Raw genomic sequence first — 72,089 nt, forward strand, 5'->3', positions numbered from 1 at the left:
CTTTTGGTGATAGGGAGAGTGGTTTTGTGAGGTGCCTAAATACAGCAGTTTCTGGCAGAAACTTCACAGAATTCCTCAGAAAATTGCAGAGCCTCATCCTGATCCCATTTTGAGGATAAGAAAGTAAAGGTTTGTACAGGACATTGGAGAGATATGAACTTGAGCTCTTCCTCTTTCACCCACCAGGTACATTAAGTCTTTGCAAATTACATAATTTCTTGGAGCTTAATGTCCTCACTGCCGATAGGGGTTTAAGACCTAAGCTCAGAGGGAAGGTGTGACATAAATAAAAGCAAAGCCTCTGCACATCTTTCTTTTTGTTGTTGCTGGGTATTTTTTCCTTTTTATTTTTTTTTCCTTTTTCTTTCTTTTCTCTATTTTTCTGCACATCTTTCCAGAGTCAGTAAAGGATAGTTCCTTCTCCTCTTCCTAGTGAGTCTAAAGGATGGACCACAGCTGCCCTCCCAGCTTGTTTCCTATTGCATTTAAGCTCTTCCCTGTGTCAAATACAGAAAAGTCCTTAGTAAGCTCTCAGGGCACTTGATCTTAATACCTAACTGCTCTCCATGACCCATCGTGGACTCTACTTCCCAACCTGCACCCAGCACCCAGCACCCGACCTTGTTTTTGGGTTTCTAATTACAGCTTCATCTCCTTGGCCTGACCCACCATGCAGCACCACGTCCATGATGCTGGCCATGATGCCAACTCTCCTTCTGGATGGGCTGCAACCAGGGATCACAGGTAAGTACCACAGTGCACCATGACAGCCTTGAGACTTGGTGGACTTGGTGGACATGGGTGGGAAACTCTGAGCAAAGATTCTTGAGCACCTAATATGTGGCTGGACTCATGCAGGTGATGGAACCCAAATGTGAAGCAGATCTTCTCACTTGTTAGAGTCTGGTGGGGAAACAGAGAAAAGTAAACAAGTTAAATTAACTATCTGTTTGAGACTAATAACCCCTGCTGAGATGGAGCAAGGGAAGGGGGGTGAAAGCTTTGAGGAAAGCCCACAGCATGCTTGGAGCATGTAGATGTGCTCCCCAAAGAAGGGACCATGTTGAGACTGTTGACCTGAGGAAGTCCACTAGCGAAAACTATTTCTTTTGTTGCATGTGTGCATGGCTTGGTGTGTCTCTCCTGAAGGAATGCTGAGCAGGCTGGCACCAGAAAGTAAGTGTGGAAATTATACTTTTGCCCTGGGGTTTCTTTTTGCTTCTCCAAAATAATTATTCTTGAGTAATTTAAGATTTTTTTGTCTTTATTTATTTTTTTAATGTTACATTAAAAAAATATGAGGTCCCCATATACCTCCCACCACCCTCACCCCACTCCTCCTCCCATAACAACAACCTCCTCCATCATCATGAGACATTCATTGCATTTGGTGAATATATCTCTGAGTACCGCTGCACCTCATGGTCAATGGTCCACATCATAGCCCACACTCTCCCACAATCCACACAGTGGGCCATGGGAGGACATACAATGTCTGGTAACTGCCCCTGCAGCACCACCCAGGACAACTCCAAGTCCCAAAAATGCCCCCACATCACATCTCTTCCTCCCACTTCCTACATTCAGCAGCCACCATGGCCACCCTCTCCACACCAGTGCCACATTTTCTTCAATTACTAATCACAATAGTTCATGAAAAGATTATCAGTAAGTCCACTCTAATCCATACTCTATTCCTCTATCCTGTGGACCTTAGAATGGTTGTGTCCACTCCACATTTATATCAAGAGGGGGCTTAGATTCCACATGGATGATGAATGGGATTCTCCTGCTTTCAGTTGTAGGGACTCTTGGCTCCCTGGTGTGGTGGTTGACCTTCTTCACCTCCATGTTAGCTGAATGGGGTAAGTCTAAGAAACCAGAGGGTAGGAGTTCCAAGTCTGTTGAGGCTCAGGGCCTGGCTATCACATCGTCAGTCCAGAGATTCAGGTCCCCTGGGTATACATTAACCCCAGCACCAACTACAGTTCTGGTAAAAGTAACAGGACTTGTGGACAAAGATCACATCTGAGTCCAGCTCCATCACACAGAAACACAAACTCCAAAGTAGGGCCATCTGACATGGCACTGAACTCCATCTACCATGACCATAGAACCTTTGGGTCTCTGTAGCCCTCAGAAGAACCAAAACCTGGGGTTGTATCTACTGTATTTGTCTCTGGGACTCTGCTGAGATGTGCATAAGGGCAACACCTCTGATAACCTCCTGGCTCTTTTGGGGACTCATATCCAAATAAACTCATTTGCCCTTTCCATTTCCCCCTTTTCTTCAGGTCGAAGAGCACTTTTAACTCCTGGTATTATATGTAGACTGATATTTTGCTGGTCCGAGTTGGCCCTTTTATTCAAGGTCATTTTCTAGTTACATCATCAATTGGTACATGGTAATAATCCCTTGGCCGCAGGGAGGCTCATCCCTGGGAATCATGCCCCATGCTGGAGGGAAGGCAACACATTTACATGCTGAGTTTGGCTTTGAGACTGGCCACATTTGAGCAACACAGAGGCACTCAGGAAGTAATCTTAGGCACCCTGCATCTCTAGGCCTTGTTCTTATTTCAGGTGCACAGGTTCACAAGTATAGTCATTAGCATCAAGCATTCATTGTTGGACCTTCCTTCTTTTATGGTATTTTCTGTTGCATTTGGGGGATTGTTGCTGTTCCTTTCGAGACTGTGATAGAGCTCCCTGGCTAGGAACCCAGCACTCCCTCAGTTGTTGTTTTTAATTGTAACCACTATGAAAATATCCAAACATTTTTATGTACTCTGGATATATGCCCTGTAGATCTCCCTGCCAACCATGTGTCCCCTGTCAATAACATCCCACACTAGTATTCCTCCCCTGCCATTGTTGAACCTCTCTGTGATACAAAATTTCTTCAAAAGTGAAGCCCAATATATTGCCAGGTTCCATTAATAGTAAAATGGAATATAGTGATGAGTTTAAAGGTTAGATATAGGATACATATTAATTTAGAAAAATTAAGGTAAAAATAAATTTGGGTGTCAAAAAATTTAAAAATGCAAGAGCTTTGTTTTGATGTTTTGCCTTCCATCACTGCAATAAGTGTTGCCCTCTATGCAAAATGGCAAGGCAACTACTTCCATCTTTTCCTCAGTGTCTATGACCTTTCTTTTTTCTTTTTTCTAATTATTAAGCATATCTTCACAAAAGATTTAGATCATTGTAATTCATATATACAATATACAGTACTCCCACGTATCCAACATAAAACCCTTTTCCCTTCTACAGCAATAATCTTTTTACATATTCATATTATATTTACTGAAACTGATGTACAGATATTGAGACAATAACTTTCAAATAAGGTAACATTTGAGTTTACATTGTGGTTTATATTTTAGACTATATAATTTTCTAACTTTTTAGTTATCTTGTGTTTTACGTTATGATTTACATTTTTGCCTATCAGCCCCTATATATTTTTCATGTAATTTAACATGTCTTATATCCATTCTTGCACAATCTTTTGGAACACTTTATTGCCCACACAGTTACATTGGTTCCATCTATTCAATACCTCTTTCCCCCTCCCCTTAGGGCCCACAGTGACAGTCAATCTTCATTGCTTGAAGGACTATGTTCAGAGATACTTGCAACACTGTTGAGAGCTTGGCATGCTCAAATGCCCTAATGCACTGGGAGCCAACATTTCTCTTGAGAGATACAATTCCCTCTATTTGAGAACATCAGTCCTCCCCAAGATGAGGGTATACCTTTACTCTCATTATATGGGTCTCTATTAAATGATATAAACTACTCTAGCAAAATGAGCATTGACATACTCCCTAGGAGCCTGTCCTGTCTCGGATTTTCCCCTTTAAGCATCTTAAATAGGTAACCTTCCTTATTATATTTTTGAAAATTTTTTCTCAGCATTATACTCTCAACCAAATACCTTACAATCTCCTATGTTTGTATGTTGCCCTACCCTCCCCCCAATTTCTTGGGCAATATTACCCATCTTCCCATCCCTAGTCCCCCTCAAGCCTGCAAAGTCCCACCCAAAGGAAATTCTATTCCCCCATTTTATCCCTTCCTTGTACAAATCTTACCTCCAGCTTATCATACATTTCACCCATGTAGGTGTCAGCTTACATCCTTCATCTACCCCCCAATTTCCTTTAAACCTATCATCCAGTCTTTAGCTCTCTGAGGCAGCTTGGCTTACTTATTTCATATCATTGAGGTCATGTAGTATTTGTCCTTCAATGCCTGGGTTGCTTCACTCAACATAATGTTTTCAAGATTCATCCATGTTATCACATGTGTTTGTAATGTATTTGTTCTTAAAGCCGAGTAGTATTCCATTGTATGTATATACCACATTTTATTTATCCATTTATCTGTTGATGGACATTTGGGTTGATTCCAACTTCTGGCAATAGTGAACAATGCTGCTATGAGCATGGGTGTGCGTATATCAGTTTGTGTCCTTGTTTTCATTTCTACTGTGTATATACCCAGCAGTGGAATTGCTGGGTCATATGGCAAATCTATACCTAGTTTTTTGAGAAACCACTAAACTGTCCTCCAGAATGGCTGGATCCTTCTGCATTCACACCAGCAGTGGATGAGTGTTCCCTTTCCTCCATATTCTCTCCAGCATTTGTAGTCTTCTATTTATTTCTTACATGCCAATCTTATGGGAGTAAGATGGTATCTCATTGTAGTTTTGACTTGCATTTCCCTGATAGCTAGAGATTTGGAGCATTTTTTCATGTGCTTTTTAGCCATTTGTATTTCTTCTTTGGAGAAGTGTCTGTTTAAATATTTTTCCAATTTCTTAAATGGGTTGTTTGTCTTTTTATTTTCAAAATATAGGAGTTCTTTATTTCTGCAGGTTTTAAGTATCCTATCAGATATATGGTTACCAAAAATTTTCTCCCATTGTGTAGGCTCTCTTTTCACTTTCTTGACAAACTCCTTTGAGGTGCAGAAGGCTTTAATTTTTAGGAAGTCCCATTTATCTCTTTGTTCTTTTGCTCTTGTGCTTTGGGTGTGAAGTTCATGCAGCCATTTCCTATTACAAGTTCTGGTAGATGCTTCCCTACACTGCTTTCCAAAGTCTTTATGGTCTTGGCTCTTATATTTAGGTCTTTGATCACACTTGAGTTGATTTTTATATAAGGTGTGAGATGGTAATCTTCTTTCATTCTTTCACACATGGATATCCAGTTCTCCAGACACCATTCGTTGAATAGGCCATTCTCTCCGAGTTCAGAGAGTTTGGTGGGTTTACTGAATATTATAGGACTATATATGTGAGGATCTATATCAAAGCTCTCAATTCGGTTCCATTGTTGTGTGTATCTCTCCTTGTGCCAATACCATGCTGTTTTCACTACTGTAGCTTTGTAGTATGTTTTGAAGTCAGGTAGTGTGTGATTCCTCCAATTTTATTTTTCTTTTTCAATATGTCTGTGGCTATTCGAGACCTCATTTCTTTCCAAATAAATTTCATAGCTAGTTTTTCTAGTTCCTTAAAGAATGCTGTGTTGATTTTTATTGGGATTGCATTGAATGTGTAGATCAGTTTTGGAAGGATAGACATCTTAATAATATTTAGTCTTCCTATCCATGAACAGGGAATATTATTCCATTTATTTAGATCTTCTTTGATTTCCTTGAACAGAGTTTTGTAGTTCTCTGTGTATAAGTTTTTTACATCTTCAGTTAAATTTATTCCTAAATATTTGATTTTTTAATTTACTATTGTGAATGGTATTTGTTTTTTTATTTCCTCCTGATCTTGCTCATTATTGGTGTACAGAAATGTTACTGATTTTGTGCATTGATCTTATAACTGTGACTTTACTAAACTCATTTATGAGTTCTAGAAGCAGGATCATGTCATATGCAAATAATGAAATTTTGACTTCTTCCTTTCCAATCTGAATGCCTTTTATATCTGATTCTTGCCTCAGTACTCCAGCAAGTACTTCTAAGACAATGTTAAATAGAAGGCATGGCAGTGGGCATCCTTGTCTTGTTCCTGATCTTAGAGGGAAAGATTTTAGGATTTCACTATTGTAAATGATGTTGGCTGTGGGTTTTTCATATTTACTCTTTATCATGTTCAGAAAATTTCCTTGTATTCCAATCTTTTGCAGAGTTTTTATCAAGAAATGGTGCTTTATTTTATCAAATGCTTTTTCTGCATCTATAGATATATTCATGTGATCTTTTTCCTTCAATCTGTTTATATGGTGTATTACATTGATTGATTTTCTTATGTTTAACCATCCATGCATACCTGGAATGAATTCCACTTGGTCATGGTGTATAGTTCATTTAATGTGTTGTTGAATACGGTTAGCAAGTATTTTGTTGAGGATTTTTGCATCTAGGTTCATTAGAGAAATTGGCTATACTTTTCATTTCTTGTGGTGTCTTTGTTAGACTTTGGTACTAGAGTAATGTTGGCATCATAGAATGAGTTAGGTAATGTTCCTTCTGTTTTGTTTTTTTTGGAAGAGTTTCAGCAAGATTGGTGTTAGTTCTTTCCAGAATGTTTTGTAGAATTCACCTATGAAGTCATGTGGCCCTGGGCTCTTTTTAGTTGGGAGGTTTTTAATGACTGATTTTATCTCTTTATTTGTGATTGGTTTGTTGAGATCATCAATTTCTTCTTTTGTCAATATAGGCTGCTTATGTGTTTCTAGGAATTTGTCCATTTCCTCTGAATTGTCATTTTTGTTAGAATATAGTTTTTCAAAGTATTCTCTTATGATAGTCTTTATTTCTGTGTAGTCAGTGGTGATATCTCCATTCTCCTTTCTTATTTTGTGTATTAGCATCTTCTCTCTTATTTTCTTTGTTAGTTTAGCTAAGGGTTTGTCAATTTTATTGATCTTCTCAAAGCACCGGCTCTTGGTTTTTTTATCTTTTCAAGTGCTTTCTTATTTTCTATTTCATTTAGTTCTGCTCTTTTCTCTTTCTTTCTCTTTCTTTCTTTCTTTCTTTCTTTCTTTCTTTCTTTCTTTCTTTCTTTCTTTCTTTCTTTCTTTCTTTCTTTCTTTCTTTCTTTCTTTCTTTCTTTCTTTCTTTCTTTCTTTCTTTCTTTCTTTCTTTCTTTCTTTCCTTTTTCTTCCTGTGGGGTTACTTAGTTGTTTTTTTACTAATTCCTCCAAGTGTGCATTTAGGTCTTCAATTTTTGCTCTTTCTTCTTTTCTGATGTATGAATTTATGGCCATAAATTTCCCTCTAGGTACTGCTTTTGCTGCATCCCATAAGTTTTGGTATGTTTTGTTATCAGTTTCATTAGTTTCAAGGTAGTTATTAATTTCTTTTAACATTTCCTCTTTGACCCACTGTTTTTCTAAGAGTGTGCTGTTTAATTTCCATATCTTGGTGTGAAATCTGGCCCTTTGGCCCTTGCAGATTTCCAGCTTCACTTCACTGTGGTCGGAGATATTATTTTTAAGATTTTGATCTTTCTGAATTCATTGAGCCTTTCTTTGTGGCCTAGTATATGGTCTATCTTGGAGAATGATCCATGTGCACCTGAGAAAAATGTATTTCCTGCTGTATTCAGGTATAATGATCTGTAGATGTCTTTTAGACCCAGCTCCTCTAATATACTGTTCAAAGTTTTTGTTTCTTTATTGATTCTCTTTTGAGATGTTCTGTCCCAAGTTGATAGTGGTGTATTAAACTCTCCCACTATAATTGTAGAGGCATCTATTCTTTCACTTAGTTTTTCCAGTGTTTGCCTCACATATTTTGAGGTGCCCTTGTTAGGAGCATAAATATTTATCATTGTTCATTCTTCTTGAAAGATTATCCCTTTTACCAATATGTAGAATCCATCTTTGTCTCTCACAATTATTTCACATGTAAAGTCTATTTTGTCTGATATTAATATAGCTACTCCTGCCTTCTTTTGGTTATTGTTTGCTTGTAAGATTGTGTTCCAGCCATTCACTTTCAAATCTGAATCCATGGGTCTAAGATGCTGTTTGTAGACAGCATATAGATGGGTCATATTTCCTTATCCCATCTTCCAGTCTGAATCTTTTGACAGGTGAGTTTAATCCATTGACATTCAGTGTTATTACTTTCAAGGAATTATTTGTGTTAGCCATATTTTGTTTGGACTTGTATTTGTCATATTTTGTTTGTTTTTTCCTTCTCTTTTTGTCTTTTTTGTTGCTCTTAGACTCTCCTCCATCTCTGCCTCTCCTGTTTATTTCTTTCTTCCTGCAGAACTCCCTTTAGAATTTCTTGAAGGGTAGGGTATTTTTGGCATACTCTCTTCATTTCTGTTTATCTGTGAATATTTTGAAGTCTCCATCATTTTTTTTTGTTTTTCTGTCTTTATTTTTTAAATATATATTTAATATACCCCACCCCCATCACTCCACTCCTACCCCCATAACAACAACCTCCTCAATCATCATGAGACATTTATTGCATTTGGTGAATACATCTCTGAGCACCGCTGCACCTCATGGTCAATGGTCCACATCATAGCCCACTCTCTCCCACAGTCCACCCAGTGGGCCATGGGAGGACATACAGTGTCTGGTAACTCTCCCTGCAGCACCACCCAGGACAACTCCAAGTCCCGAAAATGCCCCCACATCTCATCTCTTCCTCCCTCTCCCTACCCCCAGCAGCCACCATGGCCACTTTCTCCACACCAATGCCACACTTTCTTTGATTACTACTAATCACAATAGTTCATGAATAGAATATCAGTAAGTCTACTCTAATCCGTACTCTATTCCTCCATATTGTGGACCTTGGAATGGTGTGTCCACTCCACATGCTTTTAAAAGCCACTTTTTTTTCTCTTGGAAGCCATGTTGTTGGCACAGAGAAGTAGATTCCACTCCTCCTGTAACAGGAAGATGCTGATCAGCCCAGCTTGTGGGGCGGGGAGGCAGTGGCGGGAGAGGGGTGCATGAGGCAGCCAGGGCGGGGGGAGAAGGATTCAAACCCCAACCTCCCTGTCCCTCAGCCAAATGAGCAGTCACTGCCAACAGCTGCCAGGGCCTTGGAATGTGGATTTCCCAGGCCACCCTCCCCACTGCCTAGAGGTTGTTTCTACTGTTCTTTCTCCCAACCCTGATTTCCCCATCCCTTTACCTTATTTTGTTTTAATTGTTTTTGGAAGCCAATTAAACCACTTGGGAACAAGGCAGGATATGGGTGTGAGAATTAAGGGTGGAGGAAAGAGGCGCCTGTCCTGGGATGTACATGTAGAAGTGCACTTGGAGGCACCCAGAAGTAGCTGCTGAATGAGCGCAGGACGGTTGGCCCACCAAGCAGTGGGGGCACATCCTTGTCCCCAGGCCAGGGACTTCACACAGGAATGGATCACTGCAGCCCAGTGGCCAGGGCAGGTCAGAGCTGCTGAGGTACAGAGGGGTCCCTTCCTGCCTGAGAGTTTCATCCCAGGCCCCTCAGACTCCAAAGCCCCTTCTGTCCTTTCTGCCACGTGTCCCCACTGCAGCCAGTGTTCACCCATCTTAGGTGCAGGGCAGCTCCTCCTTCAAGAGGCAGCAGGAAGCACAGCTTCCCTGGGATGTCACCTGCAGGCCCAGTGACATCAGGCCCCTCGGAGCTCGGCAGTGCACCCGCCCACAGGAGGGGGCTGTGTCTTGCCAGGGCCACTCCTCAGGGACCCTCCTTGGCCAGAGGCTGAGTCTGACTCAGTTTACCCACTTCCCTCCCTCTTCTCCAAGCTGAGCTGCATTCAGTAGTGTTGATTCCACATCGGCCCAAAGGGCGATCCCAGCATGGCCCTGCTGAGCGGAGAAACGGGCTGCACCCACCAGAATGCCACTGACTGGCCCGATGCCCAGCGCCCACCCCAGACTTCCCGCCCCATCTGCTGAAGAGGGACAGGGGCTGGTCCAGGGCCCCACCACAGGGGGACCCCATCCCAGCCTCCATGCTCGGCTCTGCACAGCCCCCCTCATGCCTGAGCATGGAGCAGGCCCTGTTCTCCACTCTCAACCTCAGTCTCTCTCTCTCTCTTTCACATACATGCACATGCACACATGTACACACACACGTGCACACACACGCCCCTTTTCCTCCATCAGAAGGAAGTTCTATTAAAGTGCACTTTAAAAAAAATTCCCTTCCCATACACTCTCAAGCTTGGCTACTGATTTGATCTGCAGCAAAACACCCCCCTTTGGTACCCAAATGCAGGTATCTTTCACAGTGAAAATAGCCTGAGGATAGAATTTGAGCAATTTAAAGTGGTTTCTTTTCACCCATGAACACAAGCAGGGCCCAGGCCTGGACAGACAGACACTTATGCTCATGGAGCAGCCAAGTCTCCATCCCTCAAGTAGCACCAAGCTCACCCCCTGCCTCAGCAGCATTTCAGACAGAAGAGTTTCTCAATACAGGTATATCGAGACTATACATATATACACACACACATTTCATTTGTCCTCATTGCATGAATAACATTATAATCATAACAAATGACATTTTCCAAAGAAAAAATGCTGCTACTATCCCTTGATCCAAACACATGTTATTTCCATTTCCCCCAAACCTTTTACACCAGTAGATTCTCGTCGGTGGAGTAGAATTGATTTAGAGACATGCAGTCGACTCCTGGGGAGGACCGTGAGCCGGAATTTGGCGGGACTGCTGTGTGTGAGCAGATAGGAAGCCCCGAGAGCAGCCGGAGCCCGGGGAGCCCACAGGGCAAGAACCGCTGCCCCGACCCGCAGCCTCGCGCGCACCCCTGCCGTGTCTGATGGCGAGGGCTTGGCCCGCAGAATTGGCCTGGTCTGGTGCGGCCTCTTCGTTGGTTCACTCGTGCATTTGCCAACTTTAAAAGCTCCCCCGCTCCGCGCCAGGTGTGTCGGGCCCTGGGAACAGGCCATGGGCGAGGCAGATGCTCTCTTCCTTAAGGAGCTTGTGTTTCAGTGGGAGAGCCCAGGAAGCCCGTAGGATCTGTGCCACAAAGACACAACCAGGGGCCCGTGGAAGCACCGCCGAGGGGCCCTGAGCTGGGAGCTGGTGGTGGGCATCCAGTCCTGGAAGATCTGAGCCACAGTGCTCCAGGCTGACGGGGCAGGGCCAGTCTCTACGAGACAGCCTGTTCTAGATATTTCCTGGTCAGTCTCTACAAGTCAGCCTGTTCTAGATATTTCCTATACGTGGACTCGCACAACAGGTGATCTCTTTTTGTCTGGTTATGTCACTCAGTTCCATGTCTTCAAGATTCATCCTTGCTGTGGCATGTCTCCCACCTCCATTCCATCATAGGGACAGCCACAATCTGTCTCTCCGTATGTTGTTGGATACTCAGGCCACTGTGCCTGCCATTGCTGCTCCAGCTGTGCAGGTTCAAGGAGCTGTTTGAGTTCCTGCTTTCCATTCTCTGGGATCTATATCTAGACATGGAGCTGTCAGGTCATATGCTAACTCTATGCTTAACTTGACAAGGAAATACCAAAGTTTTTTCCACAGCGGCTGCATGATTTACCTTCCTACCAGCAATGCACAAAGGTTCCAATTTCCCTGCATTCTCTTCAATGCTTATTATTTTCCATTGATCCTAGCCATTCACTAGATGTGAAGTGGTATCTCATTGAGGATTTGATTTGCCTTCCCCTAATGGCTAATAGTGTTGAGTATCTTTTTATTTATTTGCCATTTATATATTGTCTTTTCTTTGGAGAAATGTCTATTCAAGTCCTTTTGCTCTTTATTAATTTCATTGTTTGTCTTTTTGTTGTTGCACGGTAGTTCTTTATATATTCTGAACAGTTAACCTTCATCAGATGTGTGGTTTCCAACTATTTTCTTCCATCCTATGAATGTTTTTCACTCTCTCAATATGTGCCCTTTGATGCACAAAAGATTTAATTTTGATAAAATCTAATTTAACTATTTTTTTCTTTAGTTCTCATATTTAAGAAACCATTGCCAAATCTAGGGTCATGAAGATTTGCCCCTATGTTTTTCATGTATGGTTTAGCTCTTACATTTAGGCTATTGGCCCATTTTTAGTAAACTTTTGAATACTGTGAACAGTAGGGATCCAGCTTCATTCATTTGCAGGGGGAGATCCAATTGTCCCAGTGCCATTTTTTGAACAGACTAGTTTTCCCCAGTGAGTGGACTTGGCACCCTTGTTAAAAATCAGTTGACCATAGAGGTGAGGGTTTATTTCTAGACTCTTAATATATTCCACTGGTCTATATGTCTTTTTGCTAGTACTATCCATTTTTATTACTGTAACTTTGTAGTAATTTGGGTTTGTTTTTTTTTTTTGACATCAGGAAGCATGAGTCTTCCAGCTCTGTTTTTCTTTTCCAACATTGTTTTGGCTGTCCTGGGGTCACTGGCGGTTTTTAAGCAGGGAGGTTGTCTGATGCGACTCGCTTGCGGGAAGCCCCTGCCGTGGCTCTGAGGAAAATGGGAACCGAAGCTGGGAAGCGGGTAGACGGCGGCTGCAGGGATCCAGGCGAGAGCAGGTGAGCAGGGCCGGGCTCTGGGATGCCCGGTGGGCGGAGCTGACAGTCCCGCTGGAGCGCAGGTGGAGGGAGGAGAGCGAGGAGTCCAGCTGGACTTGCCTTGAGCTGGAAGCACCGGGAGGCGGGTGGGAAGGGAGTGTTCACGGGACGTTCGGAGGGTCTGGTGGACACCCGGCTGGAGCCGCTGAGCAGGAACGTGGCCGAAGGCGCTGCAGCTCTGTGCAGAGGTCAGGCTGGAGCTGGGAATTTGGGGTTCTGGAGGCCAGGCCTGGGAGGTGAGAAGCCAAGCTCACGTCTAGTGGAGGGGGTTACGGGAGGCGACGACAGCTGCGGCAGAGCAGGCTGCGGGGCACAGGGAGGTCCTGAGCCAGCCAGGCCAGGCCGGAGAGAAGGCGCTCTGGGCACAGCCAGGCTGTGAGTGGCACGGGGTGCGCCACTCAGCTTCCCTGAGTCTCAGCTTTCTCATCCACGAAATGGCCACGTGTGGACGCACTTGGCAGCACGGCGCAAGGAAGCAGTGGAAATGCACACCTGGTTTCTGGCAGGTTTCCTGGCACACGCAGAAATTAGCAAACAGAAGCTGTTGTTATCATTAGTCTTAAGCCATATGACGTGAGGAATAGCTTCCGGGATGCCGAACAAATCAGGCCCCTGGGACTGCACCTCCAAATCCATGGTGAGCCTCTTCAATCAAGCCACACGGAGGAGCATCCTCCCTGGATAAAGCAGCAGGCCCTCGCGCTCCAATTTCCCCAGCAACCACTGTGCAACTAATTGGTTTCTCAGGCCATTTGCTCATCTCACGGCCATTTAGACAGCAAGAGAGGGACATAAAGTCAATGAAAACTACGCTACAATTTCAAACTCCTGCAACAGCCAATAATGGCTTGACATAGGCAAATGTGCAATACATATCATCTCCAGACTGACACTGTTTCATAGGTACCATTTCCCCCAGAAGCCAGGCTCATTGCTTGTGTATGGCTTCCACAGGTTGGAAAACTTCCCAGTTGCCACTGTGCATTGTTGCATTTTGCCAAGACTTTCAAAGATTACCTACACCTGAAAACTGTTTTGCTGAAAAGTTCGCTGAAGGACCTTACCGTGTGTTACTTACTAAAGGCTTGTAGCAGTGAAAACATCCACTGAAGAGACTATCATCATCCTCCTTTTGTTACTTATTCATTCATTTTGATTATCTAGTGTATCTGGGCAAAAAGAAGTAATGGGAACTTGCATATATTGGGAAAACGTAAGTCTTAGGATGGATATAATCATACACCTAGGTCAGTAGAGGGTCCAACCAAGAATATGAGTATGTAATTATTTCCTATAGAAAATGTGTACTTGCATAATACATATCTTGGTATATATAATTATAATGAGCCGTATGTATCCATCAGCCAGTTTATGAAATAGAATCTTACCAGTACTGTTTTCACTCCTCATTGATTGTATTAGTCCACTCCCCCTCATGAGGATCATTTCAAATTGGATTGATCAAGCCCCTTGATTTTATCTATCCTTAAACAAGGCATAACATCATTTTGTATTATTTTGAAATTTACATTAATGGCATCATCTTCTGCGTTCTTTTATAGACCAACATTTTAGTGCTCATCTATGTTTAGTGGCTTCTGTAGTTAATTTCCCTTCACTGATGAATGATATATTGCACGAATATGCAACACCTTAGTTATCCACCTACTTATCCATCCTACCAGCAGCTGCAGTTCAGGCTGCTTCCACTTGTTAGCTCCTCACATATTCTAAGGGTCGAGTTGCTTGGCTATGGTAAACATTTTACCAAGTTTGTTCCGAGGGTGTTTGCACCAATGTGTAGTCCCACCAGCTCTAAGTATGAAAATCCCAGTTGCTTCAAATTCTCATCCAACTCTCCTTACAGTCAGTATGCTTGTTACTGTTTTGCCAATCCACTGAGCACAAAATGTTATCTTATTGTTTTAATTTGCATTTCCTTAATTACTAATGAACATTTTTCATAGCCTTATATTCATCTTGGTTTCTCTTAAGTATATTGACTTAACCCATTCTTTTCTGCCTCAGGCCCTAGTCCATCATTGTTATTTATTTTCTGGTCATTGAGGTTTATTCCTTCTCTAGCTTAATCACTCCAAATAATTATTTTTCTTGACCCACAATTCCTTCACACTACCTTGCTCACATCAAAGTTGCTATTCTCTCCTCTAAATCTTAGAAGCCCTAAGAGGTGAGAACAGGGTACAAAGAAATTTTTCTTTCAAAAAGAAAGCCCAGATGAAAATCATCACCCCTCACTATGAAGCTAGCATGATCAGTCATGGCAATGCATAAAATTTCATCTACCTGTGTTTCTCTCCCCCAGGTTGGAGAACTGTGGCCTCACACAGTCTTGTAGGATGAGCATTTCCTTTTCTGTCAGTGGATATACACTGACCCATCTGAGCTTGGCAGGAAATTCATTGAAGGATAAAGGGGTCAACATGCTTTGGGAAGTCTTAAAATGCCCAGAGTATCCTCTACAGGGGCTAGTATAAGTCCCAAAGTATTTTCTTCTTGGAACACCCTTGAGTGGAATAGGATGATGGAGAAAACCTGTATATATTATTACTGTATGTAAAGCCTACAATATATTGGGGCATTGTGCAGATGCTAGAGGAAAGCATAATAAAGGAGAGGGTGATTATTATTTAATTTTCAGAGACAAATTATATAACAGCAGAGATTTCAAACTGTGTGTCAACTCCAGAGGCGCTGCAGGATCATTTAAATGTAATGGACACTGGCATTTTTTCATCACCACAAAAACTACCCACTCAAGGTAGTTTAGTTTCAACATTAGATTGTGCTATCTTCCTTTCAGTGATGTTATATCTTTGCAAAGCTGGGTTTTTAGTAGCTCCTGCCATGACAGCAAGTGCATCACAAAATTCAATGAGGAGCTTTTGTGACCTGAAAATTTACTGATTCTCTAAGGATCTCTGATCTAACTTGCTCCCATAAGTCCTAGACTTTCTGAGTGAGAGTTAAGGATGAAATAATTCCTCCTGTTTTTCAATCCTTTTAGTGGTTTTCTTAAGTGTCGGGAAAATATTGCTAATCATCTGTTCTCTGGAGATCAAAGTAAAGAGTGAAACTATTTTAACATCTTCTCTTTAGGCAGCACTGGGAACTGATCCTGGGATCTCCCAGAGTGGGAGAGAGACACACAATCTCTTGAGCCATCTGAGCTCCCTGCTGGGCTGTGTTTCTTATTGTCTTTCCTCTGTGTCTCTTTTTGTTGTTTCATCTTGCTGTGCCAGCTCTCCATGTGGGTCAGCACTACTGTGTGGGACAGAATTCTGCTTGGGCCAGCACTGCATGTGAGTCAACTCACTATGTAGGCCAGCACTCCACATGGGCCAGCACACTGCATAGGCCAGCTTTCTGCTGAGGCCAGTTCATGGCACAGGCCAGCTTGCCTTTCACTAATAGGATGAGGGAATCAAATCTACTGTATGGTAGATGTGAACCCAGTGGTTTGAGCCACATCCATTTCTCAATATTAAGAATTTAAAATGTTTATGTTAGGGGAGCGGATGTGGCTCACGCAGTTGGGCACAAGCCTTCCACGTGAGAAGTCCTGGATTTGATTCCTGGTGCCTCCTACAGTATCTAAGCAGACAATAAGCATTCACAAGGAGCATAAAACTGTGTTGTCAGACAAGGAGAGACAAAGACTTATTTTGTCTTCCCTTTGTAGAGCAGACACAATGAAAAACCAGAGAGAGCAATGATGGAAATGACAAGCAGAGAGATGAGGGAGCCATCTTTAAGGAGAACATATATTTTAGGTTATATTCTATTTTAATTATAAGAGTTTATATAGCAACATATTGAAAAACATCTTTGCTTTGCATTTCTAAATAGTTCTGTTTATCTAAATTTCTGCATGCTGTCCTGTAAATTAATTGGCAGATGTTTCAGTATACCTGCTTATAAAACTAAATAGTAAGATTGGCTTCTTTACAAGACCCTCTGAATATTCATTAGGATTTGGGAAATCTTATTATTGTAGAAGGGGTGTTAAACTAAGTTAGAACCCAGAAGTTGAAAACAGGATTTTAAAGAGCACCAGAAGCTCAGATTCTTCAATTTCTGGGAATCCAGAGTATTAATATAGTAACTTATTGGAATGCAGCTCTCTTAAGAATTTTTATTTGTTAATATAATAGTACCATCCAGAGGCAGGAAAGATACGTTAAACAACAGACACAAACCACAGGAACACAGAAGTACAGAAATAGAAAACTTACTGTTACAAGAACCCCTTTGGCTAATTAATACAAAATTTGGTACCAGAGCTGGGGTAGTGCTCTTCAAATTACCGAAATGCTAGAACAGTTTCATAAATGGGTAGGGGTATTTTTTAAGGAATTGTGAGATGTTTGATGGAAAAGGCCTGGATTGCTTTGAAGAGACTCGTGATAACAAAATGGATGCTAAAGAGACTTTTTATGATGCCTTACAAGTAAATGATGAAATTATTATTGGAGACTGGAGGAAAGGCAATCTGTGTTTACAGTTGCAGAGAACTTAGTGAGATTAACTCCTGGGGTTTTCTGAAAGGCAGAATTTAAAATGGTGAGTCTGGGCATTTAGCTGAAGAAATTTCCAAAGTAAATCTAGAGAATGCCTCCTGGCTTATGCTTGCAGCTTAAAGCAAAATATTAGATGAGTTTGATAAGCTGAGAACTGACATGTTGGGCACAAAGAAACCAGAATCTGATTCTGGCAATTCCAAACCTCTAGAAAACAAGTTCTCAGATGAAAGTGCCTCAGTGGTGGACTTAAGTAAACTTGGAACTTGTAAATCAGGATGGAAGATGCAGTTATGTCGGAAAGAAATGGAAAGTCTTACTGCTTGATGGCTTCGACACCTGCTTTGTGCATGCCAATCCAACAGAATTATTGAGAGAGCTATGTGAACAAACCATTGTCAGTCTGGAATAAAAGGGAGGTGGAAAGGAGAGAGTGAAGGGGAAATGACTTCAAGAGGAAAACCATGGAAGCAGAGATCTGGAATTAGGACAAAACCTTGGGCCAAGAGAAGAACCCACCCAAGTATGCAGAAAGGGTGAGTTTGCCCCAGCAGTTGAAGAGGGTGTATGTTCCCACCTGATGTTCTCAGAGAGTTTTACCTCCCGAAGGTACAAACAGGGTGGAGCACATTCCCCAGGGTTTATGGCAGATAAGGTCATCACCCCACAGATCTGAGAGTGTTTGAGCTTCCCTCCATGGATTAGAGAAGGCCAGCAGGTCAACTCATTGCTCCGAGAGGGTGAAGCCTATATGCCAAAGGTTAGCAAAGGCCAGGTTGTCAACTCATTTCTCTGAGTGGGTTGAGCCTGTTTGCATAAGGTTAGGGGGAATGTTTTCTTCAGGACACTGTACTCAGGGGATTATGAATCTAACCCAAAGTTTGAATAAGGTGTGGCAATCACCCCAACACTCTTGGAGGGTGAGGTCTGGAGCTTAGTTTACACTCAGGTGTTTGAGGGTGGAACCAAGAAAATGGTCATTGGGAAAGCATGTGGAAAGGGTGAGTTCCCATAAGGCACCAAGGAGAGAAACCCATCATTTTAAGGATGACTCTCAGTTGGAAATCAAATGGAGGATGCACTGCAAGTTTACCAAAAAGTAGAGGACCCTTGACTCGTGTTTCCATCCCAATTTCTCCTTATTGTAATGAAAATGTTTTCCTTTGTCTGTCCATTTGTATACTGGAAACAGATAAACTGTTTAGTAAGTTTCAGAGGTCTATAGCAGACAGGGTGATGTCCCAAGACAAACTGTATTTTGTAAATTGATTGTTATATAATTTTGTACTTGCATTGTTACTGATTTAAGGTATTTTTTTAATATTGTAATGTCATTTTGGAATTCAGAGGGTGGATTGTAGCAGTTTGATACAGGTATGAATTTAAAAAATAGATATTGGATAATAATTTTAATGTGGTCTGTACCTGGGTGTGATTAACCTATGATTAGGGCTTTGATGGGGCATGTCATTAGGGCATTGGTTCCCAACACTTGGTGGGTGGGGTCTCACAGATTAAAGGCATGGTAAGGGGCAGAGTTGAGGGTTTTTTATGTTGGAGTTTTGATATTGGAGTTTGATACTGAAGCCTTAAGCTGGAGCCTTGAGAAATAAGGTCACAGAGGAAAGAGAAGGAAGCCCCAGGAAGAGAGGAACTGTGAGCCAAAGAAGAAGCAAGCCCTGAGAAGAGAGGAACCCTGCACCCCAAGTCAAGCAAGACCTTGGAAGAGAGGAGGCCAGGAAGCCTGAACCCTTCCAGTCATCAGCAGCCATCTTGCTCCAACACATGAAATAGACTTTGGTGAGGGAAATAACCTATGCTTATGGCCTGGTATCTGTAAACTCCTAGCCCCCCCAAAAAATACCTTTTATAACACCAGCCAATTTCTGGTGTTTTGCATCAGCACTCCTTTGACAGACTAATACAGGGCAGAAGCTTAAATTCTCAAGGTCATAAAGCGTAAGTTACTTCCCTCAGCAAAGTCTGTTGCCATAGGTGGGAGCAAGAAGACTGCTAGTCTCTGCAAGGCTTCAACCTTCCTCTTCCTCCTAAGACTCCGTGGTCCCAGCTCCTTCAGTTCTCAGCTGTAGGCTAGCAAAAGGCTTCTCTGTTCATGGGCTTGGCTGCTCTGGTATCTTCAAAAGGAGAGCTGTAGACTATCAGGCACATCTCTCTTCTGGGGGTCTCAGTATCCTATCTAATGAGCTATCTATCTTTCTCTGTGTTCTCTGTGTTTACGTTTGTGTGAGTGTCCACCAACCAATGGGCCAGGGACTCAACGCCCTACTGATGTGGTGGGATCAAAGCCCTTATCTTAATTTAAACAAGTAAAAGTGAAACCTCTGAATCTAATACAATCTAATAAGCACAGAGAATCTGACCAGTTTACAAACACAAGCCTATATCTATTTTTAAAAATTTACTTCTCTCCCCATCTCCCCCAACCCCCCCCCCCCCATTGTCTGTTCTCTGTGTCCATTTGCGCATGTTCTTTTTTTCTGCTTCTGTTGTTGTCAGCAGCATGGAAATCTGTGTGTCCTTTTGTTGCGTCATCTTGCTGCATCAACTCTCCGTGTTTGCAGTGTCATTCCTGGCAGGCTGCACTTTCTTTTGTGCTGGGTAGCTCTCCTTATGGGGTGTACTCCTTGTGTGGGGGGCTCCCCTATGCAGGGGGCACCCCTGCATGGCAGGGCACTCCTTGTGTGCATCGGCACTGCACATGGGCCAGCTCCACACGGGTCAAGGAGGACCGGGGTTTGAACTGCAGACCTCCTGTGTGGTAGATGGGCACCCTATCCACTTGGCCAAGTCTGCTTCCCTCTGTATCTATTTTTCGAATTCATAAATAATATCAAACAGCCACAGGGGCTATTGTCTTCCAAGCTTGCCAGTATGGTGGGAACTATGAGATGGTAGGTGGGTAAATTACAATATGAATCATTCTCTTAATAAATTCAGCAGCTTCATTCTTCCTTAAGTGTTCCCTGGTAGCTGTATGTTTTTATTGGATTCCAGGGATCTGAAAACATTGATTATGACAGTTTTTGCCAGTTTCACCATTGCTTTAGTAGAGGGACATTGTTTTGGAATTTTTCTAGTCTGTCATTTGAGCTCTGCACCTGGAATTTACCTTTGTCTGCTCTCTGACCTCAAGTGATAAATATTTCCTTAAATACCACCAAGAAGATTCCCTTTCCCTCTTTGCTTTAGAATGCTGATTAACAGATCAGAACCTGTTGTATTCTCTTCTCTATGGTTTAGTAGGACTTTTCAACAGGCAACTAAATCCACAGTATTTATATTTACTGCCTCCTCTGTATCTCTGAAATGACAGAGAGATTGCACACCCTAGCTCTTCTCTTTCCAAGTGTTTCCACCTGGTTTTCTGTAGGTGGGTATCTTAGCATTTACATTGCTACAGTGCACCAGGGGTTATCTATGCTCCATACTACAATCAATGGCTCCCATTATAACCACAAAATTGCACATTCATCATCACAATTCATTTTAGGACATTTTCATCAGACCAAAATAAAACCACCATGCCCCTTATTCCCCTGCATTTATTGACACATTAGGACATGGAGAAAGGGTAATATCTGAATCCTGAAATTGGCATGAGCCATCTGAAATCTAAGAATTTAAGGAATGATTATGTGTATGGAAAAGGGTTAGGAACAAAAGATTGTGTGTCTCAATGGAGTTGAACTATTGGGGGAAATTGAATGCTAATGTGAATGATGGGGAATGTAGAAGCTGGATCTGACAGTGGGCTATGGGGCACTGATGATTTAAGAGTGATAGACCTTAGGAAATAGGGGCTTAGGGTTTGTAGTTTCAACTGAGTGGCTTACAGGGAGCATAGTTCACAAATTACCTCACAATGTTGGCCCTGCTATGTATTTCAGTCATTGGCTTCTGGGTGCCTTGGGGAAGGGATACATTTCTGGAAAGATGCCTCCTGTTGGGTTGAAATTGCACAGGAAATTTACACTATGTGACCTGGTTTTGACACCTGGACGAGGCACCACCAAAGTATCTACTACAGAAATATACACATTGAATTCAGAGTAATTTTTAATCATGGGGAAATGACAAAAAGAAATGGGATTGGTGATGGTTACAGAAAACATAGTACTGTTGTACACAAGGTTTGTTTTCTTACTTTAATACACAAGTAACAAATATTGGAAAGTATTTCCTTTTATTTGTTAACCGGGTAAAATGTATGCATGTTTTAAAATATTATTTTCTTTATTTTTCTCTATGTCTGAAATATTATGTAAGTTTCTGAAACGTGTATGCCACACAATTAGTGAGGCGCTTGGTTTTTTCAAGTGCATAATTGCATTATATGATTAAAGCATCCTGAATACTGATTGAGGTTGTGCTTCAGCTGACCTGCCTGTGCACAGGACAGGAAGGAGGTCAGTAGTCAAGTCAGATTCAGAAACATGAGCTCCTCATTCCCACGGGAAAGCCTCTCGTGGAAGCCCTACCATCTTCTCTTCATATACTTTACCAAGTTTCACTCTGTGCCACTGTGAAGTGATTTCTCCAGTCTCCAGTAATTCCTGTTAAATATAAAAAATGAGTCTACATCACATTTAAAAATAGGATCTCAAGACCACATTCCACCACCTGTATCTGTCCCTGCTTGCCTTCTGTCCTGAACACTGACCTGGAATTGCAGGTATTACAACAGAGTGGCTAAGAAATTCCTGTCTGGAGTCAGCCAGCCATCGTTTCTAGCCCCAGATGTCTGGCTGTATAATCTATTTGGGCCTCAAGTTTGCCAAATGTTAAATAGGATTTTCCCTATGCTTGCCTCATAGTAATATTGTGAGGATTTAAAAGTGATAAGGCAATAACAACAAAAACAATACCTGACTTACGTTAAGTAACTCTTATAGGCCAGGCACTGTTTTAGGATTTTACATGTACACCTCATTAATATTCACACCTCTGTAAGATAACACCTGTTTTCCCTCCCAAACCATACTCAGGCCTGACCATCTAGGTGGAAAGTGTGTTCTTGCTACTCACATATGATTCCAGGCCATTGTTTTTCACTCTCACTTTTTTTTTATGATTTATGTATTTCTGTTTCTCAACCTCCTGCCCCGTTCCCCCCATTGTCTGCTCTTTGTGTCCATTCACTGTGTGTTCTTCTGTGTCTGTTTGCATTCTCATTAGGTGGCTCTGGGTACTGATCCTGGGATCTTTGAGAGTGGGAGAGAGTTGATTACTCTCTTGTGCCACCTCAGCCCTGTTCTTTTGCTATGTTTTCTTGTTTACTCTCCTCTGTGTCTCTCCTTGTGTCATCTTGCTGAGCCACCTCTCCTTGTCAACTGGCACTCCTGCAGGGTGGCTTTGCCTGTGTACGGTGGCATTCCCAGGCAGCACAGTTCTGCATGGGACCCAATTCCTGCATGGGACTGCTGGATCTGTGGGACAGTGTGCCCTCACCAGGAGGCCCTGGGCATCAAACCCTGGACCTCGCATATGGTAGACGGGAGCCAATTTGGTTGAGCAACATCCATTTCCCTCACTCTCAATTTTAAATCTCACAGCAACCAACTACACCACCAAGACAATCTCTTTAATCTAGCTTTCAACCATCATCAGGTCAATCCCTTATTCCATGAAGTTTCTAACTCAAGCACACTGAAATTCTGTAACAATTATCAGAGAAAGCTTATTGATTTCAATTGCCATATAATGAGTCTGGTTTGCTGCTCTTTGAACTTATATCTTTCAATGATCTCATCCTTCTCCTTATAAGCCACTCAGCTAAAAATGACTTTATTCCTAACTCTGTTGCTTTCAATCATCTCAGTGCCCCATAGCACACTCTCAGATCAATGTTCTTATTACACATCATTCATGTTAGCATTCAATTTCCCTCACACCTTTCCACACAACTAAACATTCCTTAAATTTTTAGATTTCAGGTGGCTCATGCTGATTTCAGTATTCAAATACTACCCTTTTTCTATGTTCTAATGCCTCAATAAAAGAAGATTAGTAAGGGTTAGGGTTGTTTTCTTTTTGGAGTGATGACAATGTCCTAAAATGCACTGTGATAATGAATGCACAATTTTGTGATTATACCAAGAACCCTTGATTATACAGTTTGAAGGAATTGTATGGAGTATGAATATAGCTCACTAAAGCCTCTTTTAAAAAGCAGGGGAATTCATTGCAAATTCATTTCCTGTTCTAAATTCAAGAAAAATTTCTCACATTTTCGTGTCAATTGTGCTTTTCTGTGATCCGTTATGGTATCTGGTAATTGAGAGTAATTACTCATTTTGTTATCCTTCATGACTTGGAAGGATATGTTCTTTAGGACTGAGTTCAGTTCTTCTGGGGTTAGCTTGCAGCCCAAGAACTGGCTGATCAGCTCTAGAGTGCCTCTTCTGTCCTAGATTAGGAAACACAAGAATCAGAACTTGGAAGTAAAATTCAAGAGAATAAGAACTGAAAAATAAGCAGAGGCACAGGGGAAGTAGTACCAGAAAGAGAAAAAAATGACAAGTGGGAAGAGTATGACTAGGTTGTGCACAGCTGAAAACTGATCAAAATGGGATAAGGCTAAGTTGGAGTAAAAGGAACACCAAAGACATTTGAGGGTGATGGAGAGGTGAAAAGGAGACAATAAATGTTGAAAGACATCCAAATCAATATTTATAATTCTGCACCAAGCCACCAGTGTGTGTACTTTTCTCATCCTGTCACTCCATAAAACTCCAATTTTTCATATTCTTGGGTAGTGTCTGGTTTTCAGAGGAAAACTGAAGTGTACCAACTCAAAAGAGTTGTTAAGCACCACTTGAGTCACCCTTTTTGATAAAAGCCACCTCTTCATATGAATATACTTGAATATTTACATATTCATGCATGCTAGAATCATGCTTACATCCTCTTAATCTGGGATTATCTAAATATTTCTTGTACCAATCTTGACCTTGCCAAGTCCCATCTTTCCATCCTGACATTGTACCTTGTTTCAAGATTGCATCAGATCTTTGGTCACAGAAATGTTGATGACATTTTCAGCATGTGTATATGCCATCAAGGAATTCCTCAGTGCATGTCTTAGATGTTTTAAGAAGAAATGAATAAGAAATTTAAAGAAAGAACATATGTACTGCATATGTAGGACAATGAAAAAAAGGTGGACAGTAACTCAACTTGATCTCACTGGGATAATATCTAACTGAAAGGATAAAATAGAAACATTAAAAATGGAGGTAAGTAAGACACTATGAAATGGGAAAGGGAATGAAATTTTTCAAAGAATGGTCACCTGATGCAAGTCCTCATAAGCCACTATCAGAAAATTATCTTTTCCCCTCATTGTCAGCCAGTCATGAATATGGTCAAACCATGATCCATATGTCACTGCCAGAGAAGTAGGAAGAAAAGGTGGCATTTGTGTCACACTTGTTTGCTGATTGCCATTAATAATCTGGCCAATTGTACACATGCCATATTTGAGGATTAAATGAGTGAAGTAGTGGACATTCTTTTCCATGTCCCAATTTTCATGAGAAACAGTACTCTGCATTTACCCGATTGATGGCAAAACACTAGTTGCTGTATATGACAAAATATTTTAAGACCAATTTCACATACGAGAGAAATGAAATTTGGAATTTAAAAGAAATTGAGATGGCAAATTAAAGGGTTAGTGTGTTATGGACTCAGTATTTTATGGAATGAAAGTTTTTGTTCTTTCCATTATGAATATCATTTATTTCCCCCAAAACCAAAAGAAAATGTGATTAAGTATAGCAGACACAGATCTTCCTGTTCTTCACCTGCGGCGGCTTGCTCGGTCGGTAGAGGTGGGGTCTGGCTGCGGACGAGGGGTCGGTCCAGCTCTGGACGAGGGATCGGTCTCACAAGGGGTTGCGCGGTTCGGCTGACGGGGTCGCCCGGCGAAGCAGGCGACGAAGGGGTCGCCCGGAGAAGTAGGCGACGAACTGGGGACAAGGGAGGCCAGGCCCTTGTCGGGGGCTCTCACGACTGGAGGGCGCACGGCAGAAGAACTACCGCGGAGACAAGGTAAACACACAAGTCCAACTTTACTGAGGGAGAGGCAACAGTTTTATAGGGGCTGGGGAAGGCTGATTGGTCGAAGCCACGCCCTGTTCTGATTGGTTGCCGGTGAAAGGTCAGTGGGCGGTACTGGACGGGGGAGGGGTGGTGGTTAGGGATTGGCTGTCGCTGTTGCTGGGGGAAGGGGCAGGGTTTAGGGATTGGTGGCTGCTGTTGCTGGGGTGGAGGGCAGACTTGAGTTTCCCGCCCACGCCTGGCTGTTGCAGCTGTCGGGGGAAGGGAAAAGGGCGGGCTGGATTTTTCCGCCCACACCTGGCTGTTGCTGCTGTTGGGGGAGGGGAAAAGGGCGGGCTGGATTTTTCCGCCCACACCTGGCTGTTGCTGCTGTCGGGGGAGGGGAAAAGGGCAGACTGGAATTTTCCGCCCTGCGCCTGCGCAGGGAGAAAGAAGAAGAAGGGTGCTGCCCCACAGGCATCGGGTGGCGCCATCCGGGAGGAGGGGCGGCCGCGGAAGCATGGCTGCCTAGAAGGGGAGACCCGAGGGCACTCTGCGCCCATGCCGAGCTCCCTTCAGGGGTGGCGGTGAGTCCGACCAGCCACCCTATTATGGGGGCAGCGGCTTGGCCTACCGCGGCTGCTCCCCCGCCAGGCCAGCAAACCACACTTCAGCCCGACTGGTGACCGCATTCACCCACCCTATACCTTTGAAACAGCACATTTTATGAACTTTTTCCTCACACATTTACTGTATTTAAAGGACTGTAGTGTAAGAAGTTATATCCTAAGTTATCCCTTTACCAGAATAATGTTGATGTGTTCAGACTGGGGCTTGTGACCCATGCTGACCAGTGCCTCTTCCCTGGACATCAGGAGAAAAATTTCTTCCGCTTTCTGTCTCAACAATAACATATAGGTCCCCAAATTCAGGAATGGTGAGCTCTTTTTCAGGTCATATTGACACAAATAATAGAAACCTATGCTGAGAAGAAAAACAAACATTCTCAAACAGAATTGCAGGATGTTCTGGTTGTCTCCAGGGTTCCATCTGTTCCTTAGTGTGGTCTAGGTGAATTTTTCTATGGATTCACGGATAAAGCATAGCATTTTCATAATTCTCTTTTGCTTGAGTAATTTTTGCTGTTTAGTGTTGTTTGCAAGTATCAGGTTGGTCTTATTAAGTAGGACCTCTAGTTGCTGAGATGATGGCATTAAGGTTCACATGATGAAATGACCTTCTGGACATAGTGTAGATCATAAACTCCAAGCAAGACCTTGAAATCAGCATTCCAAAAATCACAATGAAAGCTATTTCTTACCTTGCAATAAATACACCAAAATTTTTGAGTACTGACAAGTTCTAGGCACTCTCTCAATTAATACACTCACAACTTCTCTTTAACCAAGAAGCAAATTGGGACTTTAAGAATTTTTGGCATTTCTCCTCTGAGAAACACCTAGTAATAGTTTATATAATCAAAATTTGAACACAATGAGTAGAAACCATTAGAAAATAACATGGTATGTAGAAACATGCAAGATCATGGCCAATTGGGGCATATCGTGCTGCTAAAGGAAAAATGCTTGTAGTGATGAATATGGTTACTCCATGGGTCTGCAAGGGAGTCTCCTAAAATGTGAGCCAACTGAGTAATCTGACAATTATTTTGGGCATTACAACCCTTTAAAAGTATCTTTTATAGAAATCCATGTGCATAAACCCAGGGTATCCTTCAGAAACAATTATTTTTAATAGAAATACAGGTTGAAGTCCATGCTCTTTAATACAATCTCTATGGCAGTCCATGATCTTGATCAGGAAGATATTATTTGCATCATTTCTTGCTAAATATCCACTCCCTTTCCAATACCCCAGCTCCAGGTGTGTGAAACCTCTCCTTGTGTGCTTTCAGGTCATTGTCCGCCAATCTTAGGAAAGTGCTAGCATATTTTATACACTTTTCCCCAAATCTTAATTGTTCTAACCTAATAATGGATTGTAGAGCCCACTCTGTGAAAGGATAGCAGGAGTCCTGTTATACATTAATTAGGATTCTGTTATATTGTTGGTGGGTATTTTTGCTCTAGTTTTTTTCTTCTCTCTCTCTCTCTTATAAATAAGGCTGATTTGAACAGCCTGGTACATCCCTCCTTTTTGCACTTTTGCTAATGTATTCTTTCATGTAAAGAAATAAAAATCCTGCATCAAATGGAAAATGCACATATAATTTTGTTAGATTTTGCAAAGTAAGCCTTTCTAAGCTTGGACCAGTTTCCGTTCCCACCAGGAACAAATGGCCATGCCTGTCTACCAACAGTCACATGACTAAGGCATTTCAAAAGTTTTGAATATTTGCTGACATAGACAGAAGATCCCCATTAAAATCCCTGGAAATATGACTATGTTATCTTGTGATTAACTTAAGGATCTTGAGAAGATCTTGATTATACTTGGGTCAAGTGTGATCAAAAGGGTCCTTGTAATAGGGAGACAGGTGTCAGAGTCAGAGAAGACAATGTGATGGTGAAAGTAGTTTGGAATGATAACACCGTGGGCCAAGAAACACTGGCTGCCTTTTAAAACTCAAAAAGCCAAGAAACAGATTGTCCCCTAGAGCCTCCAGAGATGAATGCAGCTCTGCTATAGACACCTTGATTTTTGCCCAAAAGATTCATTTTAGACTTCTGCTCTCCAAATATACAAGATAAAAAAAAAATTGTTTTGTTGTAAACCACTAAGTCTGTGGTCACTTTTTTCTTCTTCTTTATTTTCTTTTAAATATTACACTTCAAAAACATGAGGTCCCCATATACCCCCCACCCCCCTCATACCACTTTTCCCACATCAACAACCTCTTCCAGCATTGTGGCACATTCACTGCACCTGGTGAATATATTTTGGAGCTCTGCTGCTCCACATGGACAGTGGTCTACATTGTAGTCTACACTCTCCCCCATTCCACCCATGGGCCATGGCAGGACACACAGTGTCCAGCACCCATCCCTGCGGCACCATCCAGATAACTCCAAATCCAGAAATGCCCCCACATCATTACTCTTCTTCCCTCTCTCTAACATCAGCAGTGACCGTGGCCATTTTCTCCACATCAATGCTACAATTTCTTCCATTAATAATCACAATAGTTCCACAGCAGAACACCAGTATGTCCACTCTAATCCCTACTCTATTCCTCCATCCTGTGGACTCCTGGATGGTTATGTCCAGTCTCCCTCTACATCAATAGGGGGCTTAGATTCCACATGGATGATAGATGCAATTCTCTTACTTGCATTTGTAGGCATTCTTGGCTCTCTGGTGTGGTGGTTGACCTTCTTCACCTCCCTGTTAGCTTGTCAGGGTAAGTCCAATAAACCAGAGGGTAGGAGTTGCAAGTCTGCTGAGGTTCAGGGCCAGGTTGTCACATGGACAGTCCAGAGATTCAGGTCTTCTGAGCATACACAAACCCCAGCATGAACCACAGGTCTGGTAAAAGTAACAGAAGAGTCAGGTGTAGAAAGGCCATATCTGAGTCCAATTCCATCACATTCTGGAACACAAACTCCAAAGTAGGGTCAACTGACATGGCACTGAACTCCAGAGTCATCTGCCATGACCATAGAACCTGTGGGTCTCTGTAGCCCTCAGAAGAACCAGTACCTGGGTTTCTATCTACTTTGACTGCTTCTGGTACCCTGCTGAGGCATGCGTAAACATCACCCCTCTGATGACCTCCCAACTCCCTTTTGGAGGCTCATAGCCATATAAACTCATTTGTCCTTTCCATTTTCCCCCTTTTTCTAAAGTCAAAAAGCAGTTTTTTAAACCTGATATTACATGTAGGCTTAGTTATTCTTCTGGTCTGAGTTGACCCTTTCTTTCAAGGTCTTTTTCTAGTCACATCATCAGCTGGTGCTTGGTTGTAATCACTCAGCAACAGGGAGGCTCATCCCTGGGAGTCATGTCCCACACTGGGCAGAAAGTAATGCATTTACATGCTGAGTTTGGCATACAGAGTTGTCACATTTGAACAACATGGATGCTCTCAGGAGTTAGCTCTTACGCACCCTGCAGCTCTAGGCCTAGTTCATATTTCAGGCACACAGGCTCATAATCGTAGCCATCAGTATCAAGGACTCATTGTTGTGCCATCCATCTTTATTGGTCTTAGCCATTGCACTTGGGGGATTGTTGTTCTCCCATTGGGGAATGTGATAGAGCTCCCCTAGTTAGGAACTCAGCACTCCCTCTGTTGTTGTTTTTAACTGTAATGAATGTGAAAATATCCAAACATTTTTACATACCCTATATACATGCCCTGGAGAACTCCCTCCCTACCATGTGCCCCCTATCAGTAACACCCCAAACCAGTGTTCCTCCCCTGCCATTGTTGAACCTCTCTGTAGTTCAGAACTTCTTTAAAAAGGAAGCCTAATATATTGTCAGGTTACATTAGTAGTAAAATGGAATATAGTGATAGATTTAAAGGTTAGATATAGAATACATACTAATTTAGAAAAATTTAATAAAGGAAAAACAAATTGGGGTATCAAAAAATGAAAAAAATGAAAAAGCTTTGTTTTTGACATTTTGCCTTTCATCACTGCTATAGGTGTTGTCCTATATGCACAGTGGCAAAGCAATTTCTTTCATTTCTTCCTCAGTGTCTACATCCTTTCTTTTTTTTCTAATTATTAAGTTTGCCTTCACATAAGTTTTAGATCACAGTAATGCACATATACAATATACAGTGCTCCCATGTATCCAACATCAAACCCTTTGTCCCTTCCCCAGCAATGATCTTTTTACATGTTCATATTATATTTCCTGAAGCTGATGTAGAGATATTGAAACAATAGCTTTCAATCATGATTCCATTTGGTTTTACATTATGGTTTATGTTTTAGACTATACAATTTTCTAAATTTTTAGTTATCTTATGTTTTACATTATGGTTTACATTTTATCCCATAGGCTTTTATACATTTTTGTTGTAATTTAACATGTCCTGTATCCATCATTGCATGATATTATGGAACACTTACATTTTCCCAAGGTTACACTTATTCCGTCTATTTAATACCTCTCTCTCCCTCCACTCAGGGCCCACAGTGACAATCAATCTTCATTACTTCAAGGGACATATTCACATATACTTGCAACAATGTTGAGGGCTTGACATACTCAACTACCCTAACCCATTGGGAGAAAACTCTTTTCTCAAGAGATACATTTCCCTCTGAGAACATCAGGACTCCTCAGGATGTGAATATACCTTCACTCTCATTGTATGGGTCTTCACCCAATGATATAACCCACTATGACAAAATGAGCATTTACACACTCCCTAGAAGCTTGCCCTATGTCAGATGCCCCCACCCTAAAGCTTCTTAAACACGTAACATTCCATATTATATTTTCTAAAAACTTTGTCTACATTATAATTTCAACCACATACCTGACAATCTCCTATGTTCAAATGTTCCCCCCACATTTCCCCAATTTCTTGGGCCATCTGACCCATTGTTCCTTCTTTAGCCCCCCACAAGCCCACAAAGTCCCACCCAAAGGTATCCCTATGTCCCCATTTTTCCCTTCCCTGTGCAAATACTTACCTCCAGTTTATCATATATTTCATCTACGTACACGTCAGCTAGCAACCTTCCTCTACCCTCAACTTCCTTTAAGCCTATCATCCATTGTCTACCTCTCTTAGACAGCTTGGTTTACTTATTTCATATCAGAGAGGTTACATAGTATTTGTCCTTCAATGCCAGTGTTGTTTCACTCAACATAAGGTTCTCAAGGTTCATCCATGTTATCACATGAGTTCGTACTATATTTGTTCTTACAGCTGAGTAGTATTCCATTGTATGTATATACTGCATGTTATTTATCCATTCATCTGTTGATGGGCATTTGGGTTGATTCCAACTTTGACAATAGTGAATAGTGCTGCTACGAACATTGTTGTGCATATATCGGTTTGTGTCTTTGTTTTCAGTTCTTCTGGGTATATACCCAGGAGTGGAATTTCTGGGTCATATGGCAAATTTATAGCTAGTTTCTGGAGAAATCACCAAACTGTCCTCCAAAACAGCTGGATCCTTCTGCATTTCCACCAGCAGTGGATGAGTGCTCCCATTCCTCCACTCCTCTCCAGCACTTGTAGTCTTCTGATTTTTTTATAGCAGCCAGTTTTATGGGAGTAAGATGGCATCTCACTGTAGTTTTGATTTGCATTTCCCTAGTAGCTAGTGATGTTGACCATTTTTTCATGTGTTTTTTAACCATTTGTATATCTTCTTTGGAGAAGCGTCTGTTCAAATCATTTTGCCATTTTTTTATGTGGGTTGTTTGTCTTTTTATTTTTGAGATATGGGAGTTCTTTATATATGCAGGATATAAGTCTCCTATCAGATATATGGTTACCAAATATTTTCTCCCATTGTGTAGGCTCTCTTTTCACTTTCTTGGCAAACTCCTTTGAGGTGCAAAAGGCCTTAATTTTGAGGAAGTCCCATTTATCTATTTGTTCTTTTGCTGCTCGTGCTTTTGGTGTGAAGTTCATGAAGCCATTTCCTATTACAAGGTCCTGTAGATGCTTCCCTTCTTTGCTTTCCAAGGTCTTTACTGTCTTGGCTCTTATGTTTAGGTCTTTGATCCATTTTGAGTTGATTTTTGTATAAGGTGTGAATTGGTAATCCTCTTTCATTCTTTTACTTATGGATATCCAGTTCTCCAGGCATGGTTTGTTGAAGAGGCCATTCTCTCCCAGTTGAGAGGGTTTGGTGGCCTTGTGCAATACCATATGGCTGAATATATGGGGATCTATTTCAGAATTCTCAGTTCAGTTCCATTGGTCATTGTGTCTATCCTTGTACCATACCATGCTGTTTTCACTATTGTCACTTTATAGTATGTTTTAAAGTCAGGTAGTTTGATTCCTTCAATTTCATTTTTCTTTTTCAATATGTCTTTGGCTATTTGGGGTCTCTTTCCTTTCCAAGTAAATGTTATCGTTAGTTTCTCTAGATCATTAAAGAATGCTGTGTTGATTATTATTGGAATTGCATTGAATCTGTAGATCAGTTTTAGTAGGATAGACATCTTAATAATATTTAGTCTTCTTATCTATGAACAGGGAATATTCTTCCATTTATTTAGGTCTTCTTTGATTTCCTTGAACAGTGTTGGGTAGTTTTCTGTGTATAAGTCTTTTACATCTTTAGTTAAATTTATTCCTAGGTATTTGATTTTTTAAATTACTATTGTAAATTGTATTTGTTTCTTGATTTGAGCAGCAATAAGAAACTAGTACACTGGTCAACACATTTGATAAGAAATGGCATTAGAGTTTAAATTCACACTTGTCTTATTTTGAGTGAGGTATAGTACCTTTGCAAATGTTTATCACATACTGTTTCAGTGTTGATAGCTTAATTTTGCTTGAAAATAGTACAGGGTACTAAGGCAGGGGATAAATAGGATGATTAGAAAAACCTAGTTGATAATTAATTGAAAAGCATTGAAGCTGGGCCATGAGTCTTTAGCAGAGGGATCATTAAGCCATTGTCTCTACAGCTGACTACTGTATTAGTCAAAGTTCTCTAGGGAAAGAGAACCAACAGGAGATATCTGTCAGTAGTGCATGATTTTAGAAGAGTCTTTCACAAAGCCATGGGGATGCACAAGTCCAGGTTCCAGCTGCCACCAGGGACTCCAATGAAAGTCCAATGATATTTCAAGTACCAGGAGAATTTGGCTCTCCAAAGAAGAGCTGGGATATTCTCTCTCAATGCTAGAATCATTTCCCCTTTTAAGGCATTCAGCTGATTGGGTTAAGCATCATTCATTGCTAATGGCAATGTCCTGCATTGATGTAACTGTAATCAGCTATCTATGATTTACCACTGTAGTAAAGTCAATGGTGACTAAAGTTCATAAATGCCTTTGTATTACAATTAGCCTCATGCTTGCTTGACTAACCAATTTCACACAATTACATGGCTCAGTTGACACAATAATCTGACCATCATAATTATATTTTATGCTTTCCATTAAAATGCCATACATTATCATCTGAAATGCTTGAAAAGATGAGAGTCTGGGCAGAGAAAGCTAACAATTGATTTTACTGCAACTGCTGGGTCAACAGAAGTATTGACAGTTACAAAAAGCATAGTGCATTTGTTTCTTGTCATCATAGTTTAGATTAAAAATATTTAAGTCTTTTTCTTTGAGATAAATAGGTTCACATGCAGTTGTAACAAAAAGACTAGAGAGGGAAGCAGATGTGGTTCAAGTGATGGGGCTTCTGCCTACCATATGGGAGGCTCTGCACTCAATCCCTGGGCCCTCCTGGGGAAAAAGAAAAGGATAAAGAGTGCCAGCATAGCAAGCCATTGCCCAGGTAGTGAGCCAGTGCCTGTGCAGCAGCCAGTGACTGCACAAGTGAGTCACACAGCGAGATGATGACACAACAAAAGAGAGACAAAGGGAGAGTCAAGGTGAAGAGAAGTAGAAACCAGGAGAAGAGGTGGAGCAGCTGACAGGGACCCTCTCTTCCCATCAGAAGTCCCCAGGTTCACCTGGTGAATCCTAGAGGAGAAAAAGTGAAAAAGAGCAGACAAAAAGAAATAGAAACAGAAGATCACACAGCAAGTGGACACAGACAGAAAAAAACAGCAGGGGAGGGGGAGGGGAAGAGGAAGGGGTAAAATAAATAAATAAATCTTTAAAGAAAGAAAGAAAGAAAGACTAGAGAAAGATCTGGGTACCCTTTACATGACTTTTCCCAGTGGTAACATCTTGTAAAACTATAGTCTATTATCATATCTAGGAACTTGGCATTGATACCATCACCTGATCTCATTCAGACTACCCCAGATTTCTTCATGTGTATATATTTACTTTCGTGTAATTTTTTCACATATGCAGATTCAGGAACCCACCATCACAGTTTAACTACAGAACAGCCCCATCACCACAGGGATCCTTCAGGGTGCCCTTAAATATCCACAGCCACCTCCCTCCCTGCAGTCCTTGGCCACAGGCAGCCATTCCTCTCTCCTGCTCAAAAGCTATCATCTGGATCCTCTATGAATGGCAGGTAAGACCTTTCAAAGGACTCAGTCACATTCCTAGGCTTTGTTTCCTCCAGCTCCCCCTGCTAATGTGGGTAAATGAGTTCAAAGTTTCCTTAAGCAAGGGCAGGAGACAGTCCTCATGTGGGATAATCTGGATAAAATCTTTTTCTCATTTGTTTTGGCTGAAAGAGAGATGCATATGCACCTAAGGGAGATAGAAGCAAAAGCTGGAGATATTGAGGTTCTTCCTGATTCTCACAGCAATGTCCTTTTGAGCAGGTGGATATTCCATGGCAGAAATTAGAATAAAATGCTGGAGAAGTGACTATAGGATTTTTGGTAACACTTGAGGTGAACTTCATGTCAAGGACAAAAGAAATGTGGTCTTTCCGGTGCTTAGCACATGTAGCTTCAATCAAGTGTAAACAAAGAGAAACCTGCAGAAAGACAGGAATGGAGACTACAGGGCTCAGTAGTTGTAACAGAAAGTGCACTGGTTGGAAAGGAAAAGATTTTGCTTGAGCAGGAGGACAAACCATGAAAAAGCAATATCCTGGAATTTGAAAAGCTGCAGGGAAGCTCCACAGAGAATAAACTGGAGGGGTCCAAAGAGAGGAACAGGAAGGACATAGTCTGCTGCATGAAGCAGGCGAGAGTTGGCTTAATGCCATGCAACCCACAAAAATCTGTTCTTAATCTTAATACATTCCTGTGGGTGAGAACCCCTCTTATATAGGACCTTTTGTTGAGGTTACTTCAGTTAAGGTGTGGCCAATGGGTCAGGAAGGGCCTTAATCCTATTCCTAGAGTCCTTTATAACCAGAATGAAATTCAGAGACATAGAGAGAAAGCTACAAGAAAATGTCCAAGTCAGTGGAAGCTGGCGAAGCCAGGAGAGGCTGCCATGTGACAGAAATGTCAAGGAGAAGCATTGCCAGTCACCAGGCCCAGAATGCACCAGTCTTCCATGAGAAAGCATTGTCTTGGTGATGATGCCTTGATTTAAAACTTCTGGCCTCAAAACTGTGAGCCAATAAATTCCCACTGATTAAGCCTATCAGCACATGGTATTTGTCTTAACAGGCAGAAAATAAAAACAGATAGTGCAAATGAAATCAGAGGTCAAACATGTGATTTAAATCTAAGGTAATACAGATGACATATCCATTATGTTGCTTATACCCTTCCAGGTAAAAGGCACACAGTCATGAAAACCCACAGACTCTGAGGTGAGTTCAAAGAGATGCCATTCTAATACAGAGAGACAAAAGAAGATAAACCAATATGCTAGCTGATGAAATGTGTCAAAGGAAAAGAAATGAAGTGAAGGATTAGAGAGAGAAATACTTTTGTTAGAATGCTATGGGGTGCTTCTCTGGTAAGAGGATATTTCTCCTGAGATGTATAACGGTAATTAATAAAAATATATGGATTTATTATCAACTGATAGAGGAAAGGGGAAGGTGAAAGATGAATGAATAAACATTGAAGTCTAGCAATTATGGGCAGAGAAGGCATAAAGAGGAAATCCAAGGAATAGCTGGTATTCAGAATATAGAGATCTACAGAGAGGATGTAGTGGAAGAACATGAGTATCCATGTGACTGAAAAGAGTAATTGGAAAACATGAGGGGGCAGAGTGTGTAGACTAAGATGGGTGGTACTAGAGGCTTATGGACATCAAGGTTGGAGGGCAATATGGGTATTTACCCTGAGACAGTGTTACTTGGATTTGAGGTGCAGGAATTCCACCATTCCAGAGAGAACAGTATTTAGACACACTCACCATTTCCATGAAGGAACCATTGAAAGGATTGTTCAAATGACTCTGTAGATTGTACAATCTTCACTCGTTTCCAAAAAAAAAAATAATAACCAGAAGAAATAGTATCTCTGGGATTTCTGATTATGTAAACACCATAAGTGGAAAAGAAAAAAAAAGTGAGAAATAAATGGATCTGATTCTCTTGCTGCTAGATCTTAGAAAATGGCAAAACAGCTATTCCCCATTAAAACATGTGGCTACATGTTAATGTTCTTCCATTCATCCATTCAGCAACATTTGTTGAGGCCCTACGGTATGGTACAAATTATGTACATACTCTAGATGGAGCAGTGAACAAGACATGGATTTTTTCTGCCCTCAAGGCCATTTCAGTACAAGCTAAGGGAAGAACTCTCAGTACATTGAAGGAAAAATGATGTTATGCTATATTGGTGCCACTATGTAAGCTGACCTGGGGTGTGAATCAGGAGTACTGAGTTTTGCTGGGACTCTGTCCCTGACTCCCTCCCTAATCAGTGCCATTCCAGACATTTCATGCTCCAGGTCCAGCTTCTTTACCTATAAGTGTTTACTAAATCAGCATTTCCCAGCATGAATCAGACAGATGTTAATGGATAACAGTGTACAAATTTCCTATTTATTATAAAATTCAAAATGGTGGGATTAACAACTTCATTATGCTGCTGTAGATTGGGAAACCTCAGAGAAAAATGGTATCACTAAACCTGAAAATGCTCTAGGATCTGCTAGATGAAGTTCTGATCACCTGCCTGCCCCATAGCTGTACCTGGACATGCCCTGAGTCCTGAGTTTTTAGTTATGTGACTTTTCTAGTTTAGTTGCCTTCTCTGAGCTTTAGTTTCTTCTTTTCTATTATGGCAATAACAATTTGGTAATTGTTATAATCAGGACAATATAAATAGTTACAATAACTATTAGCACTTGCTGAGAATACACCATATGTCAGCAACCAACCATTGCAGCACTTTATCTGGAGTAGAATAGTATTTTTATGAGAGGACAAGCAAAACAGCATAGTATTTTATGTTAAAAATTTTGCTTGAAATTTGCACATTTGAAAATGGAAGAGGTGTGATTTTACCATGGGAGGGTCTGCCTTATGTGACAGCATTCCCTTTATTATCATATTTTAGTGAAGTATAAAAAATGTACAAAAGATAACTTTAGGGTTTGGTAAAATGATGACCACGCCAACATGAGGAGGAAAACATTGGTGGTATCACCCTACCTGTGTGCCTCATGGTTTCCCCATCCCTTTGGCCACACTCAGAAATGTTTTATTTTTAAATTACTTCTAAATGTGTGAGTTGTTTCCAAATACCAATTCATGTATGCTTTATAATAAAAATATATCAATAAATTATATCTGCTATATGTAAATACATATTTATATAGGATATATCCTGGATTGACATATACAGTGTTTTTCTGTTTATGGTATATAAATAGTATATGAATTATATGCACTATAAAAATTTAAGTACTCATATTCTACATGCAAAATGTATGCATGTGTCAATAGTTACATAATTATACAATTATATATAGTGTATAGGTATATAACATAGTATGTAATGCACACATTACATGTATATGTAAATATGCATATCAAGTAAAACAAAATACTGCAGTACATATAGTACTATATGTCTCTTTTTTAAAGGTATGAAATATCATTTATTTGTACTATACATATTTACATATATGTAATAAACATAAATATGTTTATATAAAATTTTATATAGCACAAATAATTTTACATGTGGTTCATATATTTACATATACACACAACTATTTTATGTAATATTACAGATAATACTTATGATATAGGTTCTGTAAGTACATATTTATACAGTATATATAACCATATATTTATACAATAAATTTATTCATATGGTTGGAGCAAATACAGTGCTTACTGGGACAAGGAGACTGACTACAGACAAAGAAAGATTTATTGAGAAGTTTTTCTAATGGAGAGGGTCTGAAGAACAGACTTCAGCCCCCCCACCTGCCTGGTGGGGGTTTGAAGAGAGATTTCAGCCTACTCCTGGAAAGGGGGGACTTGAATTTATACAGAACTTTTGTAGGCGGGGGAATGATAGTTGGTGGGAGGGGGTTGAGGGTTCCAGTGAAGTACAGGGGCTAATGGGAAGCCCTTGAGGTGGAACTTTTCCAGATAGTGACTAGAAGATAGTGGGTTAGGGAGTTTTGGTTTTTTGGAATGCTGAAGGAGCAGATGTTTCTTTGTTTTGTAGGAATTTTATCTCCCTCTGATATGCAGGCTTTCATTTTCCTTTACTCCCTTCTCTATGTGGTTTCTTTATTTAACCTGTGGGGAAGTGCCATGCCCTTGGACATGTAAGCTTATGGAGGATGGGGTTAGCCTTTCCCCAATGCATATCAGGGGAAACTGAGTACAGCTTGTTAATTATTGCAAACCTCTAACATTTCTAACTTTTTGTTTATATGTATATTTAGAGGGGGACCTGGGTATTGGGGTATAAGGTACTGGGCAGGATGGGAGGATGAGGGGATTTGGGGAATTGGTTTGGTCTGGCTACTTCCTGCTGTCAAGTGGCAGAGAAAATAAGTTCTCTTCCATCCTGAATCGTGGGCTGTGGTTTCAGGTCCCACAGGGGTTGATTTTGTTTATGCAGCAGAAAGATGCTATTTACGTATTCCTGGGATATTGACTGTACAGTTCAGTGTACGAATTGGACAAGAAGCTGTAAGAGACAAGGACCAAAAAGAAGCGGTAGCAGTACTATTAATAATGGTGTTATAATGGGTACAAAGATTGATTTTAAGGGTGACGAAAAATAAGAAAGGGATGAGGATAGCCATGACTGCCTTCTATAGTTATTTTTAGGGCACTACAGATACTTTGTGTGATTTGTGAAGTAAAAGCTGTTCTGTTGTCTGACTGCAGGGAAGAGGGAAGGCCAAATCTGGGAATGATTTCTGTTAATCCTATTAACAATGTCTGCCCCTTCTGAGTTTACTGGGAATGCTTCAAACCACTCAGAAAAGGTGTTTATAAGGATTAAGAGATACTTAATTTTTTTATTGGTGGCATGCGAGTGAGATTTAATTGTTAATTTTGTTCCAGTTTGGAGCTTTTATACTGGTGTGTTTTAAAAGAGAGAGTAGAATTTCTGTGAATATTAGTTTGTTGGCAAAGAGAACAGTTTTTTGTAATTATTTTTTCATTGTCTTTTTTTTGCAGTAATTTTATTTAATACATAGATATTTAAAATATATTGACAGTAATCTATTTATCTGAAAATCATTTGTTATAATTTTGATCAGGACATTTTTCAATCTGGACCCAGAAATTTCCTCTGGCTTTCCTGAATTTTTTCTTGTTCAGTGTAATGGTTTTTTTTAAAATTTTGTAGATGTTCTTTTAAATGTTACATTCAATTTTGTAATTATTTTTAAGAGTTTTGAGAGCTCAGGCCAATGTAGAGAATTAGATTGGAGTAATGAGAGTGGTTTGTGTTTTCCATAGTAATGATTGTATAAAGAAGTGAGAATGTTATGTTTTTGCAATTCAGGTAAAAAGGATTTTTCCATCTTTTATGAACCATTCTTTGATTTGCTGTGTTTTAATTAAGGGAAAGTTTTGAGATTTTTTCAGGTGTATTGGGGGGGCAGGATATGGGAGTGTTGGGAGAATGGGTGTGATAGTGGTGTGCACTTAAGTAGGATTGGGTAGCCTGTGCTTTGGCTTCAGCACTGGCTCAGTTATTGCCAACAGATATGGAGGAATTTGATTTTTGGTGCCCTTTGCAGTGAATTATAGCAGCTTGGGTGGGAAGCAATGCCGCATTGAATAATTGTAGTATGAGATCTTTATTTACAATGGAGGATCTGTTAGAAGTTAGGAACCTTCTCTTCCACCAGATGGGGGTGTGTGAGTGTAGGATGTGGTATGAATATTTGGAGTCAGTACAGATAATTAGGGCTTGCCCTTTGCCTCTGCCTAGTGTTCTGGTAAGGGCTGTAACTCAGCTTGTTGTGAGGTTGTTCCAGGTGGGAAGGGACCTGATTCAGTGGTGTCAATCAAGGTAACAATAAAGTACCTGGTCTGGGTGGAATTGTTAAGTTTAGTGGAGCTGCCATCAATAAACCATGTGTGAGTAGGATTAGGAAGAGGAGTATGTGAAATATTGGGAAGAGGTTTAGCAAGGAGATCAAGCACATCACCATAATTATGAGTGTAATCTGTGTTCAGTGTTTCCGGGGATGGGTTTGGATCAGTGGGGAGGAGGGTGGCAGGACAGAGAGGAGGACAACAGTGTAAGAAGATGCCAGGATTTTGTAGAAGAGTTGAATGAAGAGTTTGAAGACAGGTAGAGGAGATAGATGCAGTAGCTTTGTGAGTTAAAAGAGGAGATATGGAATGCAAGGAAAAAACATTAAGTTGATTTATTGGGGATAGTTTAAAACTTTTTTGAACTAGGAGAAAAGCCACAGCAAGGACTTTAAGGCAGGTGGGCCAGCCTAGAGTTACGGGATTTAGCATTTTGGAGAAGTAGGCAATGATTTGATTATCAGGGCCATATGGCTGCATTAAGATTTTTAGGGCATATTTTTCTTTGGCATTTATGTAGAGAAAGGTTTGGAGGGATTGGGGAGAGCTAGAGCAGGTGCAGTTAATAGAGCTTTTTTAAGCTGATTGAAGGGAGGTTTGAATGATAGGGGGAGATTAAGTGGCTCATATAAGTTGCCAGAAGCAGCTTGGTAAAGGGGTTTAGATGTAGGTTTAAGGTTTGGAATCTAGAGATGGAAAAAACTGACAAGCCCTAGGAAAGAAAGGAGGTCTGCTTTAGTCTGTGCAAGAGGATAGCTTTTGATGAGCTGGATTTGGTCTGCAGTTAGATGTTTATGTGAGGTGGAAAGGTGGAGCTCTAGATAGGTTACTTCATATTTTAAAAATTGTCCTCTGTTTGGGGAAACCCGATATTCCTTATAGCTAACAAAGTTAAGCAGAGTGATATTTTCAGTCATAGAGGTTTGTAAGGAGGGGCTACAAAGGAGGAGGTTATTGACATATCAGAGAAGGGTACTGGAGGGGAGTTGAAGATTAGAGAGATCTCGGTTTAGGGTCTGTCTAAAGATATGGGGATTATTTCTAAAGCCCTGGGGAAGAACTGTCCATGTTAATTGTTGGGGATTTAGAGGGATTTCAGGATTTGTCCACATAAAGGCAAAAATGTTTGGAGAAGTTTTGTTTAGGGGAATAGTGAAAAAGGCATCTTTGAGGTCAATTACAGTATAGTATGTAGTTTGAGAGGGTATGTGGGACAGAAGACTGTATGGGGAACAGTAGGCTGTGTGGTTTCATTAATAATTCTAAGGTTTTGCAACAAGATGATAGCTTCGATTGGGTGGGGTTTTTTTACTGCTAGAATTGGAGTATTGAAGGGTGAGGTAGTTGGACACTGAAGGCCAGCATTACAGAGTTTGTTCATGGTAGGATTTAAGCTTTGTCAGACAGTGATGGATAGGGGATAGTGAGGAATATTTGTGAAAGATGAGGGTTTTTTAAGACTATTTTGGCAGGGGGATGGTGTGATGTGACGGAAGGGGTGCTGGTATTCCAGACCTGGGGATGAACTTCTGTTTGTAGTATAGGGGGGATGTCAGCAGGGGCTTGGGAGGGGGGGGGATGTGGTAGATATTAGGAGAAGGAAGCTGGTTTTGGAGGATGGGAGCATAAAGGAAATGGAGGAGTGAAGTTTAGACAGTATATCACAGCCTAGATGCAGGGAGGGGCAGGGATGGATTATGAGGAATTGGGGGGAAAATGTATGATTTTTTATTGAGCATATGAGTGATTTGGTAATTAAAGGAGAAGGGATGTCAGCTCCCACAGTAGAGATGGAGGAAGTAGATAAAGGTCCTGAATGTTCTAGGAGAACTGAATATGTGGCCCAAGTGTCAGTTAAAAAGGAGAATGACTTACCTCCAATCTTGATGATAACTCTCAGTTCCAACTTACTGATGGATCTCTGGAACCATTCCAAACACGGGACCCATCAATCATTTTTTGTCAGTCCGAGAAGGTCTGGAAAGGAAGATTTTGGCTCCAGATCTGTAGAGTGTGCTGGAGGAACCTTCCTGGAAACGGTTTTCAGGACAGTCCGACTTCCAATGACCCTTGTGCTGACACACTGGGCAAGGCAAGGATGGGGGCCTTGGATTAGGGCTGGGACATGCCCAGTGCCCACCCTTTTTACATTTGAAACAGGGTCCAGGTGGTGGCAAAGGAGAGGAAGAGGGAGGGGGTTTTTGAGAACCGCTCTTGAGGGCAGCAGCAAGGAGGGAGCCTTTAGCCTGATCTCACTTAAGCTTTTCCAATTGACTTCCTCCTCTCTATTGTTAAAGACCTTGACGGCAGCTTTAATTAGTTTTTTCTGAAGGGTTTTAGGGCCATCTTCTAACTTTTATAGTTTTTTTCTAATATCAGGATAAGATTGGGTAATGAAGTGGATGTGTAAATATAGTTGACCAGAGTTTGAGTCAGGATTTAAATTAGTACATTTAAGGAGAGACTCGGTTAATCTATTCATGAAGTCAGCTGGATTTTTATCAGGTTTCTGTGAGATTTTTAAAATTTTATCATAATTAATTGCCTTAAGAGCAGCCTTTTTATGCTTTCTATTATGCAGGTTAAGAAATGGGCTCTACGAGCAAGGTCTGTGGAGTCTGGTTGGTAATCTTAGGAGGGGTTAGTGGTGGAACTGCTGTGGGACCCACTGGATGCCTATTGGGATCCTGGGTATGCATGGAGTCTGTGAAAGTAGTAACTGCAGCCCAAATGCATTTGTTTTTTTCTGGAGTTGTGGAGGAGGTAAGGATAACGTATGTGCCCTGATATGTGACGTCATATGCGTAACCTGTGGGGAAGCGCCATGCCCTTGGACATGTAGGCTTACAGGGGATGGGGTTAGCCTTTTCACGGTGCATATCAAGGGAAGCTGAACTACAGCTTGTTAATTATTGCAAGTCTCTAACACCTACTCATGTTGCAAAGTGTTTTTTAACTATTTTCATGAGTAAACCTATATATTGTTAAAATCCCTACAGCCTTTTTATATTTAAGTAACTGTGACCAAGAAAGGTGACTAGTCCCCAGGGGCTTGCAGAGGGCATTGCAACCAGCCAGCCAACAGCCCTGAGTGATTGTTGTTGAAGGGGTGAAAGAGGGAAGGGGGGTTGTCTTTCAGAATCTCTTCTCTGCTGGTTTCCTCCCCTCCCTCTGCCTCTCCCTCTCTCCCTCTCTTTCCCTTGCCCTCTCTCTCCCTTTCTCTGTCTCCCTCTTTCTCTCTCCCTCTCCATATCCATCTTCCTGTCCCTCTCCCTTTCCCTCTCTACCCCCCTCACCCTCCCTCCTGCCCTCTCCCCTTCTCTCATGTTTTCAGGAAAGAACCACATTCACATGGAGAGGACCTGGCCTACAACTAGGCTTTGACCTTGAGGAGTTTAGAAAAATTACCTATCAGTGTGGCTGATGGAAAGATGAGATGGGGAGTCTCAAGGTCCAATGGGATTTTTGTTGCAAATGAGGGGAGGAGAGATTTTGCCTATTTTTGTGAAAGCATAAGGCAGAATCATTTGCATTTAAGCTTCTAGCATTAAAAGTTCCTCAAGGATTATTGTTTCCTAAATATTCCTTCTTCTTCAACTTTATTATCTTGTGATACTACCCAGGTGCTGAAATCTCTTCAAATAATCAGTTTACCTCACAATAATCTCCAACCTCAATCCTCTCTCTTCATCCCATTGAGAAATAGTAATGAAATAGGATTTCTTCTTCTGACATGATGGAGGATCGGTTACTAAACTAATCCTCCTGCCACAGAAAACTATAAAACTAAGTACAGTATTTCAGGCAACAGTTTTGAGGCAGTTGCGAAGAGGCTGAGCAGGTTTGTATTCACAGGAGCAGGGAACTAACAAATTGAGAGCCATGGACTCCCCATTCTCTGTTGGGGACAATTTCTCAAATGCAGTGGAGGGAGCTGCAATGTGAGCTCAGTCATGCTGAGGCAAGGTGGCAGAGGTCATGGCTTGGGGCCAATGGAGTGTCTGAAATGGACAGGATGGGACCCCAGAAAGGGGGCCAGTGTAGAGAGATGGAACCTGGAACGTCTGCCAGCACACCCCATAAACTGAGGCACACAGCTGGGCTCCAGGCATGTCACAAGGTCACTGGACACTCACCAAGATGGCAGCTGCCCTTAACTCATCAACACCCCTGCATCCAGGGAGGCACCCAGGCAGCCAGAGAAAGACACTAACATTTTGTACATTGTGAAAAAGGTGAGAATTCCCCCTGGCATCTTATCAGAAAAAATATAGGCCCAAAGAAAGCTGAAAGCAGATTTTAAAGTGCTGGAAGGGAAAAAATTAAAAAAAAAAAAAAACCACAGGCATGCATGCACAACTATTAGCCTTGAATCATTTATCCATGAAAGCTTAGAATTAATTCCTAGCAGCTCTACCCTACCCTAAAACATGCTTGGGGAGTGGGGCACATGGGAACCTCCTATATATTTTTTAAGGTAACATTTTGTGTGATCTCTGGGTCTTTTAAAAATCAATAAAAAATATATTTTAAAAAATGCTAAACCAAGTCTCTCAGGATGAGTGAAAATGGTAACGCATCTCTAGGAAAGAATAAAGAGCCTCAGAAACAGTAACTGAGTAAATATAAAAGATAATATTTTCCCTCCTGTAATTCACTTAAAAGGCAGATAACTTTTTACAGCAAATTAGCTGCATAGTGAAGAAGTCTTTAGCATCTGTCATCTCAGGGGCACATGGTGATATGGGCTATGTGTGGAGGGCTGCACATTTTTTCATGAATAGCCTGGGCTGTGTACATCAAACAATAAGAACTGCAGCCCCATCTTTCATAACCATGCCAACCAATCCAGTCCTGGAAAGTCAGTTAAGTAATATAGGTTCTATAGACTTCAGATATTCAGGGAGAATGCAAAGTAAATATGTTAATTCAAGCTTATTGGGAATGTGGGAAATATGTGTTAATTCAAGTTTATCTAGTACTCAAACAAAGCAGCATTTCACTCCCAACTCCTATGTCCTCTGTATAAAAGGAACTCAGAAATCCTATTCAGGGCTTGGGTTTTTGAACAGAAAAATTCCCAAGCCTGACCAGAGGTTAATAAATTTCCCTTCCCAAAATTATTACTGAGTCCTGCCATTCCATATGGGTTCACTGAATCTCTCTGCTGCCACAACAATGGCACAGCTGCTACACTCCACCTCATTATGTCCCCAGGTTGTTCCCACCTCAGAAGATCCCAAGCTCCAGTCACACCAGTTCAACACCCCAGCTTTCCCTTGCTCAGAGCCTAAATGAAGGACCAAAGCCTCATCCATACTCCACCTGCAAACCCCTGCCCTCCTGGGGAGGCCCAATGCCTTCCTGATATTTCCCTCCCTGCCTCAACCTCTAAATATCTTTATGATGTTTTTAAAAATAGGTCTTATTTCTTGAGCATGCCCTGGGTTCAGATACAATGCCAGGCAATCACTAAACAGTATTATTGCTATGGAGTATCTAATTAAAGGTCTACCCATTGTCTTTTTCCAATTAATCCTTTAGTAGCTGACTTGAGTTGACCTTGATTGGCACACTTTTTTCTTTTATGGAGCCTAATACATACTAGGTATATAATATCTAAATATGTAAAGAAAAAAATGCAGGAATGCATGCACAAAAGAATAAATGAATTCAGGAATGAATACTGCCATTTTGAGCTGCAAAGGCATTGCAGTATTGCTAATAAACAAAAGCTGGAAAGCAAAGATTGAAACCAGAATTTTCTGAAACAAACCCCCAATAGTTTTCCAGACTTTGGTCTTAGATAATTTTATTTTGTTTTGTTTTCTTTCATTCTTTTCTTCATGCAATATTTTCTCAAGTCTCTATCTTGTGCCAAACATTATCCCAGGTTAGTGTAAAATGGTAAAAAAAAAAAAAAAAAAGTAACAGAATTAACATGGCCTCCCTGCCTGTGGAGAAAATCAGTGAAATAAATGAGCCTGACAATAAACAAGCAGACATAGAGAAACATAGCACAACATTAACATAATATAGCACACTGTGGTTTTAGAATCTTTTGATAATACTTCTACTGCCACTTCATGTAAGATGGTTTAACGAGGGAGTTTCATGCAAGTTACTCAGTATCCTTGGTGTAACATGATTTCAACAATAATCTAAGAAGAATACACATCCCAATTTATTGCACCAGGATCACTCAGTGACCCTGTATGACCCAGAGTCGTACTTCAGAACTCCTGGAATAATGAATGAGGCTTGTGGAGGATTTTTTTTTTGAGGGGGGGTGGTGGGAAACCATGGATTAAACCCAGGAACTCATACTGATGTGGGCTATGGGTGGGAGGCTCTTTGTCTCTTCAGAGATAACCTAAGCTGTCTGTCCTGACTTGTGGGTATGGGATGGTAAGAGGCTGCAGTCCTGCCCTTGGTGACCATGGCAAAGACTCCAGTCCCAGGAGGCAATTTAGCAGTGCAAACTATATACATACCAGTCAGTCCAGGGAAACTCTGATGGTGGTGATGCTGAAACTTAAGGGAACTTGGGAACTTGGACTTGGCCTCGAATGGGAAATATAATATAGCCTGTGCATAAATTCAAAATCATCTAATTCTGTATCCAAGTGTGCCTAGTCTCTAGAAATCCAGTTAAGTGATATGTGCTTTGAATGTTCAGAAAGGATGTAAGACTAAATGTATATTCAAGGTTGCATCCAGATGGAATGTGGGCAAGATGCTAATTCAAGCTCACCTGAAATATGGGTGATATATTCATTCAAAACCTATCTGGTACTCAGGCAAAGACTTATAGTTTCCTTGATAAAAGCACCACTTGACTCCCCACCCTGTATAAAGGTATTGGAAAATCTTGTTTGAGGCTTGGGTTTGAAACAGAAAGCTCCCAAGTCTGGCCAGCTGTCAATAAATCATTTTTCCTTCTCAAAACCATTCCTGAGTCCTGGCCTTTCTATAAGTAAGTAATTGAACCTCTCTCAAATTCTACAACAATACATGGGAGTTAGGCATTCAACCACTGAGCTAAATCTGCTCCCCATGTGGTGTTTTGATTGGGAAAGCCATGTCATGCATAGATGATATCATGATTAGAAACACAACTGGGTTTCATATGTGAGGAGAAAGCCATATTTCCTCTGAAATATAGGTTCTGATTTATAAACTACAAATGGGCGACTCAATGTTGGGGTGAGACCATGGTCATGTTACTAATGAAGGCAGTATTTTTGGAGCCACACAGCAGAGATTACTTAGTGTCAAATACTATATTGTGGAATAAGGTTGTCTAATATGCTCATGTTAATGAACCTCATATTAAACTGGTCCCTAAAACATGGGCATTCAGAATGCCTGAGAAGGTCAGAGGGTCATTGCGCTTGTTCAATCACCTTGGCTTTGGAACTGAAGAATGACCTGGGGAAGAACTGAAAGGGCAGGTGGGAGGTATAGAAGTATGGGCCTTTTTCAGATGTACATTTCCTTATTTCTTCATATCCATCCACATTTCCTAGCCCCGGTGAGAAATCTCAGGTTGTTGTAGAATTTGAGAGAGGTTCAATAATTTGAGTATAGAAAGGCCAGGATTCAGGAATGATTTTGAGAAGGAAAAATGGTTTATTGATGGACGGCCAGACTCAGGAGCTTTCTGTTTCAATACCCAGCCAGGAACAAGATTTTTGAGTCCCTTTTATACAGAGTTTAGGAAAGGCCAAATGGTCCTTTTGTTTCAGTTCTCAATAGGCTTGAATTAGCATATATATCTTCCACATCTTAGGTAAGATTTTAGCATGGGCCTCAGACATTCTAGATAAGCTTTTAGCATATTTGGTTTGCATTTCCCCTGAATACTTAAATTTTTTAGACCTTGCATTGTTAAACTGTTTCCTGGGACTGGAGTCCTTGCCATGGTCACCAAGGGCAAGACTACAGCCTTTTTATCATCTCACACCCTCAAGTCACAGATAGTTTAGGTTATCTCTGAAGAGACAAAGAGCCTCCCACCCATAGCCCACATCATTTCCCCCCTTTGCCAAAGTTTAACTTGCTAAGCTTTGGCATAATTATTATTGGAGCTATGAGGTGGATGGCTGTTTGTTGTTTTGATTGATTATTTATCAATCTTTAGTGTAGCATCCAGGACTGTTTTTAGAAGTTTAGAAGTTTTTATTCTGGACAGCAGAATCCTGGGGCAGGGCACCCCTGCAGACATCCTGGGGCCACTGGTGCTCACATGGATTTCCAGTCAGGTTCCAGATCCATCTATTAATTTTGTTTTACGCTTAAAGAGTTTATACCTTTAATCTAAAAGGGATGCTGAAGGGAGATGATCTCTTTTCTGTAACTGCTTCCTGCTGGCCATGGGCTGTAGTCATTGCCTAACAAGGTGTAAACTTCTTATTTTAACTGGAGGAAGATGGATCCGGCATTCTGTACCAAGTTGGATGAAGTTTTCATATGGTTAATAAGATGTTCACTCTGAAAGAAACAAACTTAATTAAAAATTTGGAATACCCATTTTTAAAAGAGGACATTGGATTACAGAGGTAGACAAGGTTAGGTGCCTATAAAGATGGCACTCCTTAAAAGCTGGTGGGAACAGCATATATATATATATATATATATATATTCTTTTTTAAGTTATTTATCTTTGGAGAGAAATTGCAACAGACACTTAGCTTTGTCTGAAGACACATTCCAAGCTGTTAGATGATTGGCACTCATTCGCTCTGTCAGATGCTCCTGGTGAACTGGCACTCCTTGGGTAACTGACTTCATTCAGGATTAGAACACTAAGTTGGAAATTCTCTTAGTTTTCAGCTGTGGGAGTGATCAGAACTACAGAATAAAAGTTTTTTACACCTTGGTTTTAACTGTACAATTTCTAGCAATTTTGACTTGTTCAATAGGTGACTCACCATCAGCAAGCAAGCCTCACCAGAATATAGCAAGTTGACTGAGCCTGACTGAGACTGCCATCCCATTCTACAGACATGTTTATTAACTGTTTAGAAAATGAATTCACTAGGAATTTAACATGTCTAATATACTTTTGCACTTGATCCAAAACAGAAAAGATAACATTATAATTATTAGGCATACATTTAGCACAGGATAAGAGTACAGCACTTAATATTAATTAATGAATTATTACTTAATGCAAAGGATTTAGAGTTGCAATTAATAGTTTTAAGTTTCAGGTTTGTAATACTTTAAATGTTATCTCTCCATGAGAGCAGGCCATAATGCCAATTGTGTTTAAGTTTCACTTACAGTACCCTGGTATCATGGCTCCACTTAGCATGTTCTTCAACGCAGTGAGCAAGTTGCAGCATCCTTGATCTTAGAGAGATTTTCCAGTATTCTACTAGCCTGGTGCATAGTGCTCTCTGGCACTATGGAACAGTGCCAGTCTGGAGGCGATGTCCATTGTACACTTGGCTGTACCAACTCATTATTGGCTGCTGCAGGAGCTTGAAACTGCAACGTAGTTTCCATCAACTTCAGGAGCAGAACCAGAGGCTGATATAGCAAATATTTTTAATTGAGGGGTCAGTAACCAGCCTAGCCAATAACTCACATGGAGAGGCCACCTGTAATGTATTCAAGGCCTGGTTTGAATGCACAAGAGTTTGACAATGTTAAAGTTTATTCCTTGTTTTATATATATTTTAAACAATTTAATGCAACACATATATCAAATGACTGTTTACTTACACAATTTTACTATGAAGATGACAGTAGGTACTTTAGTAATAGAGGAAAAAATTATTTTTCATTGTTAAAATGAAAACAGAAGATTTCCAATAGAATCAAGATAACTTTTTATTACCATTTACTTAAATATGTACTTTGTGGTGGCCTTCAGACAGGTTTTATTATCACGAAGTTATTTTTGCTACCAATACCAATCTAAGTTTTTAGTTAACAATGACTTCTAGAACTAGAACTATTTAAACATTTTCAGTTTGGAAGATGTTTTACAAACCCTTTATAATTGACTATAACTACATTGACTAGCCACCTCATGTTTAAATAAACTTATTAAATTACAATTATAACCGAAGAAATTTACTGTATTTATTTAAGAGAGCATATCTACAATCTTTTTCCTTTAGCCTAATTTCACCAATGTGAACTTAAATATTTTTCATTACTCTAAAGATATCATACATATGTTAATTTAGTTTATAAATTAACTATGGGAGATTACACTCAAGTTAAATAAAATTGAAACCATTATAGTTTATGCAAGGAATATTCTCTTTTTTCCCTTACAGGAAGCTAAAAACTTCTTTTCCTTGTTAAGTTATGAAAATGAGTAACTTAAAAGCATACTGACTACCAGGTTTTAAAACACATTACACAATTACTTAATTTGTTTAATCATAATCCAGGAAAGATCTCTCCATAGTTTTTATGGACTTTTCTTTATTTACTGAAATTTGTTAATAGAGCCACTAATTACTTTTATTTTGTTGGAAAGAAATCTTCTGGAAGAAAATAAGGCTCACCAGATTGTGGAGAAGAAAAGAATTTATTCTCAATCTTGCAAGAAGGGGCGCAGGCCAGATATGGCTGGCACCCCGAACAAAGAAAAATGACACAATTTATACCCCTAATGCCTAGCATGCAAGCTCCTCCTCTGTTTCTCCATAGATTGGATACTTCAGAAGTTACAGCTTATCTGAGAAGACCTAACTTTCCCGTGCAAACGTTTGTGATTTAACTGCTTCCTCTATCACATTCTAACCATTTTAGTTTTTACCTGCCCCCCTTTGTTAAATAAGGAATAGAATTTAGTGCTGAAATGGCACTGGCCTAGATCCTTCTTGGGCATCCTTTCACTGCCCATAGGACTGGCCTAAGCTGGTCTCCTCCACTGCTGTCCAACCCAGGAGAGGGAGACTGAGGCAGCAGGCTGCCAGATTACACCAATCAACTTTTTTTTTCCTTTATGTGAAAACTAACCTACTCTTTGTTTTTTTTTTTTTAATATTTTATGGCTGACAAAAGGCTTAAACTGGGAAATTACAGGGCAAACTGATTCTTAATTCCCTAGCCTAGTAGATAGGTTTAATCTGCCACACCTAGTCTTGCCTTTAAAGCTCTTGTAAAGAGGAGGCCCTTTCCCTATTGTTTCTATAATCAGATTTCTATATGACTTTTTCATCCTGCTTAGTTTAATTTGGGCTTTAAGAATATTTACATATATAACTGCATATTTAATTTTTAACAATTTGAATAGAGCTCTTTTAAGAATTTTCATTTGCTAATTTGATATTATTCTGATGTACGAAGAAATACACTGAGCAAATGGGCAGACGCAAAGAGTTAGACACAGAAACACAATTCATTGATATTACTTATAATTTGCATTATTTTATATACTGTTTAGCCTAATTTGGGGCCCAGAAATATATATTACTTATATAACTGCATATTTAACCTCAATAATTTGAGTAAATAGGCAGACATGTATAGTTTGACAGAAAAACATAACTTTAGTTACTTTAAACTTCTAATTTTTACAAAACAAGTGTGACTGCAAAACATTTAAAGACTCCTGAAACTTTTCTTAATTTGCACTATGACTGTGCAGTTTCACATTATGACCATGCAGTTTTACACAAGAATTTTCTTTCTTTTTTTTTGAAATCACAATCGTTAAATTTATTTGGAAGGGTAAGTGGTCCTGAATAGCCAGAAACATCATAAAAAGGAAAAGTGAACCCTCATCTTCAGACTTTAAATCATATTACCTAGCTATAGTGGTAAAAACAGCATGGTACTAGCCTAAAGACAGGCAAAATAGACCAATGGAACCAAATTTATGGTTCGGAAACAATTTATGGTCAAGTGATTTTTTTTTCCAAATTCTCAATTTATTCATTTTTTAAAAAGATATTACATTAAAATATATATATATGAGGTCCCCATTCACCCCCACCACCCCCACCCCACCACTCCCACCACAGTACACTCTCCCCCATCATCATATCACATCCATTGCGTCTGGTGAGTACATCTCCGGGCATCGCTGCAACCCATGTCCCGTGTTCCACACCATAGCCTGCACCTTCCCACATTCCATCCAGTGGGCCATGGAAGGACATACAACATCTGGCAATTGTCCCTGGGGCACCACCCAGGACAACTCCAAGTCCCAAGAATGCCTCTACATCTCTTCTCTTCCTCCCATTCCCCACACCCAGCAGCCACCATGGCCACTTTTTACACATCAATGCCACATTTTCTCAATTATTAACCACAATAGTTCATGAATAGAATATCATTAAGTCCACTCTGATCCTTACTGTATTCCTCCTTCCTGTGGATCTTGGCTTGGTTGAGTCCATTCCACATCTATGTCAAGAGGGGGTTTAGATTCCACATGGATATTGGATGCAATCCCCTGCTTTCAGTTGTAGGCACTCTAGGCTCCATGGTGTGGTGGTTGACATTCTTCAACTCCATATTAGCTGAGGGGAGTAAGTCCAATAAATCAGTGTGTAGGAGCTGAAGTCTGTTGAGGCTCAGGGCGTGGCTATCATATTGTCAGTCTAGAGATTCAAATTCTCTAGATATATCTTAAGCCCCAGCACCAACTACAATTCCAGTAAAGTAGCATGAAAGTCTTGTGAAAAGAGATCCCATCTGAGTCCAGCTCCATCACACAGAAACACCAGCACCAAAGAAGAGCCAACTGGCATGGCAGTGAACCCCATCTGTCATGACCATAGAAACTGTGGGTCTCTTTAGCCCTCAAAAGGACCAATATCTGGGGTTGTATCTACTTTCTCTGTCTCTGAGACTCCGCTCAGGTGTGCATAAGGGCAATCCTTCTGACAACCTCCAGACTCTTTATTTAGAAACTCATAGCCATATGAACTCATTTGTCTTTTCCATTTCCCCCTTACTTTAGGTCAAACAGCATTTTTAACTCCTGTTATTATATGTAGACAGGGATATTCTGCTGGTCCGCATTGAACCTTTAATTTGTCATTTTCTAGTTATGTTATCAGCTGGTACTTGGTAGTGATCCCTCGGTGTTGATTGTAACCAAAATGTTCTCAATGCCTTAGCACCATTTTGTTTCAGAACTTTATATTTTACTTTGAAATTAGCAGAATTTTGGATAAGCAACAGGATTAATTTTATATATATTTACTGAGGCTATTTGAAGCCTCAGGGAGACAGGCTGGTTTCTCTCATGAATTGCCACTCTTAGGAACACTGACCATCAAGGCAGGAGACTTCTCCCCCTCATCCCCCCCCTTTTTTTTTTTTTTTTGGAGATAATAAAACTCCAGTGGTCATTTAACCTTATTCCATCAGGCAGCAATTTATTTAGTTTACACCTGAATTCATGAGAGAATGGGTTACTAATACCAGGACAGGAGACAGTTATGTCCCAGCTCTTCTCTGGCCTGTAGGGGCAGAAGCTATTATGAAAAAACATAGGCAAAGGCAAGGGGTGAGGTTAGGCTTGAAGTAACCATAAACAAAGGAAAGGTTAGTATAGAATTTACACTTAAATAATAGTTTAAGGCTAAATTCACTCAGCTATAATTTGATTTATTATCTTTCCACTGTTTATAAATATAAATGCATTTATAAAAGATTTTAACTCAGTTACAGTTTTTATTAATTTTATTAGTTTACTAATTAATTGTTAATTTTATAACACCTTTAAACACCTTTTATTTGACTTATAACATATTAAATGAACTTAACCATTACTTTAATTTTTAAAAGAATAAATCTCTTGCAGTTAGTTTGAAATAAAAAGCTACTTTTCAGGAATTGATTTCTAGAACATAATGTTCTTTTAAAAGAGGTAAGACTCCTTCAAACACTGAGGAAATGATGAGGTTAAAGCACAAGAAGCTATTTTGATAACAGATTTTCTTTGTATACTGATCTTACTCAATTTTAATCATAAAATTTTCCTTCCACAAACCTTCTACACTTTGAGTATTCATTCAGGTTTTGTCCCACACTCTACTCTTTCCAATAATCAATCATTTTATCTTAGGACAAAATCATCTTCTGTTTCCTTAAGAATAAAAACACATTCCATATATCCCACATACTAAGTTACCAGGCAAACTTCTTACAACATATAATTGCCAATAATATTAAACAAGCTTGTTAAAATAATGAACTTTTCTTCACTATAAATACTTAGTAGCATGTAATACCAGAAAGAGTTTTTTTGGAAGCATGTTGGCAGGGAAGGCTGGCTGCTGACAAATTTTCTTGTTATAAAATTACTTTTTATTATTATTATTATCAATTCAGTTTTTGTTTAATAATGACTTTCTGCAATTAGCCATTTAAATACCTTAATTTAAACAATGCTTTGTAAAACTTTTATAATTATTTATACCTTTAAGACAAATTTTACCTTCACAGAACACATTCTCTTACTTAAAGTTACTACAATACCTTCTAAGAACTGGGCAGAATGAAAACGTATTTTGGCTTTGACACCCTATGGAGGGAACTTTACTGCATTTATTCTGATTCTGCTTTTCACCCCCTTCACTTCCTCCCCTTCCAGGCAGTCGGGTACACAACAATCAAACAGGAATGTGGCTTATGAATAGAAGGTGTGGACTCACTGGAAAGGGGCAAGCTGCTCCCCCCTTTCCAGCTTTCAGCCAAAATGGGCAGACAGAACCTACTCAAATTTGGCAACTCTCCCAGGGACCCAGCCAACCTGACTGGGGCATCCCCAACAAATTTGGGTGCATGGCGCAGACACAGATGGCCTCCAAGCCCCAGCAAAGGGGCAGACCAGAGACAAGACAGCAGAGCATGCACAAACATCTAGACTCCACAAACATCCAGACTCCTCAGTTTTGCCCCATAATCATTTCACCCCCTTGCCAATGGCAAGGGAGAGCTCCAGCTCATCTGAATTCTTCTTTACATAACCACACAACTCCAACACTAGCATTGAACTGACACAGACAGAAGCACAAAGGCCACTAAACTGAACCACAAGTTCTATATATATATTTTCAGCATGGATGCCCCCAGAGCCATCACAAAACTTAGAACACTTAACATTTGGTATGAAGTGAATTCATTCACAATTTAGTACCTTAACAAAAGATTTCAGCTAGACTTTTACCACTGTTTAATTTTACACCCAGACCAAGCTCCACTAGAAAAGCCAATCCATTTTCCTGTAACCAAGTTTTTTTTTTAATCTAGACTGATTTCCAGGACATTAGGACTTGAATCTATAAACAGCCCTTTTTATTAAAATCAAGCCTCCACTCCTTTAGTGGATATAAGACCAGTACCAGATTCTAACATGCAGTTAGACAAACCTGAAACACCAGGGCTTTTTCCCAGGTTTTCTCCAGGACATTAGGACTCAAACCTATAAACAGTCCTTCCTACTAAAATCAAGACTCCACTCCTTCAGTGGATGTGAGACAAGTGCCAGCTTTTAACATGCAGTTAGACAAACCTAAAACACCAGGGCTTTTCCCCAGTTTTTCTCCTTTTCCCAGGCCTAGAGAGAATGGCTTCCCCCCAATTTTCTGGGGCTACTAGGGTTCTCTCGGGAGGTGATCAGCCTCCCCTTCCTAGCAATTAAAGCTAGGGATTTCCAGACTGTGCTCACGTGGGGAGTCTTACCTTCTTCCATGTTCGGTGTTCTTTTTCGTCCCCACAATCTTTCTCTTCAGACCTTCCATTGCCCTCGATTTTTATTGGGAAGATTCTGGTGGAGCCCACATCTTTTCTGGATTAAATTTAATCCAGGGGTGCCCAAATTTGGGGTTCACCCGAGTCCTCCCGGCTTCCTCAGGGATTTGGAAGGAGCAGCAAAGTGCTACTGTCTCTGGGCTTCATTTGCTGTCCTCTCAGAGTCGCCAAAAATGTTGTGAAATTTGAGAGAGGTTCAATTATTTGAGTATAGAGAGGTCAGGACTCAGAAATGATTTTGAGAAGGAAAAATGGTTTATTGATGGACTGCTGGACTCAGAAAATTTCTGTTTCAATCCCCAGCCCTGAACAAGATTTTTGAGTCCCTTTTATACAGAGAGGAAAGGCCAAATGGTCCTTCTGTTTCAGTTCTCAATAGGCTTGAATTAGCATATATATCTTTCACATTTTAGGTAAGTTTTTAGCATGGACCTCAGGCATTCTAGATAAGCTTTTAGCATATTTGGTTTGCATTTTCCCTGAATACTTAAAGTTTATAGACCTTGCATTGTTAAACTGTTTCCTGGGACTGGAGTCCTTGCCATGGTCACCAAGGGCAGGACTGCAGCCTTTTATCATCCCACACCCACAAGTCACAGATAGTTTAGGTTATCTCTGAAGAGACAAAGAGCCTCTCACCCATAGCCCACATCAAGGTGACCACAGACTGGACCCAGCTGGGGTCTCCTCTAGAATGAATCAGGCTGATGATCTCCAACAACCAATTGGTTCCTAGATAGAGAAAAAAAAGTGGTGTCTATGGCAACCTGACTTTTGGCCCTGCCACCACATCTTAAAGGCACTTTATTTTTTTCCCACTGCTGATGACCAGGCCCATAAATCCAATTATGTTCATGCTCCTCATTTTCCTTCCTCATCAGTGTTCAGTCAAATCTTTACACTTGAAACACCTTGCTTGGCATCCCCTGCCCCCACTGCTCCCTCTTCTTTGCTACCTCCTCCTCAGATACACATCACTTGCTCCTTAACCAGTTTATCATATTCCATATCCACAGCTGGGGTGAGTTTGAATCTGATGATTTTAGAGTTGATGGAGAAAAACAATTGACCATTAGGTGAATGTAACACAAGAGTTATACTCCTGGTCACTGCTCAACAGTTATTTGCAAGGGTCAAACTCCTGCAGCCAGAAGCTTCTGGAGGCCAGCCCCACTGCAAAGAGTGCTCCCACCCTCCTAGGGGACAGTAGAAGAGAAGGGGTCTGCTGACCTAGTCATAGGGAGCCCTGTGGGGATTAGTGGGCAGGAAACTTTCCGCCTTAGATGTGCAGGTTTTACTTTATCCCAAAGGCTCTAAATTACTTGTTTGGGTTGTTTGTAGAAGAATGTAAATTTGGCACCAGCAGCCTTTTGAAAACCGCTGATCCCTTAGGTGGTTAGGGCTGCAGGTTATCCCTGTGAACACATCCAGCCTCACCATTTTGCTGTCCTCCCCATCCTCCATGGGACAATGGTCCCTAGCTTTACAATTCCTTGAATATGCATCTTTTTTCTCTATGCATTTCTACACACACCTTCCCCCCCCCTTCATTTAGCAATCTAACATTCATTCTTGAAATCTCAGGGTAGAAATACTTCACTAACTCTCCCCCTCAAAGCACACCCTTGTGATCACAAGAATTGACTTTAGGATTCTCTCCAGCAAGGCCCCGTATGATTTGTCAGGTCCTTTGGATTACAGGGGCCTCTCTGCCCTTGGCATCAACAGGATGCCCCTCTGATCAGCAACAGCCAATGGGGAGAAGAGACCAGGCACTGGTGACATCAGCCCCCAGCCTTCCTCAGTTTAGGATCCTGCTTCCTTACTTGACTTTGGGTAAGAAAGTGTAATGACATCTTCATCCTTCACCACAAATTCATCCCACAAAAACTCCAGGTTTTCAATGGAGAGTGTAGGGAAAAGAATCCCATCTACCCACATATAATCAGCACTCATCCTGAATGCCTACTGCACAGCCTTCTGGCAGCTCAGGCATCAGCAGTCCTGGAAGCAGCTGCTGGCCTTTTCCCAGAGCTGAGGGAACTGAGCCTTTATGAAAGTGAGAAATTGGCACAGACCAATCTGCAACCTTCTGCGTTTGCCTTGCTGGGCTCCAGCCATGGAAATATCAAGGGTGACAGGAAATGGCTCTCTAATGACATCTTGAGGAATGATTAGCTAACAAAGTAGTTTCAGAGGATGCATGTGTTGTGTTGAAAATAAAGCAAAGAGAACAAAAAAGGTGGTACAGACAAGTTTATTGATCTAAAGTTGCATTCACACAGGAGCAGCACCTACAGAATACTCTGTTCAAAGGGGTGAGCTGGGGAGCAGCTTATATGGCTCCTTGAAACAAAGGGAAAGGGGAGGGAGAAAGGGGGCATGGTTACCTTGGGGGCCATAGCACTGTTTGAGCGGGTGTCTTTGATTGTTTATTAGGAATCAGGATGTTGATGCATGATTGTGGCTATTTGGTGAGGACCAGCAGACTTTGATGATGTTGGCTTGAAGTCTTTTCTTTTAAAGGTTTATTTTCTTTCTTTCTTTCTGTCCACCCTGCCCCCATATGTGCTCACTGTCTGCTCTGTGTCTGCTCATTATGTGCTCATCTTTCTTTAAGTAGTCAACAGCAACCAATCCTGGGAATGTCCATGTGGGAGGGAGGCACCTAATCACTTAAACCACCAACACTCCCAACTTGTTGCATCTCTCATTGTGTTTTCCTCCTTGTGTCTCTACAGTGCATCATCTTGTTGCTCCAGCTTGCTGTCTTGAGCACCTTTTATAGGATGCAATGGGAACCAAACCCTAAACCTCCCATGTGGTAGGCAGGCACACAACTGTTTGAGCCACATTCACTTCCCATTGGTCTCCTTGTTACAGTTCTTTCTCCCAGGCTGGGACAGGGGTTTTTATCAGCATCATAAAGGATCATTGATTTGTCAGCCTGCTTCAGTTCACCTTTGTTTCTTCTTCATAATTTCCTGTATAAAATGGAAGCTCAAGCAAATCAAGGTGGATAGTAAAATCATTGATCATCCCAACTTCACATTCCCTCCTTTTGGTTGAGGGAGTCCTTTGAGTCCCTGAAGACCAGGTAACACTAGTCTGGGGCTTTTTGTAGACTGATTCTCTAGAGCAGGGCTTCTTAACCTTTTTTCTTCCATGGACCCCTTTTCCAGTCAGGTGAAAACCTCAGACCCCTTACTAAGTCCATGCTGCACTGTGTATTATTTAATAAACATATCACACTTGCACTGACACATCCCAACAAAAGAGTTTTATTGAATTTCAGTTCAAGCTCACAGATCCCTGGTTAAGGATCCCTGCTCTAAAACTACATGGGACAGGAGAAAAAGTCTGGTGACCTTGAGGTGCTGTGCAGTGAAGGATAAAAACAGGTTGAACAGAAGGATGATGACCAGCATCATCAGTGGCGAGATGAGGGCAAACACCAAGGGGCATTAGGTAGGACCCCCATCCTTGCTTCCCAGTTCCTTGGTTGCTATGAAGCCAATTGGCTTGTTTTGAGATTTCCTGGATGTTCCACTGTTAATATTTTGGTCTATTTGAAGCAGGCTAGGTAGGGAATCAATAGATGGAACTGAAACCTGGCAAAAAGTCCACATGTGACCCGGACCGCCCGCAGCCCGGGCCAACACCGGGGGAATCTAGAACAAGCAAATGACGCAAAGACAGGGACAAGAGACATGAAGAATGGAGACAAGACAGGTTTCTGATCAAGTCCTATTTATTGAGGGTCAGTCAGGGGTATTTATAACCAGGAAGGAAGGAGGTAGTGCATACTGACAACAACGCATGTGTCAGTAAGTGATTGAGTAACTAGATTTTCAGTTTTTGCACCACACGCATGCGCAGATGGTTGTTTGGCAGTGTTTACGGAAAAACTTTTGCGCACTTTAGGGTGTGCCCAATCGGAGCCTGGGGGAGTGGCATAAGGATAAATAGAAACTTAACTTACTTCAGTGAGGATGGGGGAATAGAAACCTAACTGGGTTAGTATCTAAGATGGCGTTCGGTAACAAGATGGCCAATACAATACTAGTGCCAGAGACAGCTTCCCACACACATGGGCATTGATATCCCCTCAATGGTTGCTAGAAAACCCCTGTGAGATTCTACCATAAACACTGAGTCTTCCTCAGCAAGCCAGGAGAAACCCTAGATCTTATCCAGGGGCTTCATCATTAGGCCTTCCTGAGGGGATTGACGGGTGTGAGAATTGATCAAAACAGCAAACATCTAGAACACTTCCTGTACAAAGGGGTGAAGTAATTGGTGGTTTAAAAAGCCAATGCCAATGCCTCCTGCTCTCCTGCTTTCACCCTGTCCTAGTGCTCTATTCTGGATTTTTCACCCTGACCTGGACCAATACACATGTAGCCCGAGGCATTTATAATCTGTCAGGGAAACTGCAGTCTGTAAATGGGCCCTCTTTATCACTCTTCAGCCCCTTCCTCCTTCACCTAGGACCGTCATCTGTTATTTCCTCCCATTTCTCCTCCCTCCCTACCTGAATAAATTACTGGCCTAATCAATGAGGCATGCTTTGAAATTCATTTCCTGCAGTTTAGCCAGGGACCTAGGCAAAAGCCAGCAACATATTTCTTTCTAGTTTTGAGGCAGGTCAGTAAAGGGAAAAGAGCAAAGACCAGTCATGACTGTGACACTGCCTGGAAGCCCTTGCAGAGTGGCTGCTACTAAGAACCAAGCAGAAAAGACCCCATGGAACCCCTGCCCATGAGGCCACATGTGGAAAGACCCTGTGGAGCCCCTGCCCATGAGGCCCCATGTGGACCTCTCCTGCAGCCAAGGGGAAGCCCTGGAAACCCAAGCAAAAGGCCTGCCCACTGGTACCCTAAGGGCTAATGGGTGGGGCAAGCAAGGAGGCCAGCAGGCAGCTGGGACTCCTCCCCAAAGCAGGGCAGGGGAGGAGTGGGGAAGGGCTTTACTAAGGGCAGTTCCTGACCCCAGGTGCCCCTCTTCCTGGAGCAGCCTGCATCAGCATCTGGGTGAGCACTTTCATTTCTCAATAAACCCTATACTGGCCTAACTAAACTGGCATGCTCTGAAACTATTCTAGGTGCCCTAGCCAAGAGCCAAGGGGCCTCCTGCACCTTCCAACCTCAGTTTTGTTTTTTAGGAAAGTTCCCTTTTGGTCTCACCTTGTCCAGGGATTTTGACCCAGGTGGAGAAGGATGTGCTGTCAACAGCACAGATGTCTCCCTCTTCTGCCAGCAGGTCACCTCAAGCTAACTGGTTATCTATAGTCATAACTGTGAGACAACCAAGAGGGCTAGTTAGTCCTTGCAGGCTTGCCCATTTCTTGAGCTATGGCTTCCAGGGTGGCCCTGAGATTGCGGCTGAAGGTTCTTGGCACCTGAGCCCTACTCAGGGACTGAAAGCCCATGTCTGAGGCCTCCTCCAGCATGAATTATACATGGCAGTGTTGTGGTAGAGGCCACAGCTACCTTATAAACCAGATGAGCAATTACAGGAGCTTGTGAGCACTGGAGCTGCCACCCAGAGTGTTGTAGAGGTTCCATATAGAAAGGACAGGACTCAGGAATAATTTTGGGAAGGAAAAAAGGATTTATGACTGGCCAGGCTCTGAGCCCTGAACAAGATTTTTTAGTGTTTTTTTTTTTTTTTTAATACAGAGGAAGGTCCAAATTTTTTTTGTTTCAGTACTCAATAGGCTTGAATTAACATATATTTTTTACAACCTAGGTAAACTTTTAGCATACACTTGATACATCTAGATAAGCTTTTAGCAAATTTGGTTTGCATCTTCCATGAATATTGAAGTTTATAGGGAAGCGGACTTGGCCCAGTGGTTAGGGCATCTGTCTACCACATGGGAGGTCTGTGGTTCAAACCCTGGGCCTCCTTGACCCATGTGGAGCTGGCCCATGCACAGTGCTGATGCACAGAAGGAGTGCCCTGCCATGCAGGGGTCTCCCCTGCATAGGGGAGCCCCATTCACAAGGAGTGTGTCCCAGAAGGAGAACTGTCCAGTGTGAAAGAAAGTGCAGCCTGCCCAGGAATGGCACTGCACACATGGAGAACTGAAACAAGATGATGCACCAAAAAGAGACACAGATTCCTGCTGCTGCTGATAAGGATAGAAGTGCTCACAGAAGAACACACAGTGAATGGACACAGAGAACAGACAACTGGGGGCGGGGGAAGCATAGAGAAAATAAATTTTTTTAAAAAGATAAAGTTTATAGAGTTTGCATTGCTAAGCTTTTTTTTTCTGGGACTGGAGTTGTCATGGTTACCAAGGGCAGGGCTGTGGTTTTCACTGTCCCAAATGCACAGCTCAGTCTGGTTATCTATGAAGAGACAAACAGCCCCCCCACCCATAGCCTACACCATTCCCCCCTTTATGACAGCTTATCTTTCTAAGTTTTGGCATAATTATTGTTGGAGTTATGAGGTGGGTGGCAGTTCATTGTTTTAATTGAATATTCCACTTATTAATTTCCCAGTGAGGGCCCAAAGACAAAGTTCCTGGGTAATATCCAGGGTTTATCCTTCAGAAGTTTTTGTCCTGGACAGTAGAACCTGGGGGTGGGACCCCCTAGCAGTTATCCTGAGGGTTGTTGGTGCTTACCTGGATTTCCTGTCAGGCTCCACATCCATTCCTTAACTTTATTTTTCCCTTCAGGAGTCTACAGCTTTCATCTTAAATGGGTGCTAAAGGGAGATGATTTCTTTTCTCTAACTACTTTCTGCTGGCCATGGGCTGTAGTTATTTCCTAACAAGGTGTAAAAATTATTACTTTATTTTGACTGGAGGAAGATGGATCTGACATTCTGCATGAAGCTGGATGAAGTTTTCATGTGGATAAAAAGATGTTCATTTTGAAAGAAATAAAGTTAATTAAAAATTTGAAACATCTGTTTTTAAAAGAGGACATTGGATGACAGAGGTAGACAAAGTTTGTTGTAGAAGTTGAGGGAGGTTCAATTATTTGCGTATAGAAAGGCCAGGACTCAGGAATGATTTTGAGAAGGAAACAATGATTTATTGATGACTGGCCAGACTCAGGAGCTTTCCATTTCAAACCCGAGCCCTGAACAAGATTTTTGAATTCCTTTTATACAGAGGAAGGGCCAAATTGTTCTTTGTTTCAGTGCTCCATAGGCTTGAATTAGCATGTATCTTCCACATCCTAGGTAAGCTTTTATTTAGCATGGACTTCATACATTCTAGATAAGCTTTTAGCACATTTGGTTTGCATTTTCTCTGAATACTTAAAGTTTATAGAGTTTGCATTGCTAAACTGTTTCTCCAGGACTGGAGTCCTTGCCATGGTCACCAAGGGCACGGCTGCCACTTCTCACTGTCCCACACCCACAGGTCAGGACACAGACAGCTTAGGTTATCTACAAAGAGAAAAACAGCCTCCAACCCATAGCCCACATCAGGTTAGGTGTCTATAAAGATGGCATCCTTTCTAAAAGTTATTAAAGTTATTCATTTTTAGAGAGAAATTGTAATAGATAACAGTATTAAGTACTTAGCTTTGTTTTGAAGATGCATTTTAGGCTGCTTAATGATTGGCCTTTGTGTGCTCCATCAGGTGCTTCTGGTGAATTGGCACCTTTTACGTAGTTGGTTTCATTCAGGATTATTGCACTAAGTTGGAAATTTTCTTAGTTTTTTTTTTTTTTTTAGCTGTGGGAGTGAATCGAACAAAATTAAGGTTTTTTTTTCCATTTTGGTTTTAATTGAATAATATTTGACAATTTTGACTGTTCAATAGGTGACCCATTATTAGCAAGCAAGCCTCATTTTTGCTACACAGTAGAGTACAGTAGAATAGTAGGGAGGCTGAGCCTGGCACCAAATTAACCAGCTACCTGCAAGTCACTGGGGGCCCCATTGTTTTCAGCTAAGACAGCCATCTTATTGTATAGACATGTTTATTAACTATTTAGAAAATGAAGTTACCAGAAATTTAACATGTTTAATGTACATTTGTACCTGCTTCAAAATAGAAAAGATAACATTATAATTATTAGGCATCTATTTAGAACAGGATAAAAGTATAGCACTTAATACTAATTAATGTACTACTGCGGTCACCCCTCGGGCTGAAGTGTGGTTTGCTGGCCTGGCAGGGGAGTGGCCGCAGTAGGCCTAATTCCGCTGCCCCCATAATAGGGTGGCTGGTCGGACTCACCGCCACCCCTGAAGGGAGCTCGGCATGGGCGCAGAGTGCCCTCGGGTCTCCCCTTCTCGGCAGCCATGCTTCCGCGGCCACCCCTCCTCCCGGATGGCGCCACACGATGCCTTCTTTCTCCCTGCGCAGGCGCAGGGCAGAAAATTCCAGTCTGCCCTTTTCCCCTCCCCCGACAGCAGCAACAGCCAGGTGTGGGCGGAAAAATCCAGCCCGCCCTTTTCCCTTCCCCCGACAGCAGCAACAGCCAGGCGTGGGCGGAAAAATCCAGCCCGCCCTTTTCCCTTCCCCCGACAGCAGCAACAGCCAGGCGTGGGCGGGAAACTCAAGTCTGCCCTCCACCCCAGCAACAGCAGCCACCAATCCCGAAACCCTGCCCCTTCCCCCAGCAACAGCGACAGCCAATCCCTAACCACCACCCCTCCCCCGCCCAGTACCGCCCACTGACCTTTCGCCGGCAACCAATCAGAACAGGGCGTGGCTTCGACCAATCAGCCTTCCCCAGCCCCTATAAAACTGTTGCCTCTCCCTCAGTAAAGTGGACTTGCGTGTTTACCTTGTCTCCGCGGTAGTTCTTCTGCCGTGCGCCCTCCAGTCCTGAGAGCCCCCGACAAGGGCCTGGCCTCCCTTGTCCCCAGTTCGTCGCCTGCTTCTCCGGGCGACCCCTTCGTCGCCTGCTTCTCCGGGCGACCCCTTCGTCGCCGGCTTCTCCGGGCGACCCCGTCAGCCGAACCGCGCAACCCCTTGTGAGACCGATCCCTCGTCTGCTGCCGGACCGACCCCTCGTCCCAGGTGGGACCGACCCCTCGTCCCAAGCGGGACCGACCCCTCGTCCAGAGCTGGACCGACCCCTCGTCCGCAGCCAGACCCCACCTCTACCGACTGAGCAAGCCGCCGCAGTTGGCGCCCAACGTGGGGCAAAGCAACCCCACCACAGCACAACGTGGGGCAAGGCAACCCCACCACAGCCTCACTCCATAACCTGGCAGCCCCCCCCTCCTCTCTTCTCACCTTGGGACTTCTCTCGTGCAACATTGCTGCTACCTGAGCCTTGGCTACCTCATACGATCCACGGCGGTCTGGGAGAATCGCTGGATGGCTTTCTCCTTCCATGTCGGGGGCTTATACCGACCCGCTATGATTAAGAGGAGCCTTGGATTTCTCGGGAGCGTGCGCTTGCACGTCTGAAGTAATCCTACCACAGCCCTACGCCCTCCTCTCTTCTCACCTTGGGACTTCTCTCGTGCAACATTGCTGCTACCTGAGCCTTGGCTACCTCATATGATCCACGGCGGTCTGGGAGAATCGCTGGATGGCTTTCTCCTTCCATGTCGGGGGCTTATACCGACCCGCTATGATTAAGAGGAGCCTTGGATTTCTCGGGAGCGTGCGCTTGCACGTCTGAAGTAATCCTACCATAGCCCTACGCTCTCCTCTCTTCTCACCCCTATCTTTTCACTCTGCATTGCTGCTCCTGAACCTTGGTGACCTCATATGATCCACGGCGGTCTGGGAGAATCGCTGGATGGCTTTCTCCTTCCATGTCGGGGGCTTATACCGACCCGCTATGATTAAGAGGCGCCAATAAAACTCTCAGGAGCGCGTGCCTGAGCACCTCCTCTCCTGCCTTCACCTCTGCCTCCTCCCCTCCACGCTTGCTCCCCTTTGCCTTGCTCCACTGCTCGTCGTCCCGCCCTCCCCTCGTCGGGGCCTTCTCTTGGCCCGCGACCACCGTCGGAGCCCCACCGGCTCCGACCCCTCGTCTCACCGCGCACCTCGGCTCCCATCGCCGCGCTCTCAAGGTAAGGGCCCCTTTTCTTATCGGCTCCAAAAGGCCATTAGCAATGGGTAACATCCTATCTGCTAAGCAAGCCCCACAAGTTCGGGCTCTCGCCGGTCTCCTAGACACTCACTGGTGTAAGATCTCTTTCAAACAGTTTCAAGTATATTGGGACCTTCTTCTCCCCTTTAATCTGTGGCTTACCACGTGTCAGCTTTGGGACCCGGACACCTATACTCGCCTTATAGATAGGGTCACTTTTGCTGTGGAGCAGGAAGGTAAAAGATTCCCTCCTGGCTTATTACAGGCAACATAAAGTCCAGAAAAAATCTTGAAGGGTATAATCTATGATATGCTATATAAAAAAAGATTTAAAAGCAGCTATACCAAGAAAGTAAGAATTATGAGTCAACTGTAAATAAATTATATATTTCTGTTAATGTGTTGTAATTGTTCTGTGTTTGTCTGTCTGTTCGTTCAATGTCAACGTATATTGTGATACCTCCGGATGGTAAATATAAATTACTAGAAATCTTTAAAAGAGCTCTATTCAAATGGCCAAAAATTAAATAAGCGCTTATATTTATTATATTAATACATAAGTTTAAATGTTAATAAGATATCTACAATTAAAAAAAATTGTAAGTCTTAATTAACAAAATTAACTGTACGTCTTCATAAAAAGTTGTTCTTGCCTAGATTAAAATGAATAACTTATTTTTCTTCACAGGATAATATAAAGAATGTAAAACTTATATGAATATTAAAAAGGTTAAAAGTTTGTAAAAATGCTAACGGAAATGTAATAAGTTTTGCAAAAAGACGTATTTTGTCCTAAAGTAAGATGGCTAATTTTTCATAAACTCTTGAAATTTAATTTGCATGCGGCAAGTGTAAAAGGTATTGTGATAACTTTACGTAAGGGAATGTGTTCTGTAAAGATAAAATTTATCTTCAATAGTTTACATTAAGGTATTAAATGGCTAATTCCAAAAGGTCATTCTTAAATATATATATATAAAACTAAATTGATGATAATAATAATAAAAGGTAATTTTGTAACAGGAAAGATTAACAGCAACCAAGCTCCCCTGCCAACTTGCTTTTAGGAAACGGTTTCTAATATTGCATGCTACTAAGTATTTAAAGAAAAGTTATTCTTAAGGAAACAGAGGATGATTTTGTCTTTGCAGCCATTGTCTACTTAGCAACACCCCTCGCTATCGGCCTAGCCACTGTTGCGCCGGACGATTGAAACCTTAAACAAAGACTCCTCCTCACTGTCATCTTCCTATCTATCGTTACTATATTTACTGCCCTCATTCTCCTTCGTTTATAAAGCAGTCTCCTACAAACCACAAAGCTTCTGTCTTAAACATACCATTCTCAACCCTATCCTCTAAATGATCTTCTCACTTCCCCCACAGCCTTTAATACTCTATTTCTTTCTCATAACCTTTGCTTTCTTGATAATATTTTCCGCCATCTGTCTAGCCACTACCACCCCAGAAGATTGTAACCACGGCCCCCCATGCCGCCATCGCTCTCAAGCAGCTCCAGCCCCGCAAAACGGCCCGCAACCTGCTTTCCCCGGCCTGCGGCCTGCTTTCTAGCATCTAATAACGTTTCTGCTTTTAACAGCTCCCCATACTTCTGCGGAGCTTCCTCCTGTCTCGACCTCACTCCTCTTCTCAGCCATCCAAAGCATCCTTTCTCGTCCCCCGCCCCCCTCCTTTTTTCGCTTGAACCCCTACTGCGTTGCAGATTGGGCCGCCCCATGTTGGCCCGCCCCATTAACATTGGCCTCTCTCGCACCCGTGAAGACCTTGGCCTTCTTGTCCTCGCCTACGTCTCCACCACTCCCGACGCTGCCGCCACCACCGTCGCTGGTGCCCTGACGCAACTTGTCCTCACCACTGCGATCCTCCAGACCATCACATAGTCTACCTCTGCCGCTCTTCGCCACCAAGAAGAGATCAACCACCTGTAACGCGCTATCATCCTAGACTTTTAACAGCACATGGACCTCATAGCCACCGAGATAAATGAGAATTGGACATTGGCCACCCTTGCTTGCAACGGCAAGATACTGCCCCCCAAATTGTACAATTGTATCCCCGTCATACTCACCTCCCTCTTCAGCCCCGCTTCCCTCATTGCTTACTGCCTCTTGGGCCTCAGCTACTTGTTGCTGCTGCCATCCTGGCCCTTATTTGAAAAGAAGGGGGAAATGCGGTCACCCCTCGGGCTGAAGTGTGGTTTGCTGGCCTGGCAGGGGAGTGGCCGCAGTAGGCCTAATTCCGCTGCCCCCATAATAGGGTGGCTGGTCGGACTCACCGCCACCCCTGAAGGGAGCTCGGCATGGGCGCAGAGTGCCCTCGGGTCTCCCCTTCTCGGCAGCCATGCTTCCGCGGCCACCCCTCCTCCCGGATGGCGCCACACGATGCCTTCTTTCTCCCTGCGCAGGCGCAGGGCAGAAAATTCCAGTCTGCCCTTTTCCCCTCCCCCGACAGCAGCAACAGCCAGGTGTGGGCGGAAAAATCCAGCCCGCCCTTTTCCCTTCCCCCGACAGCAGCAACAGCCAGGCGTGGGCGGAAAAATCCAGCCCGCCCTTTTCCCTTCCCCCGACAGCAGCAACAGCCAGGCGTGGGCGGGAAACTCAAGTCTGCCCTCCACCCCAGCAACAGCAGCCACCAATCCCGAAACCCTGCCCCTTCCCCCAGCAACAGCGACAGCCAATCCCTAACCACCACCCCTCCCCCGCCCAGTACCGCCCACTGACCTTTCGCCGGCAACCAATCAGAACAGGGCGTGGCTTCGACCAATCAGCCTTCCCCAGCCCCTATAAAACTGTTGCCTCTCCCTCAGTAAAGTGGACTTGCGTGTTTACCTTGTCTCCGCGGTAGTTCTTCTGCCGTGCGCCCTCCAGTCCTGAGAGCCCCCGACAAGGGCCTGGCCTCCCTTGTCCCCAGTTCGTCGCCTGCTTCTCCGGGCGACCCCTTCGTCGCCTGCTTCTCCGGGCGACCCCTTCGTCGCCGGCTTCTCCGGGCGACCCCGTCAGCCGAACCGCGCAACCCCTTGTGAGACCGATCCCTCGTCTGCTGCCGGACCGACCCCTCGTCCCAGGTGGGACCGACCCCTCGTCCCAAGCGGGACCGACCCCTCGTCCAGAGCTGGACCGACCCCTCGTCCGCAGCCAGACCCCACCTCTACCGACCGAGCAAGCCGCCGCATACTACTTAATGCATAAGGCTTTTGAGTTGCAATTAATAGTTTTAAGTTTCAGGTTTGTAATACTTTCCATATTATTTTTCCATGGGAGCAGGTTATAATGTCAATCATGTTTAAGTTTTACTAACAGTGTCCTGGTAATTATGGCTCTACTTATCATGTTTTTTTACACAGTGAGCAAGTTGCAGCATCGTTGATCTTAAAGAGGAGACAAGAAGGCAGTTTCCAGCATTCTAGCAGCTTGGTGCATAGTACTCTTTGGCACTATGGAACAGTGCCAATCTGGAGGTGATATCCATTGTACATTTGGCTAAATGGAGCCATCATAGGCTGCTGCAGGAGTTTGAAACTGCAACGTAGTTTCTGTTGACTTCAGGAGCAAACCAGAGGCTGATATGGCAAATATTTTTATTTGAAGGGCTAGTGACTAGCCTAGTCAATAATTCACACGGAGAGGCAACCTGTAATATATCCGAGGCCTTGTTTGAATAAACAAGAGAGTTTGACAATGTTAAAGTTTATTCCTTGATTTTATGTATTTTTAAACATATTTAATGCAACACATTATATAGTAAATGACATTTTTTATTTTTTACACTTTTACCATGAAGATATTAGCAGGCATTTCACCTTAGTAGTAGAAGGAAAAGACTATTTTTCATTCTTAAAAGATTTCCAATAGAATTAAGGTAACTTGTCACTATCCTTTACATAAATATGCACATTGTGGTGTCTTTTAGACAAGTTTTATTATCATGAAGTTATTTTTTGCCATTAATACAATCCAGTTTTTAGTTAACAATGGTTTTTAGAATTAGAACCATTTAAATGCTTCAGTTTGGAAGGTGCTTTTACAAACTTTTTATAATTGTCAACAACCACATAGTCTAGTTACTTTACATTAAAAAAAGAACTTACTAAATTACAATTACCAACTGAACTTTATTTATTTGAGAAAGCATATTTACAATTTTAGCTTAATTTTAATAACATGAACTTATAATTTTTGTTATTTCAAATATTTTGTACAAATAATGTTAATTTATTTAATGGGTATTTTATAAAATAAGGGAGATTACACACAAGCTAAATAAAACTGAAACCATTAAGTTTATGCAAGGAATGCTTTCCTCCCTTTTCCTACAGGAAGCCAAAACCTTTTTTTTTTTTTTTAAGTTTTGAAACTGTGAATAATTTTAAAAGCATACTGACTATGAGGTTCTGAAACACATTCCACTCACATAATTTGTTTAATCATAATCCAGGAAAGATCTCTTCATAGTGATATAGCCTGTGCATAAATTCAAAATTATTTCCAAGTGTACCTAGCCCCCAAAATGGCCAAATAAGTAATATAGGCCCTACAGTCTTTGAATGTTCAGATAGGATGTGAGACTGAATGTGTATTCAGGGTTGCCTCCAGATGAGATGGGGAAGATATGCTAATCCAAGCTGGCTTGGATGTGGAGAATATGTAACTCACCTGGAGGAAATAACCCATTTGATACTAAGATCAAACACTGAAGAACCTAACCAAAGGTCTGTTTGCATACCATCACTGTTAGTCTCCTCTGTATAAAAGGGTCTGGAAAATTCTATTCGGGGCTCAGTTTTTATTAGGACAAGAGTCTGCTGAGCCCGGCCAGTCGAAATAAACCAACTTCCTTCTCGGTACTCTCGTGTCCTGGCCTTTGATACCGCACACACCCGATTTCTCTACAACATTTTTTGCGACTCCGCCAGGACGCGCTGAGAAGGTCAGAGGTGGCAACAGTTGTTTGCCCCTACCGGATGTCTCCAGGGAGGCTGGGAGGGCCTGGGCAAAACCCAGCCCTGGACACCCCTGGACACCCCATTTGAGTCCAGAAAGAGGTTGCGGTCTTCGCTGGAGCCCTCCTGGAGGAGCTGGGGACACGGGAAGGTTTGAGAGACCCTGAGAACGAAGCAAGGAGCTCCGCACGTCGGATTGGTAAGACCCCCGGGGGCATAGTGCAGGGAAAGCCTAATTCTAAAATTTGGAGGGAGTCTGATCAACTCTCAAAGAGGAGGCCCTAGTACTCCTGAGAATACAGGAGGAAGCCGTCTCCTCTCCAGGTCCGAGGAAAGGAAAGGGGGGTGGTTGTGTGCATGTGCTTGTGGCGACTGAGAGGCAGAAAATCACTTCTGCGGCGCTAGTGTTGAGTCCCAATCCGCGGTTCTGTGGCGACCTCATACGATCAAGGGCGGTCTGGAGTCCCTTTGCAGGGACCCTCTTCCATATCGGGGGCTTATACTGATCCGCTAAGGTTAAGAGGTGCCAAAAGCTCCTGTGAGGGACGCGGCTGGAGACCTACGAAGTGAAAGGCTTGAGTGACTGTTGAACACCGTTGGCACAGGGTGGAAATGGGAAAGACACACAGTAAAACCCCGTTAGGTTGTATGCTGGAAAACGTCCCCCGTGCATTCCAGGGAGATATGTACGCCATAAGGTTTCAGCCAGGAAAGCTTAGGATGCTTTGTGAGTTAGAATGGCCAACTTTCGGTGTGGGCTGGCCCCAGGAGGGCACTTTGGATCCCCGGATCATCCGTAAAGTCCACAATGCAGTGACTGGAAATCCAGGGCATCCAGACCAATTCCCCTACATCGATGCTTGGGAAAATACTGTAAGCCAAAACCCACCTTAGTTAGGGAAGTGCGTGACTAAGGAAGCTAGAATTTGCCTAATGCAAAAACCGAGGAGTGCCGTCCCAGGGACCAGACCAAATAATCACCATGCAAAGGGCACAGAGAAAGTGCATCCCAAGTCCAGTGCTAATCCGCCCATTTTGGAAGGGCCAGACAAACATGAATTTCTACCACCTTATGCGATGACTCCCGCCCCAGCAATACTAAGGAATGAAAATGAGCTAGTCTCCCTAAGCAGTGCCCCATTGTCGTCATCCGCACAGGGAAGTGCGATGTCCACACCATCCCCACCGCTGCTTTTATCACCACCACCACCCCCC

At 42.1% G+C, this 72,089-nt stretch overlaps 1 protein-coding gene and 1 long non-coding RNA gene across 2 annotated transcripts; both read right to left on the reverse strand.

The window, feature by feature from the left end:
- Positions 1 to 21,234: 21,234 nt before the first annotated feature.
- Positions 21,235 to 47,668, reverse strand: LOC101419759 (sulfotransferase 2A1-like; the record flags this gene model as incomplete). The annotated part of the gene is made up of 5 exons (XM_058279188.2): positions 21,235 to 21,659; positions 23,332 to 23,510; positions 24,396 to 24,490; positions 36,020 to 36,148; positions 47,542 to 47,668. Coding segments are annotated over 5 exons (588 nt in total), but the record flags the coding sequence as incomplete, so codon positions are not given.
- An 80-nt stretch (positions 47,669 to 47,748) lies between these two features.
- Positions 47,749 to 56,147, reverse strand: LOC139436891 (uncharacterized). The gene is made up of 2 exons (XR_011646411.1): positions 55,812 to 56,147; positions 47,749 to 52,636 (listed from the first exon to the last, which is right to left on the reverse strand). It is a non-coding gene; the product is annotated as an uncharacterized lncRNA (long non-coding RNA).
- Between the last annotated feature and the right edge of the window lie 15,942 nt (positions 56,148 to 72,089).

The sequence above is a fragment of the Dasypus novemcinctus genome, chromosome 18 (assembly GCF_030445035.2).
Source record: "Dasypus novemcinctus isolate mDasNov1 chromosome 18, mDasNov1.1.hap2, whole genome shotgun sequence".
NCBI classification, from domain to species: domain Eukaryota; kingdom Metazoa; phylum Chordata; class Mammalia; order Cingulata; family Dasypodidae; genus Dasypus; species Dasypus novemcinctus.